Raw genomic sequence first — 71306 nt, 5'->3', positions numbered from 1 at the left:
TATTTATTGAAATATTTTTAAATGTTTTTCTTCAATGTTAATACATCATTACAAAGGTTATTGTATAAGCTTTTAAATGGTGTGCAAAAACTAATGGTTACACTGTGAAAAAAATTGAAAAAATGCGGAAGCAATATTTTTTCCAAAACGACGCTATTTTCAACTTTGATAGTGAAGAACTTTTTTTCCTCAGGAATCCCCAGGTTCTTTTATGATACACATCAAGGACAAAGCTTCGACTAAAATGTCCCGAAAGAATTTCTTGCCAGTATTTGCAATTAACAGAGTTAAGTCACTCTGATTTTTTTTCATTTGTTTTTTACCGTGTTTTGCCTCTCTCGTACTCCAAGGTTAATGCTCATTCCAAAAACGAATGTTTGATAGAAGGCCCGGAGACCCCTAGTGGTATATATCAACTAACTCAGCGCGAAGAATTGAGGTGATGTCTGTATGTGTGTGCATGCGCGTCTGTATGTATGTGCGCAAAAGAACGCAATGGCCATTTAGACACTTATTTGTGTCCGATTTTCTCGCAACAAGTTTCATTCGACGGGAAATCTAGTCCCATCGTTTCCTATTGAAAATGGGTCAGACTGAACTATGCGCTCAAAGGGTATGGTCAAAATACATTTATTGGTAATAACTTCGACTTTATTTATAACCATTTGAGCTCATTTAATTAACTTTTCAAAGGAGTAAATGAATAATGCAATGCAGCACAACGGTAACGGAAGGATTTAACAGTTCGCTCATATATTTCCTGTCAAATTTTACCGTTTCCGTCGCCATTCCGCTGAAATGCGTTTGGGGCTTGAGTGGTTTGAGTCATTCTCTAAACCTAATTTTCTGAGCTATTCATTAGCTACTGATGGAGAACTAAATATGAGATTTCATAATATGTAAATATTTATAAATCTCCTGGAATCAATAATTCCCGACATGTTTATTGCAAAAGTAAAGACGAACAATATCTTAGTTAGAACGGAGCGTATGAAATTCCTGCTAGTGTTCATGAATGTCTGGCTAATGGTAGGGAAATATTTATTCACTCATCTACACTTTGAGGTTCACTGGCTGAACAACCAGCGGAAAGTCAATATAAACAGTTGAAGAAATTTAGAACTCATAATGCAAGAAAATGATCAAGAGAGGCAAATGTTGACATTTTCCTTCGTGCCTTACATGAATCAGATCCATTTTAAGCTCGATTTGGATAACGAGGAGACGTTGGAAAAAATTTTTCACTTAGTTATTCTTATGCCATGCGTAATTTTGTAATATTTGAAGATTTTCAAAAGTTCTTTATCTTCTAATACTTTAGATGAATTTATCTCATCTTCCATCGTTGATGGAATTGAAGAAAATATCATTGAAGACTTAAACCTTGACACAGAAAAAGAATGATGCTGTATATAACTTGTAGAAATCATGAAAACAAATCAAAAGTAATTCAAATAGTGTTGTTATTTAAATTAAAAGAATTTTGCTTTTCGGAAGAATGGAGCATTCTTACATTCCACAATGAATGTCCACATTTTTGAGAATATATTAATCTCATTTTTGAATAACTTGTACACGTAAAAATGTCATGGGATTGCGATTTCTAATTTGCTAATACCCTTTTTCAAAAGTTATTTTCAATTCTGATTATTTGATTAACATTTAATGCTTTATGATCCTTCAGATCCTAGTACTTTGTCAAACAAATTGTTCTAAATACAAATTGTGAGGCATGAGAGTGAGAACAAAAAATATCACGGAATGTCATGAAATTAATGTCATTTAACATGATCGCCGCCATAATGTCCATAAATTGCTGAACTTAGTTTTGTACAGCCCCTTCCTTCTCCTTAAGAAAACGCACGAAATTTCAACTTCCCAAATAGGTTTGCTTTGTCACGTTAATCGAACCTATGAAAAATAATTACGTAATTCATAGACGATCCCCAAAGGGGGGTTGAAATTGTATATTCATGCTATTTCGACCATACACAGCTAAAACTAAGTGGAAAATCACTTTAAAAGTCCAATTTGATTTTTGACCGCTCGCTTGTATGGGGATCCCCAATAGTGGCAGTGCGCGAAAGGCCGGGGGTGACATCAGCTGGACCCAAAAACCCTTCTGGGGAGGTCATAGCCGGTTGGTAAAAAGTGAATCCACCACAGCACCAAATCTAGAAAACACTGGGACTTGATCCGGCCATTATCACACATCTGACCGCAATTTTGTTCCGAATGGGGCACAACGTTCATCTTGGGCACGCTGACCTGGTATGCACTCTGCGAGCTGGCACACACGAGCACGGACGGCCGGGACGACCATTCACCGTGGCGGTTGGTGTGGTGTGTGGCGTGTGTTGTGCGGGTCGAGAGAGAGAGAGAGAGAGAGAGAGAGAGAGAGAGAGAGAGAGAGAGAGAGAGAGAGAGAGAGAGAGAGAGAGAGAGAGAGAGAGAGAGAGAGAGAGAGAGAGAGAGAGAGAGAGAGAGAGAGAGAGAGAGAGAGAGAGAGAGAGAGAGAGAGAGAGAGAGAGAGAGAGAGAGAGAGAGAGAGAGAGAGAGAGAGAGAGAGAGAGAGAGAGAGAGAGCGTACATGAATGTCATACGGCTACCACGGCTATGCGGGAAGGCTAGCGACCGTAGCAGGTATTATGACCCCGAACGAAACCGGCGTGCCTGAGGCACGCCAGCACGAGCGAACGAAATGGGAATCTTTTGGCATTCTATTGCTGCTGCTGCTGCTGCTGCTGCTGCTGCTGCTGCTCAGCTCGAGCGAGCATGAACGAACACGAAACGAGAGATACGGCGGCGGTCCCAAAACGCCCAAAAAACACAAACGGCAAAACGGTTGCGGTGAGGTTGTGAGGCGAACTAGCTGCTCCCTAGCGCAGATAACAGATAAAATGACAACGCGAGAGCGCGCGCGAGAGAGAGTCTCCGTCGCTTGTTGTGTGTTACATTTAGTTAGTTGCGTCTGCGGCGAGAATTCTGGTTGATCCTACCAGTAATATACGCTTGTCTCAAAGGTTAAGCCATGCATGTCTAAGTACAAACAGATTTAATGTGAAACCGCATAAGGCTCAGTATAACAGCTATAATTTACAAGATCATTTACCTAGTTACTTGGATAACTGTGGAAAATCTAGAGCTAATACATGCCAAATGCAGGGACACCTCGCGGAACCTGTGCAATTATTAGTCAAACCAATCGTCCTCCGTGACGCTGGAGTTGAAATCTGGATAATTTTGTTGATCGTATGGTCTCGCACCGACGACGGATCTTTCAAATATCTGCCCTATCAACTATTGATGGTAGTATAGAGGACTACCATGGTTGCAACGGGTAACGGGGAATCAGGGTTCGATTCCGGAGAGGGAGCCTGAGAAATGGCTACCACATCCAAGGAAGGCAGCAGGCGCGTAAATTACCCAATCCCGGCACGGGGAGGTAGTGACGAGAAATAACAATATAAGACTCTTTTATGACGTCTTATAATTGGAATGAGTTGAGCATAAATCCTTCAACAAGGATCAAGTGGAGGGCAAGTCTGGTGCCAGCAGCCGCGGTAATTCCAGCTCCACTAGCGTATATTAAAATTGTTGCGGTTAAAACGTTCGAAGTTTATTCTTGTCCAACACGGGTGCTACTCCTAATGATGGCAGTAGGTCACTGGATTGTCGCGACTATAAGACTGGGTGCGTCGCCGGTTTTGCCTTGCGGCGGCCGTGCGGCGTAGTGTGTAACAACTCAATCGATGAAAATGTTAAAAATGATGAAACATACCTGGTGTGAACCCAGTTTTATGCGTTTGTATTCATGCGTAAGCATGAAGCCGTCGGTATCATACTTTTTCTGCCATGCTGTAAATTGAACTTTAAGTTTATTCCGATACAAGAACCGAAGGCACGCCACCTAGTTGTGAAGTAGTAAATTACCTAGCAAGATTTCAAAATTTGAATCTATTGCGTATTAAATATTAAATTGCGTCGTAGAGAATTTTCCAAGGACTTCTTTTGAAAAAGTTTAGTTATTATTAAAGTTAAGTTATCTCTCTTTATTCAACCAATGGGTAGAAATTGCGCAGCAGAGATTAGGTAAAAACCAATCGGGATCGCGTCGGGCTATTCACAATTGTGGAGTGCTTTGAATCAAATAGTTGATTATTTGTCGGAGTGAAATTTCAAAAGTTTTAAATCTAAATTAAATTATTCTAAATCTGAAGTAAGTTTCGGTCGCTTAAATATCAATTATGATTAAAATGTCTAACTACTATTATCTAATTCTTATTAGCGGTTGAATTTGTCGAAAACTGAAAGTTTTGAGATACGAGTTCGAATAATTGAGCATTAAATAATTTGTAATTCAGGTAAGCCTAAATAATCCACCATTGTGAGCAAAGATCAATAAGATTATCTGCGTTGTATAGGACAGTGAAGCCCAAACAACGTGGGCGGTTAGTCTGGGATCAAGGATCCGTCCGGAGCTCAAGCGAAACTTGGCCATAGTTGTTTGAAGGTCGAGTAACACCCGTCGTAGAGTACGACTGTGATCTCGCTAGCCAATAAGCCGACCGGCGGCGCTCCACTTCGCTAGGGGACATCTATACCACGGGATTCGAACCTGCGCGCGAGTCACGTGGGTTGTTCCGCAACGAACCTTGGTGACGACCAGAGGTACCGTTGGGCCAATTTTGCCACGAGAAACGAACCGAGTTCCTGTTTTTTCGACTCCGTGGGACGTCCGCAGCGAGAATCCGTCGAAAGCCCCGCCGATCAGGTCAGAACTGTCCAAGTAGCTCACGATATATAAAATAAAGGATAAATTTAGAAATTGCGTGACGTCACAGGGTTAGCTTAGGTTTTCTTGAATCAAATAAACTAGCTGCAATAATAAATAGGATTCGATGAATTCGATCGATTGAAATTCGCGATCGTGGAATTGTAAATTGCTTTAATTACTTCCAATTTAGAATTACACTACACAATCAAACGTCACGTAATAAATTGAATTATTTACTGACTGGTTTATTCCTACTTTAAGCTAAGCTTTTCCCTGATTGGTAGAACATCGAGGGTTGTATATATTTTTCTTAGATTAAGTCCGACATTGAAGTCGAAGAATTTGAACTTGGTTAATTGCCTACGATCTATTTTGTGTGTCGGAGTGTGAACTTCGGTTCTGGTTGAAATAAGACCTGCCCTGAATAGGCAGTCTCATCCGGGCGAAATTAAACGAGCTAGCGGTCCTTCGGAAACAGAAGGTGGCGCTTAAGCCGCTTGCTTATAGAAACCGAACGGAGCGTTACATTTTGGCGCCCAACGTGGGGCCGTTTAACGGTTCTTAGGCCTTTTTTGTGGAATTCAACTTACTACTGTTGAAAAAGTTTTTTTTGTACAATTCTTCAACTAATTGGTAAGCCTTACTGGAATTGAACGTAAGATTAAGTAATTGGTATAATTGAATTTAGTCGGTAGTAATTTAGGTTAACTGTATAAAAGTGTGAATAATTCGGTAAAACAATACGGTAATTTGAATTTGGTTTTGATTATTTGTAACTAAAATAGGATACTCTTTCATTTTCTTATTATACTGCTTTACCAGTGGTGTCATATTATATCTCTTAATTTTATTTGAAGTGAACTGATTGTGAATTGGGTGAAATGTCTGATAGAGACTACAGAGTGAATAATTTCATGAATATGAATCGTACCTCGGACTCTCAGAGGACTCTGGTTACACCTCCTGGGCCTGGAGAAGATTACAGTCTTCAACGCGAAATGGAAGACGTCAACCCTGCTCGGGCGCAGCGTCTCGTCTGGGCGGATCAGCTGACGACGAATCCCTCCACCAGTTGGCCGAATTCGGACACTAGGTTTTCGTTGGACAGTCGCTTCCCAGCACGAAACAATCTTCAAGCGGAGCTGAATCAGGCAGCGAGAATTCAACTTTCGGCCGAAGGATTTCAGCTACCTTTCCGTACAATTCAATCCAGCACACGGTTGGAACGAGTTACTGAGAATCAACCTGCGATCTCCCAGCTGACAACGGGACCAGGAGAAGCGTTAATACCCTTGGAACCAAGGGAGACCGTCACCTCGCTCGGCGTGACGAATCCATTCTGGGACGACTACCACGATGGACAAGATGGATACAGTCGGGATGATAGTCTGAACCTGCCTCGGAATGCCGCTTTAAACGGATTCTCCATGTTGCCAAGGGAGGATGGAGTACCCTTGCTGAATTCCACAGTTCAGCCAGATTTGGCGACGGAGGCAGCTATTCCTCGGACCATGGGGGCTTTAGCTACAACAGCAGAGCAGCCAGGGGTTTCCCAAATAAGTGTACCTGGCTATTCGTCTTCTTCAAATCAAGGTCGGTCTATGAATGGACCAATGCCAAATCCGCTCTTGGAGGAAGGCAGGCACATTTCGTATGGACTGTCCGCCATGAGATCCGAAAACAGGCCACCGACATCGATGCAGTCGGAAGGTGTGACTCGAAATGCAGTACCTGGAAATGAGACCGAAATGTCACTAAACTATATACACGTTTCCGATATTAAAAACTATGTGAAAACTTACGTTCGTGAGCTTTTAAGCAATCAGCCACAACGGAATATCGTCCGTGATACCGTGGTGAACAATCTGGCTCAACAAATAGCTGATGTTGGTATTCACGATCCTGAAGTATCGGGAATCTCTGGGGCCACGGTTTCACAGGAACAGGTACAACTGAGATTGCATGCTCCACTACAACTGGAGGGTTCAGGAGGATCGAATAATCCATCTGGAATTAGAGAAGGACCAATTAACTCTGGAACGCCTCCGGCTTTTAGGAATGTTCTCCGGAATTCAGGGCCCAGTTTTCAGAATCCAGCGTCTCATCAGAGACCCGTATCCTCAAGAGGAACATGCGGCACACCATACTTTCCAAACTACAACTCTTTCTATGGAACCTCGAGTGCTCCATTAGTCATGAATCGTGAGCAAAACGAATCGAGACGCGGGAGACTACCACACCACACTTGTAATATTTTGGAGAAGTGGACCAAGTTTGCCGGAGATGCGAATCCAACACCTGTGGTTGACTTTCTGCGGCAAGTCGAACTGTTGAGTCGGTCGTATCAAATTACAAAAGAAGAGTTGCGGACCCATGCACACCTTCTTTTTCGCGATGACGCGTATGTTTGGTATTCGGCATACGAATCAAAATTTGATTCGTGGGACACGTTGGTGTATTATCTGCGTATGAGGTACGACAATCCCAATAGGGATCGTTTTATTAAGGAGGATCTGCGAAATCGAAAACAGCGTCCCAATGAACTGTTTAGTGCGTTTCTAACGGATATAGAAAATTTATCTCAGCGATTGGATAGAGCGATTTCAGAGGAAGAAAAGTTTGATATCGTCGTGGAGAACATGAAAATGTCTTACAAACGACGATTGGCATTGGAACAAATTACGTCCTTGGAACATTTGGCCCAGTTGTGTTATAGGTTCGATGCACTAGAAGGAAACTTATACCATCCTAGAGGACCAAATAAAACCCCACTCGTCCATGAGATCCAGGTCGAGGAAGAAGACTCAGCCTTTTCGAGGACACACCAGACGATCTGGAAGTAGCGGCTCTTCAAGCACGCAGAGGCCAAAATGGTTCAAAGGACTCATCGACACGAAAAGCCGTGGAGTCCAATGATCGAGCTAAGGCTCTCTGTTGGAATTGTAAAAAACGGGTCATCTATGGAGGGAATGTGATCTAAAGAATACCATCTTTTGTCATGTATGGGGACATCCAGAAACAACGGCGTTCCGTTGTCCTCAGCATCATGATCTTCGCTCAGCCTTCGAGCCTAAACCAAAAACGATTAGAGGAGGAGATTTCCGGGAACCGAGCTCCTACCAATATTGCAAAAAAGGTTTCCATTTCCCATTTCCCGATTTAATCAAACATTTGTGATCCAAACCTGCTTCCGGCGATGTCCTCATCTCATAGTTACCATTCTTGATATTCAGGTTGAGGGACTGGCGGACACCGGAGCCAGCGCATCCATAATCAGCTCTCATAATTTGCTGAATCGCCTCGGATTAAAGATCCAAAAATGCAATTTGAAGATATCTACAGCGGACAGGACATCGTATACCTGTGAAGGATACGTGAATGTGCCATATATGTTCAGGAACGTGACTAAAGTGATTCCCACTTTAGTTGTACCGGAAATATCGAAGGTCTTGATCCTCGGAATGGATTTCTTAACCGCCTTCAATTTCCAATTAGTGTCCGATCCTTCTGTTGGTGAGCCATGTCACTCGACTTCAGAAGCACACATCGGCCTGAACTACATTGAGAATTATTTCGGTGCCGATGATGGCCACATTTGTTTTCAAGTGATACCGGATGCAAGCTCCAATCAGTCTGCAGGTTCATTTCCAGAAGAAGATGAAAGCCTGGAAATGCCAACAGTTGAAATTCCAACAAAACTGATCGAAAATGTGTCCGAAATCGAAACAGAACATCCATTGACTCGAAACCAAAAAGAGGAATTATTTCAAGCCATTCAGCAACTTCCCATGACACAAGAAGGTCGACTGGGGAGAACTCCGATTCTAAAGCACTGCATAGAACTTCTACCTGGGGCAACACCGAGACGCGTTCCCACGTACCGCTGGTCTCCGGCTGTAGAAGCCGTCATCGATACAGAAATTGAAAGGTTGCTCAACCTCGACGTTATAGAAGAGTGTCAAGGAGCTGCTGACTTCGTTAATCCATTATTACCAATCAAAAGTCGACAGGTAAATGGCGTATTTGCCTAGATTCCCGACGGTTAAATTCGTTGACCAAAAGGGACGATTTCCCTATTCCAAATATGGCGGTCATCTTGCAGCGTATCAAACGTGCACGCTATTTTTCGGTCATAGATTTGACCGAGTCATATTATCAGGTTGAACTGGATGAGGATGCTAAGAGCAAAACGGCATTCAGAACTAATAAGGGCTTATACCGTTTTAAGGTCATGCCTTTTGGCCTCACAAATGCCCCAGCCACCATGGCTCGCTTAATGGTGAAGGTCTTAGGACATGACCTAGAGCCATTCGTCTACGTGTACCTGGATGATATTATAATTGTCTCGGAATCTTTTGAAGAGCACCTTAGACTGATCAAGTGTGTTGCTGACCGATTATCAAAAGCAGGATTGACCATAAACATCCTGAAATCAAAATTCTGTCAAATAAGTATCAAATATCTCGGATATGTGTTGACGGAAGAGGGATTGTCGATGGATGCGTCGAAAATCCAACCCGTTCTAGATTATCCGGTCCCTCGTACCGTGAAGGACGTCCGGAGATTACTCGGACTTGCAGGCTTTTACCAAAAGTTTATTGAAAACTATTCGCAAATTACCGTACCTATCACAGACCTGCTCAAAAAGGGACGACGTAAATTTGAATGGACCACCGAAGCCAACGATGCCCTTCAGCAGCTGAAAGAAGCTTTAGTAACCGCACCGATTTTGGCGAACCCTGATTTTTCTCAACCCTTTATCATTGAGACGGATAGTTCCGATTTGGCCATTGGTTCTGTCTTGGTCCAAATTCAGAACGGTGAACGAAAGTGCATAGCGTACTTTTCAAAAAAGTTGTCGAGTACCCAAAGGAAGTATAGCGCCACCGAGCGAGAATGTCTAGCGGTACTGCTAAGCATCGAAAATTTCCGACATTTTGTGGAAGGCAATCGCTTCGTCGTACAAACCGACGCAATGTCACTAACATTCCTTCAAACCATGAGTATTGAGTCTAAAAGTCCTCGTATTGCGAGATGGGCACTGAAGCTATCGAAGTACGATGTGGAGCTCCAATATAAAAAGGGATCGGAGAACATCCCGGCTGATGCGCTCAGCCGCAGCATATTCCTCGTGGAAAGTCAACTACCTGACCCATACATAGAAGGCCTAAAACAGCAAATCGAACAGCATCCAGACAAATATCTAGATTTTAAAATAGTCAATGGACGAATCTTTAAGTTTATCTCAAATTCTACAATACCAGAAGACCCAGCGTTTCGATGGAAAGAGGTTTTACCTTTGCCGGAGAGGAGACCAATGATTGCCGGAATACATGAGGTTGCTCACTTAGGCTTCCTCAAGACACTCGAGAAGATCCGTGAACGCTACTACTGGCCTCGAATGGCAAGTGAAATTAAAAGATTTTGTAGCAGTTGCCAGGTTTGTAAGGAATCGAAGGTCCCAAACACTAACGTCCGCCCGCCCTGTGGAAAGCCGAAGCTTTGTAGTCGGCCATGGGAATTAATATCTATAGATTTCCTGGGACCCTACCCGAAATCACGGAAAGGGAATGTCTGGATACTCGTAATATGTGATTTTTCTCAAAATTTGTGCTGGTTCAGTGCATGAAGGCGGCCACGGCGCCTGGAGTTTGTGCGGTTATGGAAAACCTTGTGTTCAACCTTTTGGAGCACCGTCGGTTTGTATAACCGACAATGCTAAGGTTTTCATTGTGACTTGTTTAAAAGCTGTTGAATACATATGGAGTAACACATTGGAATCTTGCGGTATATCATCCGAGTCCAAACCCAGCCGAACGAGTAAACCGTGTCATTGTAACGGCCATAAGATGTGCGTTAAACAAACAAGTGGATCATCGCAATTGGGATGACTCCGTTCAACAAATTGCAGCGGCCATCCGAACGAGTGTCCATGAGAGTGCGGGGTTTACACCATATTTCATCAACTTTGGTCGCAATATGATCAGTTCGGGGACCGAATATGATCATTTAAGGGAACTGAACCCTGAAACCGACCGAGTACCGAGTCATCAAAGCGAAGAGACTCGAAAGCTGTATGAACTGGTGCGCCACAACCTCCAGGATGCCTATAAACGCTATTCAAAATCGTACAATCTACGATCTAACGAAAAACACTGTTTTAAACCCGGCGATCTTGTCTACAAACGAAACATGCATTTGTCGGACAAAGCAAAACACTTCGTAGGAAAATTTGGAACAAAATACTCCCAAGCTCGTGTACAATCCGCACTTGGAAGCAACACCTATGTCCTTGAAAATGAAGACGGACAAAGAATTCCAGGTACCTATCACGGGTCGTTTTTAAAAAAGTCCTGATTAAAATGAAATCCATTCTTCGATTGAGCTCACAAAAAAAAACAATAAACAACAAGCTATGATTGCCCTATTACCGGATAGCGCATAAACCAGTAATCAAACAAAACACACTTTCGTGGTGCAACGGTTTAGTCCGATCTGAGATGTCCTTGTGTTTCCTCGATCGTTGACGACAGGCTGAATAATTGAACATGCCTGTACCCCAGCAATGACTGCACTACTGTCACGATAAAATACACATTCGTGAGGCGACGATGCAGTCCAAAAGTAGTGGGCTTGGTGTTACCCCAATCGCTTCCAAATAGGTAGCTTAATGCTGGTACGATAATACTAGCTTCGAATTAGGCATCTGCTGGATGCACAACAACAAAGCAGAAACACTGTCCATCTACCAAACACTCTGCAGAGGTACCGCTACAAATTGCCCAATGCTAGAGGAGCTAGTCGCCTCGCATTGATGACAATCACAATATACTTCGATGCTCTACGTCTGTCTAGTCTGCTCGATCAGACGATGACCTTGACCGAGACCGAAGCAACTTTCGATTTCTGCCACACGATATCCCTTTGTTCTCCCCCAGAATAATGGACATCATCCTGTGGTTAATAGCCCAACACAATCAATCACTAATTTTATCACTTAAATCTTATGCGTTCGAGTTTATCACTTTTTTTGTAATATTGCCGTAAAAATAACCATAGCCCAGTTTTTTCTTCACCAAGCACCATACGTCGTTGAACTTTCCTGTAAAATTGAAAATTATTAATTTGTTCTTACCGCCACATGCTTTCGGTTTAGATTATACATCTCATCTGCTGAATACTGTACACTAGTGACAGCATTCATTCCACAGTACATCGTAAACAGTTCACGAAACGTCGATATAGGATGACTGTGTTGACCGGTATGATTAGAATTAGGGCGCGAATGTTTCGTATGATTCCGGGAATAACATTTATTTCGTAAGATTTTTTTTTTTTCCAATTCGTCAATTGGAGTGATTCGGATAAGTATATATTTTTTCTGACATCTCAGAAGTAAATCGGTTTCGTCAAAGTTAATTTTCAGATTTTTCTGAAGTAATCGGTATCTAGGCTTATAAGATGTTTGGCGGATAGTATGATAGTTGGTAGCAGATCGTAGGAAAGTGTAGAGACAGATCAACATAGTTATTCCGTTAGGCGTATTCATATCCATATTTCAATCTTTCCGTTCAATTAAAAAAAAAAAAAGGCTTATTCAAAAAAAAAAAGTGACGTAAATTTTAAGAATATCGTTAAAAAAAAAATTGAAATTTTTAAATTTCAATTTTTTTTTAATATTAGCATAGGCGAAATGTAACAACTCAATCGATGAAAATGTTAAAAATGATGAAACATACCTGGTGTGAACCCAGTTTTATGCGTTTGTATTCATGCGTAAGCATGAAGCCGTCGGTATCATACTTTTTCTGCCATGCTGTAAATTGAACTTTAAGTTTATTCCGATACAAGAACCGAAGGCACGCCACCTAGTTGTGAAGTAGTAAATTACCTAGCAAGATTTCAAAATTTGAATCTATTGCGTATTAAATATTAAATTGCGTCGTAGAGAATTTTCCAAGGACTTCTTTTGAAAAAGTTTAGTTATTATTAAAGTTAAGTTATCTCTCTTTATTCAACCAATGGGTAGAAATTGCGCAGTAAAGATTAGGTAAAACCAATCGGGATCGCTTCGGGCTATTCACAATTGTGGAGTGCTTTGAATCAAATAGTTGACTATTTGTCGGAGTGAAATTTCAAATTTCAAAAAAATTCAAAAGTTTTAAAACTAAATTAAATTATTATAATTCTGAAGTAAGTTTCGGTCGCTTAAATATCAATTATGATTAAAATGTGTAACTACTATTATTTACTTCTTATTAGCGGTTGAATTTGTCGAAAACCAAAAATTTTAAGATACGTGTTTAAATAATTGAACATTAAATAATTTGTAATTCAGGTAAGCCTAGATAATCCACCATTGTGAGCAAAGATCAATAAGATTATCTGCGTTGTATAGGACAGTGAAGCCCAAACAACGTGGGCGGTTAGTCTGGGATCAAGGATCCGTCCGGAGCTCAAGCGAAACTTGGCCATAGTTGTTTGAAGGTCGAGTAACACCCGTCGTAGAGTACGACGATGTGCTCGCTAGCCAATAAGCTGCGGCGGCACTCCACTTCGCTAGGGGACATCTATACCCTGAAACTAGAACCTGCGCGCAAGCCGCGTGGGTTGTTTCGACCGGTTACTTGGAAGTAGCCCGCAACTCTGGTGACGACCAGGGGTACCGTTGAGCCAATTTTGCCACGAGAAACGTTTTTTTGACTCCGTGAGACGTCCGCAGCAGAAATCCGTCCAAAGACCCGCCGATCAGGTCAGAACTGTTCAAGTAGCTCACGATCTATCAAATAAGGGATAAATTTTGAGATTGCGTGACGTCACAGGGTTAGCTTAGGTTTTCTTGAATCAAATAAACTAGCTGCAATAATAAATAGGATTCGATGAATTCGATCGATTGAAATTCGCGATCGTGGAATTGTAAATTGCTTTAATTACTTCCAATTTAGAATTACACTACACAATCAAACGTCACGTAATAAATTGAATTATTTACTGACTGGTTTATTCCTACTTTAAGCTAAGCTTTTCCCTGATTGGTAGAACATCGAGGGTTGTATATATTTTTCTTAGATTAAGTCCGACATTGAAGTCGAAGAATTTGAACTTGGTTAATTGCCTACGATCTATTTTGTGTGTCGGAGTGTGAACTTCGGTTCTGGTTGAAATAAGACCTGCCCTGAATAGGCAGTCTCATCCGGGCGAAATTAAACGAGCTAGCGGTCCTTCGGAAACAGAAGGTGGCGCTTAAGCCGCTTGCTTATAGAAACCGATCGGAGCGTTACAAGTGTGGCGCTGATGCCTTTCATCGGGTGCAGTGTTTTCCGCAAGCCCAGCTGCTATTACCTTGAACAAATTAGAGTGCTCTAAGCAGGCTATCCTACGGCCGAGAATAATCTTGCATGGAATAATGGAATATGACCTCGGTCTTAATATTCATTGGTTTGTTATCCAGATCAAGAGGTAATGATTAACAGAAGTAGTTGGGGGCATTAGTATTACGGCGCGAGAGGTGAAATTCGTAGACCGTCGTAAGACTAACTAAAGCGAAAGCATTTGCCATGGATGCTTTCATTAATCAAGAACGAAAGTTAGAGGATCGAAGGCGATTAGATACCGCCCTAGTTCTAACCGTAAACTATGCCAATTAGCAATTGGGAGACGCTACATTAGTTTTGAGCGCAGGCATACTGCAACGAGGTAGTGGTAAGTGCGTACGTTCGTGATGTCAGAGAAGAATTTGACGTATTCGGAGGTGAACTAGCCTTGGGCTAAAAACCTCTTTAATAAAGATTATAATAATAATAATAATTTGACGTCGATTAGAACGTGGTCGATTTGGTTTTCCATTACTGGAGTAGCTGATTCCATGTGGCCTTGTGGATATTCTTGCGGGGGAAGAAAGTGCTTCGGACTACCATTCCGCGGGAGGCTGCAAAGTTTATGCATCGTTGGCCGTTGTCATTCGATACGGTATGCAGACTATCCGGTCCGATGACCGCTCTATACATTTCCTCCCTTCCTACCTGTGCGTTCATGTCACCGATGACGATTTTGACGTCCCGAAGTGGGCATCCATCGTATGCTTCAGCTGTGCGTAGAACGCTTCTTCCTCATCGTCGGGTCTCCCTTCGTGTGGGCAGTGCACGTTGATGATGCTATAGTTGATAAAACGGCCTTTAATCCCGAGCTTGCACATCCTTGCGTTGATTGGCTGCCACCCAATCACACGATGGTTCATCTTACCCAGCACTATGAAGCCGGTTCCCAGCTCGTTGGTGGTGCCACAGCTTTGGTAGGAGGTGACCGCTCGAGGCCCGCTTTTCCACACTTTCTATCCTGTCCAGCAAAATTCCTGCAGCGCTACGACGTCGAAGTTGCGGGGATGTAATTCATCGTAGATTATCCTGTCGCAACCTGCGAAACCTAGTGACTTTCATTCGTCGCCTAGGTCTTTGCCGATTATATCGAGTCGTATTATCTCTTATATTGTACGTAATTATTGACTTTCCATGCGGCTTATTGGGCCTGCGCAAACCTCCTGTCTCGTCGGAGGGCCGTCGTGTCAGGGCTGTTCAGCGTCCCACCTAACACCAGGACTTGGGTTTGTGCTCTTTGAGCGGCACACGGTCGCTTTGGCGGAGCCTACTTGCGGATACATGCAGCTTTTTATAAAGGGTAAACAGGGCCCACTGTCAAACCCCACCACATCCTAGGCAGGCGCCAATAGTAGAGGTAGTGGGGTTTTAATGAAATTTATCATAATTATACACTTTACGATTATTTCAGTTGATGCGTCGTGCTTTAAATATCCTGTTAAATGTAACTTATCCTAAGATTTCACTTGAAAAACTATTTAAAACAATGATTTTTCCTAATAAAATTGACTCCCTTGCACCTATAGTGGTGCAACTGTACCAATAGTGGCTAGTCTCGTAAGAAATCAATGGATAGCACCACTATGGGAACCAAAATTAATTTTTATCGCCACAAAAGGAACAGTGTACCCAATACTTGATAGTTGTTGATGTTTAATAACATCAATCTCATTTTTGTAAGTAAATTTATTAGTTTATCTGTTGACTAAGATATTACAGCTGTAAATTTTCCACAATTAGGGTAGGGGAGGTATTTTGGACCACCAGTTCGACGGCTAATATTTTGGACCACTGAGTGCAAATTCCTCTTGGTGGTCCAAAATAAGAGCCCCCGTAAGGGTGGTCCATAATACATCCTTTACCCTAGGCCGATACAAATATTAAATTTATTTTATGTCCGACAGCTCTTGAAATGTACGAGGGGGAATAAAAAAAACAAGGAAACAAAAAAAGTCCAAAAATGCAATAAATCCATGGAAAATTAAAAATTTTAATGGAAAATAATAGCAAAGAATGTTTAGAAAAAGCAATAAATATGAATATTTGTAACATATTTATCCAGTAGCGAATTTAGGACAAAATTTATATAATTAGAAAAGCACTGGAACTTATTTTTGTAGAAATTTGGTGCATTGTCTAGACCACCGCCCAACGTTGACTGGTTTTGGTTTTCGACCTTCTTCACTATTTGTCCGGCTACCGTGGAGTTGGAGTTGTTCACATCCAATGATTCGGTGTTGTTGATATTGATGAGGGGAGCGTTCAACCAGGTATATCTGTTTACTCCACTGTTGGGTTAGTTCTGCAGTATCGTCATCTAGGTCGCGGTAGTACGATTGCTTTATAATGGTGGGCTGCTAGAGCGGCCCATGATGTCGTCGATTACTATAAGCAACCGCAACAGAGATATAATACATCCAGTCTTGCCTGACTTTAGCGGTTATATTGTGCTGGACTCTGGATTTGGTCTAGACCTCCCTTGCTTCTAGAGATGCCTCTCAGTTTTTCGTGATTCAGACGATCGAAGGATTTTCCGTGGTCAATCAGAACCAAATGGAGGGACTCTTCAAATACATTGACCTGCTCCAGGATGATGCAAAGCATGACAGTACGGTTCTCACATAATCATCCGGCCAGAATCTTGCCTGCTGCCATCGGAGAATTGTCAACCTTTCCCCATATCTGAATTAGGATAAGTCGTCAAAACTCTAAGATAATGTTCTAAGTGGTTGAATGAACGTTTCACCTGATCAGTTGATGACTGACATATCGCGCCTTTCTCTGGCACTCACGGATTTGTCTTTGCTCCAATCAGGCGGCGTGAAATATTGTAGAGTAGGCGATTATCGCCGGTTGTTGACCGGGGAGTCTGCAGCCAACGGCGTTTGACTTACTTCTCTAGAACCGCTTTTAGTTGTGAGGACTAGTATTTGGCTGTTCTGGAAATGGATCACCTGAAAATGAAGACGGTGCCTTCTTGAGTCCGTAATGAACGCTAGTGATGACATCGCGTTGGACTATCATCTTTCAAATGGGCAAGATCCGACCACACAATTCTAGAATTCAGCGGCAGGAGAAATCACTCAGGTGTCGATTCACCATAGATCGACTAGAAGATCCAGCTGTGAAGAGATCGTTCGTTGAAGAATATGGAACTCAAGTAGTGGATGTTCTGGAAGTTGGCAGCGTAGAATAGAAGTGGGTGGGGAAGAATACTTTTTTCGAAACCGGCGACATCAACTTGAATGAGAACAATACTTCAAGTAGTGGCTGTTTTAGCATTGAGCTAAACGCATTGCGTGCCCAACGTGCAAATCGACAGCTCTCATATTCGCCATTCCGACTTCACCAATACTCTTTTTCCAGGGCGGCGAAAGTGACTGAAGACACTTCACTGCGAAAATGCTGCCCTATCTAGAAGACCACTCATACTGTGTGAAGCTTACAGACCTTTAGGCTTCTTAGAATTGCAGACCGGAGGGAATTGGCTAGTGCAAAAGGAGTTGGATTTGGTTAGTAGTGAATTCAGCCTTACACTATCTGGGTATCGTTTTACTTAGGTATCTGGTTGCAGAATTCCTCCCTTTTGAGACGTCGATATCTTGTGGCTTTCACATACCAGGGTTTTAATTATCTATTTGATGCATTATTACTATTAATGCTTAATGTATTTTTAGGTTGTTAGGATTGGGTATGTGGCATGCTGCTTTGTAACGGACGTTAATCAGACGAAGAAAAATCAACTACATGTCTTAATTTCGATCATAACTAAACAGTTTGTGGATGCTGGCCAAAATTGCTTTAACTCTAACATTTTCGAAAGTTGGATTAGGTGAAAATTTATGCCTGAGTAGTCTATTTATAGAATAAGAAAGAATCCTAAACTTAAAGTCATCGTTAATATAATGCACAGGGACATTACAACATCTAGTATTGATAATCATCGTAGATTGGCAAATTGAGTTCATAAGAAGTTTGATAAAAATTAAACTAAGCTGAAATCTATGAAGTAATTGATACACACATTAACGTGTTTCGTCAGACTGGAAGATATAGCAATTATTTATGCATTAAATAGACAACACAAATCTCGCTGTGAACTCAAAGATTCACGGTAAAGCTGTTCAAAATTAAATACAGAGAAAAATCTGTATTTGAAGCCATGCAAAAGTGCACTGGACTATAAGTGAAATAATACATCTTCATTCATCTTCAGATTTCCTTATTTGCATAGTTAACACCCAGGATCTTTAATTGATTAATTTTGATTATGGATCTTTAATTAACCCATCCGTAACTGACATACCTAGAATATAATAAAAATAATTAGTTTTTTAATAAATAAAACCTAAGATAATAAAACCGAAACCGCTACAGAAGAAGGTTGACATTTATTTATTGACTTTTTCCATTCAAACAATGCATACTTGATGAGTTCCAATGTTTTCTACTTCTTGAATGTCAAATTAACTCACGATGCCATTACCAAGCGCAAAATACTGGATATGTTCGTATTTTTATTTAAAACACTCTTGGGGACACATTAATGATCTATAAATGATATATTTCGTATCAAGATAAAAACAGTAATGCATAAAGTTCAAAATTGAAAAAAAAAATAAAAAACCAAAACAAAAATTTTTTTTGCCCCCTCAATTTTTTGGGAAAGTTGAAGGGGGGGGTGACATAAAATAAATTTATTATTTGTATCGGCCTTATCGATTTTTAGAAAATATTTTCTTTTGTAAATCTACTAATACCTCCACTATTGGTACCAGAGTGTAAAATAGTCGATTTTTTTTGGTGAAGTCTACTTTTCTTCACTGGTCAGCTCACTTCCAGACACATTCATAGTCGGCTGGACTGTCAATATTCGGTTGAATATTAGTCATTGAATATTTATGCACATTTTACAAATTGTTAAATTATATGGAATCTGAACACGTTTCAATCGAGTAAAGTAATTCATCACATAGAACTGAATCTGATTTTCATGCGTGAGGCACTTTCAACGGTAAACATCAAAATAAACAATGCTAATTATGTTTTTATCTGCACATAGTAAGCGCACTCAGTGACAGTCGAATTAATGAGTTGGTGGAGTAGTCGTCTGACTCTGTCACTCTAATGTTTTGAATATTCATGCGATGTTCGTCGAAATTCGGACCGAAATTGCTTCATGAAGATAAATATTTTAGGCTCTGATTGGTATCGTTACCCTATACACATTTAAACATAAAATCAAAACTTTGTCTTAAGGCTCTATAAACCGTAATCAATCCGATAATGACAATGATTTTATTCAAATCCGCACTAATACTAATAAAGTTTTGAACTAAATTCAATATTTTGGGGCTATTTACGGACTTACCCTCTATCATAATATATTCATGGCATTTCCATATTAATTTTTCACTTATCAAAACTAGCAATTACTGAGGAATTGCTGGAAAAACGCTGAAAACTGCCTTTTTCCTAAATCGATATTCGTTTGTTCATCGAACGCATACTAACGTTCGAACGTTCGGATCGAACACATACACACTCACTTGATTTTTCACTGGATCTTTTCCCATTGTTTCTTTGATTTTATCACTCCTAAAACATATTCACTAACTGAGTTTCACATTTTTCGTCAACCTTGACTACCAATTAATTCACTTCACGCCCAAAAACTGTTGAAAACTGCTTTGCAAAAATCGAAGTGAGAGACAAATTTGACAACCGTATTGTGAATGCAATAAAATGCGGAAGACTCAAATTCACTAGCGCAATAAGTGAAATGGTGAGTACAAAATCTACGCGATGCAACTTCATTCAATCCGAACAATACAACGTATACGCCAGCCAACACGCAAACAAAGATATGCATACACAAGAAAATAATCATCTCTTCGCCGTTGCCAGATTTATTTATTGGAAAAAATCATTGCTGTTTGTCGGATTGAACAATAAAACCAAAAATAAATATTTAAACATGTTACGTAAGCTTCTATTACATTCCAAGTGGTGTATAAAAAAAATAAACCGATAAATACCCATATATTTGATACACCATGAACATGTCTTATGATATAAAATAAACAATTCGTCAAGTCTGGCAACATTATGCATCAGCTGACATATTTTTACCACCCCATTTCCACCCACCCCAGTTGTAAACAACATTTTATTTATCGCTGCTGCATTTTTCCGTACCAATTGCATCACTATTACAAACAAGTGATACAGTCATCAATTTTCAAAACATTGTGATGGAGTCTTGAGCCTTAAAAACAATTGTTTGATTTACAAACAAATTTTTAGACCAGCTTTGTTGTATGCTACACTTGAGATTTTCGGACACAATGTACAATATAAGCTAAGCTTTCGATCGATGTATTAATATTCAAAATTGGTGGTTGCCAACCAGCCGGAATAATAGTTTTCAAAAAAAAAATCCAAAATGGCAGCCAAATTCAACATGTCTGCCTCTAAATTGAGGATACACTCGATATATTGATCTCTATGATCGGTTGAGAAATGTTGGAGTTATGACAGTTTTGGTGAGTCAAGAATTGACAAAAATCGAGGGGTCCATTGAGAAGATCTCGTGTATAACTAACAAGGGGCTCATCTTTCTAAAATTAGGATTTTTTTAAGAACCTCGTGCAAATAGTGGCCCGGTCTCAGCGAGAATTACTCTGTGCCAATATGGACTAGTTGCTGCAATACCAGAAAGAAGGCATTTCAGAGGATTCAAAATAAAATTTTGAAAATGATTCTGAAGTTGCCTGTGGTATAGTACCAATAAACTTCATAGAATTTCTAATATTTAGACATTGCATCAAATGTCCAACAAAATAATTTACAATTTTAGACAAAAATCTAGTAGCTCCTTGTACCCTTAGTACAAATTAGGTTAAGTTTAGTTTAAGTTGAAAACATTGTAATTCCTACATGGTTCAATTCAACCAGAGGAAAAATCCTAACGGCCAGAGGCAATTAAAATGTATTAATAATAACTAATTATGTAACATAGCAAATAAGGATGATAGTGTTAAGAAAACACGGAACACCTAGTCTAAGAGATGAATGCATGTATTAGATAATTAGCAAATAAAATTAGTTTAAAAAAGTGTATCCTGATTTTTTTTTATATATTCGTTTACTTACAAACCGTCCAAAACAGAACAAAGTAACCCGGATCTTGCAAATGTTTCGCACACGTTGAATCGCACATCAATCAATCAAATCGACCCGTGCGAACTATCTGCCTACTGAGTAGAAACACGACAAAACAAGCTCTCATTGATTTTCGTTTCGGCCGCACAGAACAAAAAAATTGTCCCCGGCGAACTATCTGCTTACTGAGCAGAACCATGACCACTTCTTCAAGAGAGTTAAAATGTGACAAAAATTCTTACAGGTTGTGACATGGGGAGAAAAGAAGATATTTTGTTCGTCAATTCATTTTGACATAACTCATAAATGGCTGGGTATGTGAAGTTATCACAAATTTCGTAATGCGGAATCCTTATAACATTCCACTATAATGAATCAAGTATTTTACGGTCAAAGTACTACCCTTTATTTCAAGCCTAGGTAATAAATAAATATTTAATTGTTTAATTTCATGATACTGATTGAGTCGTGTACCACAAGCACACTTACATTTACTGATACGTTGAATATTCTAGACTTGTTCCCAGCTCAAACACGTGCTGCCGAATCCAAGTCACATATTTGGCTACATTGGTGTAAGCACCCGGAACTCCCTTTTGTCCGCAGCCGATGCCCCAGGCGACAATGCCCACCTGATAGTACCGATTACTGTCAGCCGGGCAAACCAGAGGCGCTCCACCGTCACCAGTGCAGGCGTCAACATTTTCCTCTCCACCGGCGCACATGTAGCTACTGTGGAGAATAAATGACAGCCCAAGGCGTGTCTGTCTGAACGCCTCTTGACATTGAGCGTGGGGTATGACGGGAACCTCTATGCTGCGAAGAATGTTTTGCTGCACTCCCTGTTCGAATTTGTCCTTGCCCCAAGCACCGGTGAAGCATTCGGCACCATCGAATTTTTGTTCCGGAGGTGGTAGACAAATGATCTGCACGTTGTGGTCAGCGGTAAAAGGCGAGTCCAATTTTAGCAGCGCTATATTGTTGTGATGGTATATGTCGTACTTCTCGTGGATCACGACTTGGATGACGGTTCGAGTCTGAGAAATGAGATTTATTTAAATTTATTTTAGCAATGTTTTGCAAACTTTTTTTTTTAATGTCACCTGTGTTGGATATAACTCCTGGAAACTGCTAGTATCCCATTCGCCTGCTCTAACAGAATATTGCTCTGTCTTATTCACACAATGGGCTGTAGTTAATGCTAAATCCGGTGCAATAAGCGAAGCGGCGCACAAATAAACCTCTTTGCTGAGACCAAGTAAATCCGTACTTTTCAACAGCATTAGGGTCCAAGGAAATTCACCTGGAAATGAAATATGTAGTTAAAATATAAATTTTTATTAGTCCCATCACGATTAAGGAACAATCAGTGTATATTTCAACAACTGCAGTTTCAATGCACCCATCCTTCGGATGTTAGATTTTCATACAATTCGGCCAATTTCGCACATGCCCATTTATTAAACAGCCTTGGAAGGTTCTAATACATAATTGTAATAAAATCTAACAATAGTTGGTTGGGTGTGGAAACCCAATTAAGTGTACCGTAAAATAAGTTGCACAAGAAGACCGTGAAGACCGTGCACCAAAAACTGTTTGTTGTACCTTGCAACATCATGTTGAAAACATAACACCCTATTTCGGAAATACAAGTGGTAGGAAGTGTTTGTAGCTGCAGAAAAATGGTGTAGGAAATGCATTTTTATACACAGTGCTCCCCTGACCGTTATTAACAAAAAAAATTCTCCATCAAAACTTATACCTGGAGCTGAATTCTGGGACTATACTGCATCTCTGGACGAAGTTTTAAAAAAATCGTAGGGCCCGTTTTGGAGTTACGCTCTTTTAAGACGTAACTGACATACATCGAAGAATTGCACATGATTCTGTTTCAGTTTTGCCCCCATCTAAAATGTTTATGGTATATGAATAAACATCTGATTTTTCTCTGGATTATTTTGGGGTTTTACACAGAGAAAAAAATAATTGTGATTTCAATATTTTCTAATTTTATTTTAAAAGTCAGTAAAATATTGTATTTTTGAGTGCTAAAATATTCAAGTCAATTACTAAATGGTTAATCTGAAAGTTATTTGCTCAGTTTAAAACTTTGATTTTCACAGTGTAAATTCTTTTTTTTTATGAAGATTTACTGGCGGGACTCTGAATAGAGTAGAAACCTCTGCACCAGGCCTTTGATGATACCGTAGCATAATTCCTTTCGAAGCAGTTTGCCAGCCGTGCACGGAACATGTCGACCAAGAAGACGCGGTTGCAACTGAATCAGAGGGAATTACGTTCATAAATAGTCAGACAGGTCCCATGCTAACTAACATCGTTATAGTTTAAAGTCATTTGTGTCATTTTCTTGTCAGAGTCAAGCTATTTTGTCAGTTTTTATGCTATTTAGACGTCTATTGTCATTGTACGCGCTCGAAATCGACCGAAGCAGTTTTTTCAACTCACATGGAACATGTTGCCCAATGATTCATTGAAGAAACTGAGTCGGAAGTTTTTTATCAAGTATAAGAAAGTGTTCAATCCCCGATTTATAAAAAATGACAAGTTAATAACTTTTGAAGCAATTTTCCAGCCGTACAAGGATCATGTCGTCCATTAAGACACTGTTGAACTGGCTCAAAAGACATTACATTTACAACTCTAATAGATACTCTCTCCCATTATCTCATTCCTAATCATATAGTTTTTTTAATCTTTCGTTTATTTTGGAGGCTCAATTGCCGAATCATATAGATTGATCTGTACGATGTCATTCTTGTCTTTATGGTCAGAAGGTATGAAGTATGCGTTCCATGAATTACTTTGTTTGCCTAAGTTATTGGTTCATCCTATGTCAATACTATCAAACACAATGTAAGTTATGTTTTGTAAAAAGTGGAAACTGCTCGTGCATTTAGTCTATTTTATTGTTATTCCTTTGTCAAGGTATTACTATTATTATGTTCTAATAAGTAGCTTGATCGTTTCCGAACTAACTGTCATTATCTATCATGTACTAATGATCTGTTATGAGTCAGCTATAGGATTTACTTTTCGGTGGCAAAGTAAAGCTTCATCACTCCTATTCCCTTCTATTAGTAAAAATTATCGTGAATGAAGCCGTCATAAGATTGTTCATATACCATCATTATAATGTGTGGTATTTTTTTATTATTGCTCTTCGAAGTGAGGCATAACAAAATAAAACTGGCACCACGCTCCTAGTTTTGAAAAAACTTCTACTCAGTGAATCCAGCAGTCGATTCCCTACGAATGTCTTGAATACTTTGTTTTTTAATAAATGCCTAGCTAGCTAAATGTAAGCGTGGCTACGACTCATCGTCACAGGGAACGCATCAGAAAAGTATTGCCAAAAAGAAGAGAACTCACATCATTATCACTGATGAAAAAGGCCTCTGCCTGACTGCACTACCATTCAAGGCTCCAAGACACGAGATCCGGTGGATCACATGCAAATGCCGTAAATTAGTGCGTCAATGCCAGATATGTATCGCGGCACCAAATAAAAATAGTCAACATGTGATACCACCACGACAGGATATGTCTTTGTTTGCCATATCAGTACTAATGGCGTAAGTCGACCCACCGCGGCAAGGTAACATATCCGAGGGGAAGGTGAATTCTTAAATCAAAAGTTGTAAAATAATCAAAACTATTTTCATACTTCATATTTTTGGCAACACTGAGAACAAATAATAATGTATCTGGCAGCCCGCGACGATCTGTCATCATAACTGGGCAGAAAAAAATACCAGGACGGAACAGATCATCGCGTTGCGGTTGAAACTTTGAACCGAAGGACCGGCTTCAAATATTTACGATTATTTCGATGCCCTTGTACCACCGACGAACCGACGTGTCACCTCGCGTGTCACTTAATGGAAAATAATTCAAATTAGCTGCCCACGACACCATGATGAAAAATCATCGAACACTACCGCCACCCCCATAATGGCTCGCGAAGTTTTCATAGCTCAGCCTCCATCCAACGTGTATTAACATTGCAGCGGAGTTGTATCTTAGCTCATTTGACAGAAGCGATCGCCCGCAAAAGCAAATGACCGTTAAAAAGCGTGAGACAGTCAGAGAGCGCCAGTGACACGTCGGTTCGTCGGTGCTTGAACTTCGCCAACACCGAGCGCATTTGGGAAGCAAAAAATCCGAGGTTCCGGTTAAAAAGAAACCATACGCTCTATACAACTTCACAAACAACAATGTTTGCTCCCGAAAAAAAAGCCGCAATGCGTTCTTCGGGATTTTTGTCATCTGCAATTACCCGGCGCCACTACAAAATGGATCCGAGGTAAAACAAGCGGTAAAGCTCCAAACGCAATACAACGGAACGGCGACGGAAACGGAAAATTTGACAGTTAGCCCATATATTTTCTGTCAAATTTGCCGTTTCCGTCGCCGTTCCGTTGTATTGCGTTTGGGGCTTTAGGCACAATCGTTTGCATTTTATGTTCTTTTTGTTTACATTTCTAATTTTATTTCACAGGATTTCGTTTACTGGTCAAGACCCAAACTGCATTGGATAATAAATTTAATTACTGCGAGTGAGTGTTTCGTGAACACAATTGACGGATTCAATGGGTCAAAATATTTAGAGCAATGGGTGCCAGTTATGCTCCCAGCGCATCCAGACCGACATTCTTTTGGAAGTGGCAGCCGGTTAACTAGTCGCCTGCGGTTTACATGTTGTGACGATCAAGTTTTCTGGTGTTGATTCCAGAAGGAGACGGAACTCGGCGGAATTAAGTAAACAGTATCAAACATTGTTGAGATACAGATTGTTCAACGCCGGGAATTATTGTCGCATCCAATAAATAAGCAAAGTAAAGTAATGAATAAAACGAAATGAAAAAAAAAAAACAATTTTGTATGTATTTAGAATATTGACGAAAACTAAAATTGAGAATATACTCATAAAATTGAGAATGAAAACAACTTATTGTTTTGACAGTACACTAGCGTTTTTGAATGTTATTAACTTTGAGAGAAAAATGTCATTTGTAAAGCTTAATACACATTTATTGTTGAGAGGATTATTGTTATTATGAGAATTCGGCTCTTGTCAAAGTTCCTGCAGAAGTGACATTTTTACAATTGTAGATTCAACAGTCTTATACTTTCTACTGAAAATCACTAACTCATTTTATCAATTTTACCAACGTTTCTTTTAATTTTACCAACGATTTTTTTTTTGTGTGTAGGAACATGTTGCATGGATTTTGGTTGTAAATTCAAGCAACCCGATTAAAAATACAACCGAAACAAAATTGTGTAAAAACAGAATTCTGTGTATAACATCTCGTCAAATACATATTTCTCGACTTCCAAGGCGTTGTCAGCGATAAAAATAGTTTTTATTGTTACAACCAATAGAATTCTATACAAAAACGTTGACTACGACGATAAGTAAAATGAGATATATCAGAGAACATTTAAAAATTAAGATCAGTTTCATCTTATTCTACATTCAATCTATAGCCAACTAAGTATGATTATCCCTATTTATTTATGTTTAATTAATATTAAATGCACACATGTCCTTTTTTGCAATAAATTTCAGCTATTTGATGTTCTATGTAATAGTTCTACATGTGACGTTAAAGTTGCTGTGGACGGAAACCGATATATGCTCATTGTGCCATCACTGCGCATGGCAGAATGTATTAAAAAATCCTTATATGAAACTTTTGCGAATTCGTTTTTAAAAAGTTCCAACCTAAGTGCTGTCAAAGTGTTTTTTTATTCGCTCAGGTTGGAACTAGGTTCGCACTAGTTCCAACCCCAAAGCTGTCGGGTTCGCACTGTGTTGTTTCACGGTTTCGCACCGGGTTCACCAATTTAACTGTACTTCAACTGTCAAAACCACGTGGGTGGGTGGGACTGGGTGGAATAAACAAGCAGAAGGGAGAAACGAAACTGTCTGTTTATTAAAATGAAATGCGCGTTGAAAATCTTATTTTTTGGGAATTTTGTGATATTTGTTATTGTAGTTTTAAATGATGTCTAGAATCATTTTTTAAAAATAATTGTTAGGGAAGTTATGTATTCATAAGTTCATTCAGGTTTACTCACGGATTGTGTCCTAAATTAGGTCGGTGGATGGAATTATGTAGTTTGGAAATTCCTCTTGAAATCCGTTCACAAAATCCGCTAAAAATTGTCAGAAAAATATATTTGAGGAACACCGAATAGAATTATTTCTTATGCAGAAATTACTTCAGAAATTCTTTCTTTTGAAATTGTTCCAAAAACTCTTTCGTGCGTTTCAGAATTTTCTTCGGGAATTCTGCCAGAAATTACTTCAGAAATTCTTTCAGTAATTATTTCTTGAATTGTTGGCGATACCTTTCAGGCATTTCTCCATATTTTTTCCAAGCGATCCTTTCGAGAAGTTGCTGGAAGTTGGAAGTTGCTCCAGGAATTAATTTGAAAATTCCTACAATATAATTTCTTCAGGAAATCCTTCTGGAATACAGGAACTAACTCGAAGTTTCCTTCAGGAATTGCTCAGCAAGGTTCGTACATAAATTCCCCCGGAAGTACCTTGAGCAATTCCTCCGGGAGATTCTTGAAAATTGAAAATGCACGGGGCCCAAAATCTGGTGGAAATTTTTCCTGAGGTTTGAGGCTATCTTTATCAGGAGAGGTAGCGAGGAAAAAAAAATAGCGAATCCTGGAGAATCCTGGACATGCTTCTGAGTGTTCTCCGAAAACTTTAGATTTTTTGTAGAATGGAAAATCTCTTTGACATGAATTCTATACGGAATTCTTGCTATAAAAATGTGCACGGTATTATAGAATATAATTGAATAGGGGAACTGTTCCGATCTCCATCTCACTGAACATATATCAACATGCGTGCTCACTGCTGAAAAAATCATTAAAAATAATAAACAATCCAAATTCCTTTCCATTGCTTTGTTTTGATGGGATGAATATCAGACCATGAGATGAATTCCAGGAGCAGTTCCCCTATTTATATCTACCCAAAAGTAAATTTCACTATCCGCAAAAATCAGTTCACGCACTTAAACATATTTATTTATCATGATCTGATCTGATTATTTATCATGATCTGAACGCACTGCCAGTGCACTGGATGTCCTGGATCATATGTTTCGAATCAAAACAAACACGATGCTACGCACACCAACATATCCAATGACAGATGGAACTGAAAATGTTTTTTTATTCAGGGTTCGGGTTGGCACTGACTCAGGTTTAAAAACGAATTTGTGATATGATATTTGGAGGTCTTAGAAAGATCCAAACTTTTAAAAGAGACAACATGCTTATCAGTTGCGACATAATATCCAGGTGAAAGTTCATATGAAAAACAAGAATCGGAAAACATTTTGAAAAGGCTTCTAAACCGGTAAACAAAAATGACAGATGTTATTCACATAGGGTATTTGTTCCATTATCAATAACATCCTCCAATAACATGTTTCAATATTAGAAAAAAGTTTTAAGGTCCTTTAAGGGCTACACACACTCAGTTTTTAATTCTGCAACACGGCAAAAATCCGCACAGCCGTCTGCCCAGCAAAATAAAAACTGATATCCCGGCAAAAATGACGTATGCTGATTTTCGGCAAATTATTTGCTGATTTTCAGCAACTTTGACAGAAATCTCAGCAAAAACATGTTTACTGGGGCACGGCTGTGCGAAACTCGGTAAAAGTTTAACATTTTGCTGAGATCCCGGCAAAAAAAAATTAAGTGTGCATGTTTAAATGAAAATACAATTGTACATACCATGTGAAAAAAGTTATTAACATGAACATGATATTACGACATCGACATTATGACATGACACATTTCCCGTCACTGCTCATATACCAATAACTTTCGCAAAATGGATGATTTTGACTTGATCTGTGTCATGCTTACTGCTGCCTACAAAAATGAGAAACAACGCAATTTGCACTTCAATTCTTTGTTTTCAATTGATAATGATATGAATTCAAGGAGCAATTTGTTCTTTACTAAAGCAACAAAATTTATCAAATCCGCCTTTTTTAAAAAATGTACGCAGCATCAAGAAGATCGTGGTATGCCCAGTGAAGCTGTTTGTACGCTTAAGGCACCTTTAAGGTGACAGATATAACCCTACTCCATAAATCCATAAAGCTGCCCAGTTCGTTTTTACACTGTGAAGTGAAAGAGGAGGACTGTTCATCAATATTGAATCACTGTCCTTGCCGGGAATGGGATGTATTTTATGCAGCATGCCCGACTTTTCCAATTTTTTTTGTCCTGGGATCGCCGCCTTCGAGTTTTTTTTGCCTCACTAAGTAGGCAGGAATTTATTAAGGAATAGGCTATTATTCATATTATCAGGTTTATAATCTTAAGGACATCTGTAATAATGTACTCCAAAATCGTTCAATTTTAGCTATTCCATATCAATAAGGTTCGAATTTTTCAGGCAACTGTGGATTCAAAGACAGCACTTGTAGCCGATTGTCACCAATAGCCCTAAATGTACGAGTTTCAGATTTTGAAATTTTGGTTAGGATCTGGATTTTTTGAAATCAGGGAGAGTGTTATTTTGATAATCACCCTCCGTTAACGATACCAATTTTAATAAGCATATTTTCGACGAGGATATGTCTACTGCTTTTAATACATTGAATAAAAGCTAGTACATCATTGTAGTATACAGCATACTACTTTTATTGCTGACGACTCATTGGAAGTTGAAAAATATGTATTTGATGAGATATTATATTTATTTTCTACAAAATCATACAGTTACGTCTTGAAGAGGGCGTAACTCCAAAACGGGCCCTACGATTTTTTTTTTAAATTTCGTCCAGAGACGCAGTATAGCCCCAGAATTCAGCTCCAGGTATAAGTTTTGATGGAGATTTTATTTGTTAATAACGGTCAGAGGAACACCGTGTTATATGTAATAGTCATTTCCGAGCTCACCAAAAAAAAATGTTCTCCCATAAATTCAACGAAACTAATATGTTTCCAATTACATTGATTGCGAGTTTCACAAATAAGTATTTTGTATATAGGTAGGGGAAAAGACGGCTTTGGCAGGTTTTGTTCTATTATTGGCAGGGGGGTTTTTGTCGACCAAATTTTGTGAAATTTAGCCACAATATTCTTTGATATGCAAAGAATGTTTAGGCCAAATTTGAGCCTAGTCAATCATAAAAAACCCCCTGCCAATAATAGAACAAAACCTGCCAAAGCCGTCATTCCCCCTACTTAACTTATTTTCGCCGTCGATGACTTTACGAAAAGCAGTCAAGATTTTGACCACTTAAGGACAAGCCTCCCGGAATCCAAATTCAAATCTCGCGTTTTCTAGAGAACACTCGAGACGGAAGCAATGCACAACTGCAATTTTTATTATATTTGTTTTGCTGCGTCGCATAAAAATAACAGTTGTGCGTTGCTTTCGTATTGAGTGGTGTGCTCTAGAAAACACGAGTAGATATAAATTTGGATTCCGGGAGGCTTGTCCTTGAACAATTCTAACAAATGTGCAGATTTGGATGGTGCATGGAGTGGCTTTATTACCGAGGATCTTGTAATAAATTCACTGCTCAGGTTTAAATCGCTGACTCTTATGAAATATAAATGACAAACGTCTCAATTGTCATTAGTTAAATAATTGATACTTAAAATACAAAGTTCACGGCTACTCCATCGTTATGAATCTTTATGAATATGGATCATGCTTATACACTGTCTTACTACGTACCATATTGTGCTGCTCCACTCTTAAATCCAGTCAGCCTGTATCCAATTCCATTATGATTACGTACGCCACATCTATCAAATGTGATCTCACTTTTTGGAGATACAGCGATGATATCTTTTGCTTCACAACATGTTTCCAATAAATCACATCCTTGATTATCCGATAATCTGCAGGTAACCGTAAGTTAACTGTATAGTAATCGTAAGTAGATCGTTTAGTAAAAAAAAGTGAATTCCTCAACTCACCTCAAATCAAAAGACATCGGATCCAATCCGACAGGTTGCGTGAAATTCTGTGGGTACACGGTAACATCCAAACTGTGCTCGGCCTTGCATAGATTTTTCTTTACGCACTCGCATGACTATGTAGATTGAGCAAAATATTTCATTGCATTTCATAGAATTAATATGGAATCCAATATAAACGGAACCATTTCCGAGATGACTCAATACGTACCTGACTGCTGGACCGGTCAGCGATAAGAAGCACGACAGTAAACAACAGTACTGGTCTCTTCATTTCCCTCACGTTAAGCGTGTGTTAATCTCTGAGAGGTAAAGCACCGACTGGTTTGATCTCATCGGCTGTCTGTCTGTACGAAGTTGTCGATAAACAGGTTCTCTTGGGAAACGTGCGACGTCTGCGTCAACGATTGTCCCATGTGTTGGGCAGGGATGATACAAGTGGGAAAACAAACTATCAACGATTTGAACCTTCAAAAACTACATTTAAATTTATGTATGGCATGATTAATCCGCCTTAAATACAACTACGTGATTATTACAAATTATTTTATATTTATTTTATATTTTTATTATTTTATTATGTTATTATATTATAAACAGGGTTTCGACTTTTCCTTTCAATGAGACCAAAGCAAGCGTTTTTCGGGCCAAGGGAAAATCTTATTTCGTTGTTTATGTTGAGGATCATCTTTCACCCATCAATCTTTTCTTTAGAATTAGCGTTAGAAGATGAACGAAAATCTTGCCTATTAGATGAAAATCCTTTTTCGTTTCATTGCTTTTACCTCTCACTCACTTTTCGCGAGAATTATCGCAGAACAATTACAAAATTGTATGGTCGCGCCGGGATTCGAACCCAGAATAGTAACAATAATAGCTGTGGGGATGCGCTTACTTTAGCCACACCACCACGCTATCTGTATGAAAGCGTTAAGTTATTTGTTCCACATAAGCTACTGCCATTTGCATTGATGATGCCACGAAAAGACTCGAATATGAAAGAAAAAGAGCAAACCAACGTTTAGCGGCAATCGAAGTGAGCGAAAAATTGTTATCACTCTCCAGGCTGTTTTTCTTTCCCGAATAGCGATTTCTCCCCGAAAACTTTCGTGAGGGAAAATCATGTGCTCCTGAGATTGAGTGAGCATTACGTACCCTGATTATAAAATATGATTTTAAGAGAAGTGATGAGTCTACGGAGTCAACTATTACGGTTGCTGTGAGGGAACAGAATACTGAGGCGTTACGATTTGGATGCCAATCTCTAATAACAAATATTTGATGTCGGTATGTATTTGAAACTTGTTTATACGTATATTGAAATGTCCCAGATTTAGGGATTAAGAGTTTAGTTATCTTGAAATAACAAAACGATGTACACTAACCAAAGACCAAACTTAGAATGCTTGTCGCTTCATTTAATTCATGTAGATGACCATGATTTGTTGATGCAGCGAAACTTGAAGAGTCAATGCACCTTGTGTTCGCGCTGGGTCCTGGATGCGGACAGAGTCTCTGGAATGCTTATTATTGGTGGTGTAACCGTTGAAGTTGGTGATTGGATCTGCTCGTTAACTGCTCCCTTATTAACAACTCCCCGGTTCGTTATTGCGTTTTAGCAGGAATCTGAAATTTTCTCTATAGATTCTTTTCTTAAATTATATTTTGAATATAATGAAGTCTTATATTATTAAAAATTCATTTTTTACTGATGAGCAAACCGATTTTTACATGGATATTCAACAACTCGTCAGTTATTAAGAGTTACAAGTTTAATTCTACTAAAATTAAAGATTTTTTAATTTTCCTCTGTACATAATAAAACTGATCTAAAATTATTTATCAGACCTCTCATTGCTGGTAAACTGTAAGAATTAGAAATATGATATGTTATCTTGTATGGTAAGGAAATTCTTGTTTATTCGTGGTTTCAGTCCCACGATGATACGGTTCAAACTCTTCCCCGATTAATTTTGAAAAAATATGAATGTTAAGATTAAAAACCTCTAGAGTTTTTTGCGCCTCATCACGTATAGCGCAATCACAATAAATCAAAAGTGGCTTTTTGGAGGGATTCGGTGGAAACTTTTATCTTCATATACGCGCTATGCATATGCAGAACCAAGAATAATTGTAAAATAGAACAACGAAAACATACAACGTCGTACTATCTCTGTCTCCATGATTTACATTAAAACCGGATTAGCATCGGTCGGGGATTCCCTTACATCGTTCGAAATAAGTCCATACCGGTGAAACACAAACGAACTTTTGATTAAAGACCCGACGAATTGAGGTGATGTCTGTGTATATTTTGGTACTTGGCTTATTTGAGCATTCCTTATTTCCCGCGTTACGAAAGGTTTTCTCGAAATTTGAAAAGGAAGATAGACATAAAAAAGCATTCAATCAATAACTGTACTGGGTGTCAAATCAGAAACTAAAATTGGGGACCGTCACGAAATCATGTAAGATTTTGAACGTTAATAGAGCCTTTATCTTTCGATGGATTTTCGAGATTTATATATCAATCTACTCCGAAACTCTCCAGAAATTTGTAAGTTTCGTTGAAACTTTTGACTATTTACGATAAACTATTGAAACTTTTAATTCTAGTCATACACAATAAAAATATCAGAACCAACCAATCCCGTTCATGCATTCCCAACACGGACATCAGATTGATGTATGTTACAGTCCTTGTGACCCACCGTTCTATTTTCTCCGGGTTTGAAAAGGCCCATGATTCGCGATCGCGCGTCATTTCTGTACGATGATCCACGGTGAGTGGTTACGAAGAGTGGGAACGGAGAGCGGACAGTACGATGGCGTTGGTAGCGGTCGTAGCATCGATGGCGGTGGTTTCGGTATCTATTTATTCGCATGGATGGCATCAGTGGCAGCCAAGTGAAAGTTTCTCAAGATTCTGATTTGGTTTTGTTACTGTTTGTGACTGAGAAGGCGAATTATTGAAAATCAAACGGTTCTTTTAAGAATCAAAATCAGTACTACAAAAGGTCGTGATCGTCACAAGACAGAGAGCAAAGCATCTTTTTCTATCTAGGCCGACCAAATGAAAGTATCATGGGTTCTTTGTTCAATTTCGTATGAAAAGCAGTCATGGAAGGATGTCGTGCTTTGTTTAAATTTAAATTTATTTTTAAAATTAATTTTTAAATTAAATTTATATTTCTACATAATTTTAATAGATATATTAATGCAAAGAATAATGACAAGTCGATAAATTAACCATATTGCTTTAATCTTATGAATCGAAGGTGGTGATAAAAACAAAAATAAAGCAGATGTTGCACACTTTTAAACCCTATCACGGAATAATTAATTTTTGAGTTTTTTGTAGCATGTCTTTAATCCTTCGCGTTTCTATATAGATTGAAAGGGGCAGATATGTAAATGGCGTGACATCTCTCATTGAAAATGAGAAATGAGAAATTGATCACAATATTATGCAAGTGAAGGTGATGCCTACGACAACGATCGTACGACCCACACCATCGGCGTGGATAAAATTTCCGGCAGGAGCTTCGCCGATACCGAAGGTGGTACCGCGGTCTGCTCTTCACGACATCTCGAACGAAATGACTCGCGCACGCGGAAAAGCTGCTTTCTTGTAATCACGCCCCTTTGGTGAGTATCACGGTTACACAATATTTGCACTCATTTTTATTATCAGGCTAAGGCCGGAGTGGCCTGTGCTGCACATAAAAGTCTTCTCCATTCAGCTTGGCCCATGGCTGCACTTCGCCAACCACGCAGTCTGCGGAGGGTCCGCAAATCGTCCTCCACCTGATCGATCCACCTTGCCCGCTGTGCACCTCGCCTTCTTGTTCCCGTCGGATCGTTGTCGAGAACCATTTTCACCGGATTACTGTTCGACATTCTGGCTACGTGCCCGGCCCACCGCAGTCTTCCGATTTTCGCGGTGTGAACGATGGATGGTTCTCCCAACAACTGATGCAACTCGTGGTTCATTCGCCTCCTCCAAGTACCGTCCGCCATCTGCACCCCACCATAGATGGTACGCAACACTTTTCTTTCAAAAACTCCAAGTGCGCGTTGGTCCTCCACGAGCATCGTCCAGGTCTCGTGTCCGTAGAGAACTACCGGTCTTATAAGCGTTTTGTAGATAGTCAGTTTGGTACGGCGGCGAACTCTATTCGATATGAGCTTCTTACGGAGTCCAAAGTACGTACGATTTCCAGCCACTATGCGCCTCCGAATTTCTCTGCTGGTATCGTTATCGGCGGTCACCAATGAGCCCAAGTACACGAGTTCTTCAACTACCTCGATTTCGTCACCACCGATAGAAACTCGAGGTGGGTGGCTTGAGCCTCTTCCTATCATGTACTTCGTCTTCGACGTGTTGATGACTAGTCCAATCCGAAGGACTGTCCGAAGCGCGCCGAGTTCATGGAGATCCGGAAGAGGGCTTCCACCAAAAATCAGTCTATGCGTCGAGCAGTTCCACCCCCGGCGCTGAATGAGAGGAATTTTCCGGCCATTACGTCTCCCCATCGACCGATCTCGGTCCTTCCGCCGCTGCAGCCACACAAACGGCTTGCTGCTGCCGCTACATCGGTTCCAACCGCGGCACACGATACCCAAGTACCATCGGCTCCCAGCCAGTGGCCCCTGCTTCCTCCCCCTGGATTCCGTCGTCAGGACAACGAGCCCCTTCTGGCTGAATGTGACCAACCGCTCTACACATCAGAGCAGCTAGTTCCAATTTTCACACAACTGGCATCGCGACTACGCGGGTGCAAAACACGCTTCGACCAGATCTTCACCCTGGGCATGTTCATCATCGGAAATGGTTGCTAGGGTGGGTCTGGTCAATTCGAACGCTTGCTCACTTAAAAGCAAAACTATTGCGCCGGTTGGTTTCCTCGATGAGAGGGATGTGTATATTTTACTGTGGTGAATTTCATATTCGTGGCGCACTGGGTGATGTGAGTTCTGTTGTTTACTCCTCTCCCTCTAAAATAATAAAACATCACCTTCACCAGTGCTGCCGAATATTTACAATCCTGCCCAGGGCGAGTATCCTCCGAAATGCCAGAACCTCCAGAAGGCGGTATTCTGTCTCTGTTCGCAGATGACACCTCCATCGTCAACAACGGTAGAGTGATCAGAGCGCTTGTGGCAAAATTCCAACGAGGTCTGGATGCCCTGACATCATGACTGTATCAACGCGGCTAAGACCCAGGTCATTATTTTCCCCCATTCTAAATCCCCTAAACTTGTTCCGCCTGGAGACTGTAAAATCATCCTCAATGGCACAACTGTGGAATGGGCAAATGAGGCCGACTACCTTGGTTTGATCCTCGACAGCAAGCTTATTTTCCGTCAACAGGTTGACAAGACGGTGACGAAGTGTATCGTTAAAACTACTGTACCTTTTGATCAACCGTCGGTCGTTATTGTCCCTGAAAAAGAAGCTTGCTGACTACAAGCAAATCATCCTCCCCGTGATCGAATATGGCATGCCGGTCTGGGAGAGCTGTGCAAAAACTCATGTTCTGAAACTTCAACGAGTTCAAAACAAGTTCCAGAAGATGATCATGAACACCCCTCCCAGGACACGAACTTCTGAGGTCCACCGTCTGGCAGGTATTAAAACTCTACACGAGTGCTTTGGTGAGTGTAAGGAAACGTTTAGGGTTCGATGCGCCCTCTCAGACCAAGAAGCGATTAGGGCGCTAGTTCCATTTTAGGTTATCAAATTATTATTGTAAATATTAGTGTACATAGTTGAACGTAGTACATAAAATTGAACGTTAATTCATCGATTATGGTTCACATTAGAAGTCATACTCACATCGATAATACATAGTTCGAAGTATCGATCGTCCATGCCTGCATTTAGAAATCAGAACTGCAAACACTTGAAATCCGCGATTTTACAAACAACGCGTTCGAAAATTTGGTGGTTTGGTTATAGTGCTCCGTCTTCCTGATGGTAAAACAAAACAAACTAAACTTTTAGTTTATCTAAAACCCACTTTTAGGTTACTTTCAAACCAAACAAAACCTCTGGTTGGGTCAACATGGTAAATTAGTTGAAACAACCTAATATTGAAGTTAAAAATATTGTACCTTGGGAACATCCACAAATTACGTAACGCTTAGAGGGGAGGGTCTGACCAAGGTGTGACAATCCATACAAAAAAAATCAATGATTCATACAAAAAGTGTGACATACAGGAGAGGGGGGAAAATAGCCAATTTTTGCGTTACGTAATTAATGGATCTTCCCTTGCAACAAAATGACAACTTTTGTGATCATTTTCCAAGGCTCTCATAGATGTGAAAAATTTCTCCGCAGTACAAATAGCACGTGCTATCCAAGCATTCACCACCGGAATGCACCACGTGGCGGAAATTTTTTGAAAAACATCGAAGTAGCTTTTTTCTGGAGGCATGTTTTTCTTAGGCGACTATCTGGCGCGCATTTTTCATTGCGACCAAAAATGAGTAGCAGAATAGATTTTTTTGATCGGCACAGTATCAAACATAACACAATAATGAACAATCTCAATTATGGTAGAAGCAAACTAAAATGTTAGTTTGCAACAAACATAAACAGAAACAGGTAGAAACAAACCAAAAAAGATGTTCGTGGCAACCTATTCTTTGAACTTTGAATCAAACAACTCTGACTTAACAACAACAAAAAATTAGTTAGAAATTCAAACAACGTTTTGGTTGTTTCAAACTAGATTGTTTTTGCTCCGTGATGCGTGTTGTGTTACAATAATATCCTTACATTGTCCAACGCCTACCTTGCTGTCGTGCACTATGGGGGATCCCCATACAAGCGAGCGGTCAAAAATAAAATTGGACTTTTAAAGTGATTTTCCACTTAGTTTTAGCTGTGTATGGTCGAAATAGCATGAATATACAATTTCCAACCCCCCCCCCCTTTGGGGATCGTCTATGAATTACGTAATTATTTTTTTCATAGGTTCGATTAACGTGACAAAGCAAACCTATTTGGGAAGTTGAAATTTCGTGCGTTTTATTAAGGAGAAGGAAGGGGGCTGTACAAAAACTAAGTTCAGCAATTTATGGACATTATGGCGGCGATCATGTTAAATGACATTAATTTCATGACATTCCGTGATATGTTTTTGTTCTCACGCTCATGCCTCACAATTTGTATTTAGAACAATTTGTTTGACAGAGGACTAGGATCTGAAGGGTCATAAAGCATTAAATGTTAATCAGATAATCAGAATTGAAAATAACTTTTGAAAAAGGGTATTAGCAAATTAGAAATCGCAATCCCATGACATTTTACGTGTACAAGTTATTCAAAAATGAGATTAATATATTCTCAAAAAATGTGGACATTCATTGTGGAATGTAAGAATGCTCCATTCTTCCGAAAAGCAAAATTCTTTTAATTTAAATAACAACACTATTGGAATTACTTTTGATTTGTTTTCATATGTAGTTCTCCATCAGTAGCTAATGAATAGCTCAGAAAATTAGGTTTTAGAGAATGACTCAAACCACTCAAGCCCCAAACGCATTTCAGCGGAATGGCGACGGAAACAGTAAAATTTGACAGGAAATATATGAGCGAACTGTTAAATCCTTTCGTTACCGTTGTTCTGCATTGCATTGGGGTTTTATTCATTACTCCTTTGAAAAGTTAATTAAATGAGCTCAAATGGTTATAAATAAAGTCGAAGTTATTACCAATAAATGTATTTTGACCATACCCTTTGAGCGCATAGTTCAGTCTGACCCATTTTCAATAGGAAACGATGGGACTAGATTTCCCGTCGAATGAAACTTGTTGCGAGAAAATCGGACACAAATAAGTGTCTAAATGGCGATTGCGTTCTTTTGCGCACATACATACAGACGCGCATGCACACACATACAGACATCACCTCAATTCTTCGCGCTGAGTTAGTTGATATATACCACTAGGGGTCTCCGGGCCTTCTATCAAACATTCGTTTTGGAATGAGCATTAACCTTGGAGTACGAGAAAGGCAAAACACGGTAAAAAACAAATAAACAAAAAAATCAGAGTGATTTAACTCTGTTAATTGCAAATTCGGGCAAAAACTTCCTTCAGGACGTTTTAGCCGAAGGTTTGTTCTTGATGTTTATCATAAAAGAACCCAGGGATTCCTGAGGAAAAAAGTTCTTCACTATCAAAGTTGAAAATAGCGTCGTTTTTGGAAAAAATATTGCTTCCGCATTTTTTCAATTTTTTTCACAGTGTAACCATTAGTTTTTGCACACCATTTAAAAGCTTATACAATAACCTTTGTAATGATGTATTAACATTGAAGAAAAAACATTTAAAAATATTTCAATAAATAGTTGAAAATAAAATATTTTTTCAGAAAATTTGCTAACTTTTACCCATTTCTGACTTTGCCACCTTATATCTTTGGAACTAGTGCACCTAGAGACTTCAAATTCAGAATTTCTCTTAATTAGAGTATTGACAATGGAGAGAAAATATTTTAAAATAATTCGGAAGACATGACATTTTCGATTAATGACCGCTTGAAATCCTATAGTGCGTGTCTTGTACAAAACCCTTTTGATTTTTTTTGCTTAATAACTGCATTCAGTATCCTTGGAACAAAAAAAAGTGCAACCAAAAGCAAAGAAATTTGGGTTATCACAAGAAACGAGAATCAGAAAAAAATCCTAAAGAGATTTTGTATGGAAGATTGTAGGAGGTACGTACGTACCTTAGAAGGGGGAGGGGGTTGCTCTAAGTGTGAAAATCCGTACAAAAAATTTAAATGATTCATACAAAAAGTGTGACACGGGGGGAGGGGGGTTGTAAAAATAGCAAATTATTGCGTTACGTTATTAATGGATCTTCTCTTAATTACAGTTTGTTCGGTAACAAATAGTAAAATCAGTAATTCCATGTATGTATGTAGGGGGAATGACGGCTTTGTCAGGTTTTGTTTTATTATTGGCAGGGGTTTTTTTTATGATTGACTATGCTCAAATTTGGCATAAACATTCTTTGCATATCAAAGAATATTGTGGCCAAATTTCATAAAATTCCCCCTATGTGAATAAAATTACAGGATGCAAAGTGGATTTACCCGTGACTCATTCGTGGATCAAATCTGAAAAAATAGAACCGAGTGGTATGACAATTTTAAACTTTTATATCTCATTTGTAAAAAATAGTTAGAACGGCGTGTTCCAGGTTTATGTTCAAAATGAATGTCTTCGAGCAATTCGAATCACTGTTGATTTAACCCTTAGACGAACATGAACACCGTACACATTCTATGTCCTATTAAATGATATGCCATTTTTAAATAAATGTCACTAGAAAGGCTTTTTATTTCGTTTGTGCGGCTACATCATCTCAACAATAAACATTTGTGTTTGACGAGTTTGTGTTGGCATCTTCCACAACTGTGTAGGTATAGTTCGGCAGTAGCAAATGGTGATCGCAGCAAGCAGTAAATATGATGCCTGAATCTTCCTTCCAAAAACTGAACGACGAAACATTTCCGGCCAGTTTGCTGATGGAATTCGATGAGCTGGATGATGATATTCCTATTAGCCCACCGCGAACCCATGAGCCGGTTAACGTTATGTCCGCTCCAGGTGAGTAGATGGGGCCCTTTCTGCCTTGATCAGTGAATGGTTTCAGAGCTTGGAAAGAAATTACCTAATAGCAGATTAATTGATAGCAGTCTTTCATGAAACTATGAGTTATGGCCTACTGACATTGGCTGCTAAGAAAGCTGTTTTCGGTCACCTTACATAACAAGAACAAGTGCAACATCCTACAAAAATATTTTGGAAATTGATTAGGTAGCGCCCATATTTCCACTTTTTAACAATAACTAGTCACCCATTTTGCAAGTTTGTGAAGTGGAAATTACTCGTATAAGTAAGTGACCCATAGTTGTTGATATTTGTAGGTTGCTAACGATATCAGATACTGAACCTTGACCAAATAGCCCTGCTGCTGAATATATTCAAAGTTTTAAGTTCGAGGCCTTGATAGACATCTCCTTTTGTGATGAAAGTGCAGCTTATAATAATTCAGGATGGGAAGATTATGAATCAGTTACAACTTTTCCATCCAAGCGTTAGCTGATTCGCTCAAAACAATTATGTCAATTATATTGATTTTACCAACCCCAATGGAAGAGGATAACTGTAGTACTCATGCGGAAGCAAATAAAAAATAAAATAAATGAATGTCACAGTTTGTGGGCTGCCAAAAGAAAAATAATTCAAAATATCTCCTCACCGCATAGGTTCTCGATCACCGGTAGCAGCTTCTCAAACATCAAACTCATCCAGCGGAAACTACAGTCTTTCAACGGAGAACGACAATGGCAGTGGTTCAAGCAACTCAAGACATACGTTCGTAAAGTTCCGCCCTTTATCGAGTAAACATCAAAGTTCGGTCAATAATTCAAGTAACCCTGTCAAACAATCTAGAATTAGTCCGGCAACCTCCAAGCCACAGAAACGAGCAAAATCGGAAGAAAATCTCCTGGGCAGCAATGTTTGGTATGCGAAAAATGGTGGCGTTCCCAGATCTCAGAAATATGGGCACGTCAAAAGTAAGGTAAAGCAGTACATAGAAGAAACGCTTAGCCAGCATACTCGACATTCTCTGGTTCGTCATAAATCCATGCCAGAATCCAGCATTGAAAGTGTATTAGAACAGGTTTATTTCAATTCGCTATGACCCATGAGTGCGATCTTGTTGAACTAATTCGTTTATTTCAGAAAGAGGAACATTCGCCAGATCATGATGCCAGCACTATTCGAGGCTTGTTGGAAGAGAAATCTACAGAAGTGAGCTACTTGCAGCGACATTTAGAGTTCAGCGAGATGCTACGGAGAGATGGAATCGCGAAAATAGAGGTCTTAAAGCAAAAGATTGAGGCCATGCGCATGGAACACTCTATGCGTGAAAAGGAGCGCCAGCGTGAACGAGATATCGAAAAAGATCTGGATAGAAAACTTATTCTGGCTAATTATATGCGATACAGTAGCCAAAATTCTTTGCACAAGGCATTTACATCCGTCAGCACACAAACCAGCCCAGAAGCTCTGGCTGTACTCAACAATTCTTTCATCTTCAGCGACGAAAGCATTGACCGTATGCACGTTTCGAAGCTTGCTTCTATTACTGGCGCATCTCCTCCTCCCAGAGCCAAACGGGCCTTGACGTACGTTGCAGACTCACAGCCAGAGCGGTTTGAATTCCTGAATGACGAGAATTTCATTCCGGATTCAGCAACGCATCCGTGCAGTTCGCCAGACTATCCCGAGCTATGCCCGACTGCTGTCATATACCATCATACGCTGGAGGACAACGCGGGAGATACGACGGAGCTTTTGATACCAGACAATTCCGGAACATGCAACGAGTGCGGCAGGAAGAACAAAAATCGCAAAAGCAAAAAAGCTCGGCTGGCCAGTTTTTTCTGCATTAAGAAGGTTGACTAATTTGTAAAAGTGATTTTAATATTTTATTATTTGTGGTGGATATTGTCCGGACAAATGTTTCATTTTTTGATTTTAATAAATATAAGTTGTAACAAACAATAATAAATCTTCCTGTTATTTGATTCCTCTGAACGACAAATGCTCATTTCGGATAGCGCCTCAGAACAAATATACGCCCCCACGTTCTTTCTTATTTGCCTTTGGAAACACAGGTGTACAAAACAAGTACAAATACAATATCAAAACCGATGTCCTGCAACAAAACCATATTTATAGTGCTATCATTCCGAAACATAGATATAGGGTAAGTGCCTCTGCTTTGGTTTGCGGCGATAGACCAAATTCTTGTTTACAGACCATTATAGAACTTTCGAATAAATCTTTTCGGTTCGGATCGACTCTCTATTGGATTAAGATAGTGTAAATGAGATCAAACACTAGAAAACGAGACAGACCCTTATTTTTTCGGCATTGAGCCAGTATAGGTAATTCGGACAGAGTACGTGTTGTAATTAATTGTAATTAAATTTATTTCATCAAATATCTCAACCAGTCAATTTTTTGAGCTGCTATATTATAAAGCTAAATAAGGTGTCACCTTTTTCCAAACAATATTTATTCCTATCTCCTCCGCTTAATACATATGGCATACATTTTTGCTTCGTGCGATTCTTTAAGCAATTGGAAGTAAGTTTAAAATATAAACACTTATGATAATAGAATATTATCTTTACGCCAGCACAAACTATGTTTATTACCCGTAACATTAACAACAAACCGTGTTTGTGCTACATATGCTACGGAGCTTATATCACAGAAGTAATACTATTTTTCCGGAAGTTTTGCGCAGTTCGCACCATAATCATTATTATTTGTTCTAGAATCTTTCAGCTGGCAATTTAAAACCATCCAAAATCTGAGCCTGGGCAATATCGTGTAAATAAGCATTACAGTAGGAGTAGACTCGATCGTGATGATCTTCATTTCTTTTCTTCGTGGCAGTTCATTACCTTTATGGCTTAAATAGTTTCAACATGAGTATGCGGTAATCAACATTAAATGTTGATGAAGAAAATTTCTTTTAAATCACAGGAGGAAGATACCGCCGTTCGGGATCCGCAGTCATCGGGATTTGTGTGAAGCTTGGCGCTATTTGTTCTCGTATCCAAGACTCGTAAGTAGCAACTGAGACGAATGAATGAGGAACATTCTCGACGTTGCATGCCTCACTCGCAGCCGATGTCAATCCAACCTGAACCCAGCTAGGGCCGTTACCGATGAGACAGATAACAGGTGATCCTTGAAAAGCATCAGCACATTGCCTCTGCGATGATTGCTTTCGGTCGTCCGAACAGATGTACCCTTCGTTACACTTAGCACCCATTGTCAGTCCTGTCACGAGATGTTTATCTGGCGTTGCATTCGGCGTACTATCATCCATGATGTTTAGTTTGTTCCATCCGATCAAGAAGCACTGATCGGTGGGGTTTAATTTTGTAAGGCTTGGTAGACACGTGCTTGAACTACGGGTTGCATTTTTTGCTAATTTTAGCACCGCCAGGTTGGCGGTCTGTTCTGTACTACTGTAATCAGGATGAATGATGACTTCGCTGACTTTGAATTCCTGTTGATGAAAAACATTAAATATGAGTGTACTGCGAAAGTGCATCTTCCAAAGGTGGTGGTTATAGAGGCATACCCTTTCCAATTTGATATAATTGACATTGTCATGTTCGCTCTTAGGGTCTGTTCACAAATTACGTAACGCAAAAATCCGAGTTTTGACCCCCTCCTCCCCTAGTAACAAAAAGTAACATTTTCCGCACCTCCCTCCCCATATAACGCGTAACTAAGAAAATTTTAAATCTATTTTTTTCTCTGAAGCTTGTGGTTTTTATTGAAAGAATAGAAACGACACATGATTAAAACCAAGGATATTAAGAATGCAGCTAGTAAATACTTAAATAGAATTGCGACCATGACCATTCAAATTTTAGTTTAGCATTGAAAAAACTGTTCTGTCGAGAAATACAATATTCGCTTTGTTCTTTTACGCATAACGGTCCCGCTATGTGCTTGATTTCGGTAATGATTAAAACGATAACGATAGACAAATCATTTTTAAATGGGACTGTTTATGTGGTTGAGCTAAGAAGCAACAATTATTCGAACAAAACTTGCTGTATTTTAGGATTTCAAAAAAAAAAACTTCAAAATAGCCTGCACTGATAAAAAGTAAAAAACTACAAAGACTAGCATGGGAGAATTATGCGTAGTATGGTAGTAAAGAGGAAAGGTTAGAACGTATTCATCGTCGTGATTAAGACATATTAGCAATTACTTCAATCAGTGATTAAAAAAGCCCTCTAAGATAAACTTTTATTCGCGTTATGCGTAACATTTGCCAGTACCCACCCCCTCCCCCACCTTTTAGTGTAACAAAATATAACGCAAGTTGGACCTCCCCCCTCCCCCCAAACGCGTTACGTAATTTGTGAACAGACCCTTATGCTAAAGATCTTTTCTCGACGACGACGACGAGCAGGTATTTTTTATTCACCTTATTTAACTAAATTCTTCAGAATTTCCTCGGGAAAATCTTCTTTATTGCCACGGGAAATTTTATTGAATTTCTGCATTTCATATTATTCTGCAATTAATATTATTTCAGTTTTATACATTTCATATTATTCTGAATTTCCAGGAGATTTTTTTTCTGAAAAATATTTATTAGTAGTACATCATCTTCCACAACGTTGCACATATTGATTCCTTAATAATTGAATTTATTATTCTAGCTCTCAATTCCCAACACTAAACCTATTTTTGAACAGATTAAAATAGAGTTTGTGACAAACATCGTTAAAAGAATGCAAACACGAATCAAAACTATTATTGTACCCAAGTTTGTTTTGTGAAATGGAATTTCAAATAGCAGAGAGTTTCGAAATCTACGTGAAAAAACGTTCCAACGTACGAGCTCATATAGCTCGGGACAATCCAGAGATTGAGATATTAGGCGGCTGGCGGGATGGGTTTCCAGTTCAATCAGCTTGCAATGACTTGAAGAGCTCGGGAGGTTTACTGGTAGTTGTCTTAAGGTGAATTGCGTTGGATCCTATTTCAAAATTACATAGCGCTTTCAGGAGCACATAGCTTCAAAAGCAAACGACAGGCAACAGCGAAAAGCAGTTTTTCACCATTGCTCACTTGCAGCATACACAAGTTTTCAAATATGCTCGTCGCGAATAACCATTTAAGTCGTCAAAATTCATCAAATTAAAAAAAAAGCCTCACAATTTGCATATAAGGAGGGCACCAGTCAGTAACAGTGCTTAACAAGTTAGTTACAAAATAAGGAGGCTACGTCGAGCAAAACAATCCTGGACATCGTTCCTTGGAAAGCAGCATTCGATAACACAGCCCACATTCCAATGGAAAATAACATGACAAATCATTTTTCCGACGCGTGTCCTGGACTTGATTGGGTGGAAAAAAGTAGAATATCGGCAATCCTTGGAAGCTCATCAATTAGTGCAGGGGCGAACGAAAAGTGTCCCCAAGCAATGGTGACATTATCTTGTTTTCTATCGTTAATCGTTGTTGATCTTCTACGTACAACTGGAGCCTCGAGGCTGCCGAATAATTGGCTTCGTGAATAATACTCTTATTTTGGTATGAACTAAGTTTAATTGTGTTATGTCTAGTCGAATGTAAATTGTTGTCAATTAGGGTAACCGTACCCTTAGTGGAGGTAGCACCAATAGTGGATATAGCGAGGTTTTAATGGGATGTATCATAATTATACACTTTACGATGATTCCAGTTGAAGGAATTCGAATATCCTTTACTGTTTGCATTGAAGAAATTCGAAGATCCAAAAGGATAATCTTGAGGCACACAGGTGAAAGAAAAACTCCGTTAGCTGCTAGATTTTAAAAAGCTCTTGGCAAACAATCATATCATTAAGGCCGACGCCCGACCGATGAAACATTTAAAGTAAATCAAATTGTGCTTATTACGTAAGGGATTTCCCTGAGTTTTCGATCTTTCCTCTTCCAATAGTGCGATTTTTTAACTATGTCTAGCCCATGTTTCGGCACTTACCCTTCACCGATTTGCTTGTTGTTGCTCGCTGCGAACTTCGCCTTCTTGTGCCCGTCGGATCGTTGTCGAGAACCATTTTCACCGGGTCGCCGTCACCATCAAATACAACTTGTTGCAAGCAAATCAGTTTTGGAGTATAACGACCTAAAGAGCAATCTGCTATCTAGAAGCTGAATGTCATTTTGGTTGTTATCAGAAGAAATTTCTGGGTTAAGCGTACCATTGGTACTTCGCGTACCTGAAGGAATTAGTTAGCTAAATCACAAGATGCGTCCCGAAGACCGCCGGAAAATGGTTTGTAGCTTGCCAAATCACAAGACGCGTCTCGAAAACCGTCGGAAAATGGTTTGTGTTTTGCTGAATCACAAGACGCGTTTGGAAGATCGGTGGAAATGATTTGTGGTTTAGAAAACTACAAGGGGTGTCTGAAAGGTGGCCGAAAAATGTATTGTAGTTTGTGAAAATAAAAGCTGCTTATGGAAGACCAACGAAACATGGTTTACGATCTAGAAAATTTCAAAGTCCTGCGAGAATTGATTTTGTTTAAAACAAATTTAGATTTCATGCAGCCGCTTGGCGACGTACATGAGACTATCAGTTGAGCAATGATTTAACGAAATCTTAAAGAAATGGAGAAATATTCAATGCTGTACTGTTCGAAACTTTTCGGAAAACCAAATATATTATCTAGAAATTTATCTCGGAATGTACTGACTTAGTAGCCATAGCGGGATTACCTGTAGAAGCAGATATCATGGAATTTGAAAAATTAATAAGGTTGCCGGATTTTACAAAGCTATTCGGAAGATCGAATTTATTTTGTGAAAAATTAGTTTGTAGTTATCAGCTAGCAGTACTAGTCCTTAGCCGTGCGGTAAGACGCCCGACTACAAAGCAAGACCATACTGAGGATGGCTGGGCTCAATTCCCGGTGCCGGTCAAGATAATTTTCGGATTGGAAATTGTCTCGACTTCCCTGGGCATAAAAGTATGATATACGATATGCAAATGATATTCATGATATACGAATGCAAAAATGGTTACCTGGCTTAGAAACCTCGCAGTTAATAACTGTGGAAGTGCTTAATGAAGCTAAGTGCTAAGCTCCGAGGCGGCTCTGTCCCAGTGTGGGGATGTAATGCCAATAAGAAGAAGACTAGTTAATGGCAAATGGTTGATGGTGTACTATACGCGAAACTAAAAGTTGGATTTAATGAACGGATTTGGATTGATTTTGGATTGGATTTGGATTGGATTTGGATTGGATTTGAATTGGATTTGGATTGGATTTGGATGGGATTTGGATTGGATTTGGATTGGTTTGGTTTGGATTGGTTTGGATTGGTTTGGATTGGTTTGGATTGGTTTGGTTGGTTTGGATTGGTTTGGATTGGTTTGGATTGGTTTGGATTGGTTTGGATTGGTTTGGATTGGTTTGGATTGGTTTGGTTGGTTTGGATTGGTTTGGATTGGTTTGGATTGGTTTGGATTGGTTTGGATTGGTTTGGATTGGTTTGGATTGGTTTGGATTGGTTTGGATTGGTTTGGTTGGTTTGGATTGGTTTGGATTGGTTTGGATTGGTTTGGATTGGTTTGGATTGGTTTGGATTGGTTTGGATTGGTTTGGATTGGTTTGGATTGGTTTGGATTGGTTCAGTTGGTTTGGATTGGTTTGGATTGGTTTGGATTGGTTTGGATTGGTTTGGATTGGTTTGGTTGGTTTGGATTGGTTTGGATTGGTTTGGATTGGTTTGGATTGGTTTGGATTGGTTTGGATTGGTTTGGATTGGTTTGGATTGGTTTGGATTGGTTTGGATTGGTTTGGTTGGTTTGGATTGGTTTGGATTGGTTTGGATTGGTTTGGATTGGTTTGGATTGGTTTGGATTGGTTTGGATTGGTTTGGTTGGTTTGGATTGGTTTGGATTGGTTTGGATTGGTTTGGATTGGTTTGGATTGGTTTGGATTGGTTTGGATTGGTTTGGATTGGTTTGGATTGGTTTGGATTGGTTTGGATTGGTTTGGATTGGTTGGTTGGTTTGGATTGGTTTGGTTGGTTTGGATTGGTTTGGATTGGTTTGGATTGGTTTGGTTGGTTTGGATTGGTTTGGATTGGTTTGGATTGGTTTGGATTGGTTTGGATTGGTTTGGATTGGTTTGGATTGGTTTGGATTGGTTTGGATTGGTTTGGATTGGTTTGGATTGGTTTGGATTGGTTTGGATTGGTTTGGATTGGTTTGGATTGGTTTGGTTGGTTTGGATTGGTTTGGATTGGTTTGGATTGGTTTGGATTGGTTTGGATTGGTTTGGTTGGTTTGGATTGGTTTGGATTGGTTTGGATTGGTTTGGATTGGTTTGGTTGGTTTGGATTGGTTTGGATTGGTTTGGATTGGTTTGGATTGGTTTGGATTGGTTTGGATTGGTTTGGATTGGTTTGGTTGGTTTGGTTGGTTTGGATTGGTTTGGTTGGTTTGGTTGGTTTGGTTTGGTTTGGATTGGTTTGGATTGGTTTGGATTGGTTTGGATTGGTTTGGTTGGTTTGGATTGGTTTGGATTGGTTTGGATTGGTTTGGATTGGTTTGGATTGGTTTGGATTGGTTTGGATTGGATTTGGATTGGTTTGGATTGGTTTGGATTGGTTTGGATTGGTTTGGATTGGTTTGGATTGGTTTGGATTGGTTTGGATTGGTTTGGTTGGTTTGGATTGGTTTGGATTGGTTTGGTTGGTTTGGATTGGTTTGGATTGGTTTGGATTGGTTTGGATTGGTTTGGTTGGTTTGGATTGGTTTGGATTGGTTTGGATTGGTTTGGATTGGTTTGGATTGGTTTGGATTGGTTTGGATTGGTTTGGATTGGTTTGGTTGGTTTGGATTGGTTTGGATTGGTTTGGATTGGTTTGGTTGGTTTGGATTGGTTTGGATTGGTTTGGTTGGTTTGGATTGGTTTGGATTGGTTTGGATTGGTTTGGATTGGTTTGGATTGGTTTGGATTGGTTTGGTTGGTTTGGTTGGTTTGGATTGGTTTGGTTGGTTTGGATTGGTTTGGATTGGTTTGGATTGGTTTGGTTGGTTTGGTTGGTTTGGATTGGTTTGGATTGGTTTGGATTGGTTTGGTTGGTTTGGATTGGTTTGGTTGGTTTGGATTGGTTTGGATTGGTTTGGATTGGTTTGGATTGGTTTGGATTGGTTTGGATTGGTTTGGATTGGTTTGGTTGGTTTGGTTTGGTTTGGTTGGTTTGGATTGGTTTGGATTGGTTTGGATTGGTTTGGATTGGTTTGGATTGGTTTGGATTGGTTTGGTTGGTTTGGATTGGTTTGGATTGGTTTGGATTGGTTTGGTTGGTTTGGATTGGTTGGATTGGTTTGGTTGGTTTGGTTGGTTTGGATTGGTTTGGATTGGTTTGGATTGGTTTGGATTGGTTTGGTTGGTTTGGATTGGTTTGGTTTGGTTTGGTTGGATTGGTTTGGATTGGTTTGGATTGGTTTGGATTGGTTTGGATTGGTTTGGTTGGTTTGGATTGGTTTGGATTGGTTTGGATTGGTTTGGTTTGGTTGGTTTGGATTGGTTTGGTTGGTTTGGATTGGTTTGGATTGGTTTGGATTGGTTTGGATTGGTTTGGATTGGTTTGGTTGGTTTGGTTGGTTTGGATTGGTTTGGATTGGTTTGGATTGGTTTGGATTGGTTTGGATTGGTTTGGATTGGTTTGGATTGGTTTGGTTGGTTTGGTTGGTTTGGATTGGTTTGGATTGGATTTGGATTGGTTTGGATTGGTTTGGATTGGTTTGGATTGGTTTGGATTGGTTTGGTTGGTTTGGTTGGTTTGGATTGGTTTGGATTGGTTTGGATTGGTTTGGATTGGTTTGGTTGGTTTGGATTGGTTTGGATTGGTTTGGATTGGTTTGGATTGGTTTGGATTGGTTTGGATTGGTTTGGTTGGTTTGGATTGGTTTGGATTGGTTTGGATTGGTTTGGTTGGTTTGGATTGGTTTGGATTGGTTTGGATTGGTTTGGATTGGTTTGGATTGGTTTGGTTGGTTTGGATTGGTTTGGATTGGTTTGGATTGGTTTGGATTGGTTTGGTTGGTTTGGTTGGTTTGGATTGGTTTGGATTGGTTTGGATTGGTTTGGATTGGTTTGGTTGGTTTGGATTGGTTTGGTTGGTTTGGATTGGTTTGGATTGGTTTGGATTGGTTTGGATTGGTTTGGTTGGTTTGGATTGGTTTGGATTGGTTTGGATTGGTTTGGTTGGTTTTGGTTGGTTTGGATTGGATTTGGATTGGTTTGGATTGGTTTGGATTGGTTTGGATTGGTTTGGTTGGTTTGGATTGGTTTGGATTGGTTTGGTTGGTTTGGATTGGTTTGGATTGGTTTGGATTGGTTTGGATTGGTTTGGATTGGTTTGGATTGGTTTGGATTGGTTTGGATTGGTTTGGATTGGTTTGGATTGGTTGGTTGGATTGGTTTGGTTGGTTTGGATTGGTTGGTTGGTTGGATTGGTTGGATTGGTTGGTTTGGATTGGTTTGGATTGGTTTGGTTGGTTTGGTTGGTTTGGATTGGTTGGATTGGTTTGGTTGGTTTGGATTGGTTTGGATTGGTTTGGATTGGTTTGGATTGGTTTGGATTGGTTTGGATTGGTTTGGATTGGTTTGGTTGGTTTGGATTGGTTTGGATTGGTTTGGATTGGTTTGGATTGGTTTGGATTGGTTTGGTTGGTTTGGATTGGTTTGGATTGGTTTGGATTGGTTTGGATTGGTTTGGATTGGTTTGGTTGGTTTGGATTGGTTTGGTTGGTTTGGATTGGTTTGGATTGGTTTGGTTGGTTTGGTTGGTTTGGATTGGTTTGGATTGGTTTGGTTGGTTTGGATTGGTTTGGTTGGTTTGGATTGGTTTGGATTGGTTTGGATTGGTTTGGTTGGTTTGGATTGGTTTGGATTGGTTTGGATTGGTTTGGTTGGTTTGGTTGGTTTGGATTGGTTTGGTTGGTTTGGTTGGTTTGGTTGGTTTGGATTGGTTTGGTTGGTTTGGATTGGTTTGGTTGGTTTGGATTGGTTTGGATTGGTTTGGATTGGTTTGGATTGGTTTGGATTGGTTTGGATTGGTTTGGATTGGTTTGGATTGGTTTGGATTGGTTTGGATTGGTTTGGTTGGTTTGGTTTGGTTGGATTGGTTTGGATTGGTTTGGATTGGTTTGGTTGGTTTGGATTGGTTTGGATTGGTTTGGTTGGTTTGGATTGGTTTGGATTGGTTTGGATTGGTTTGGATTGGTTTGGTTGGTTTGGATTGGTTTGGATTGGTTTGGATTGGTTTGGATTGGTTTGGATTGGTTTGGATTGGTTTGGATTGGTTTGGATTGGTTTGGATTGGTTTGGATTGGTTTGGTTGGTTTGGATTGGTTTGGATTGGTTTGGATTGGTTTGGATTGGTTTGGTTGGTTTGGTTGGTTTGGATTGGTTGGATTGGTTGGTTTGGTTGGTTGGTTGGATTGGTTTGGATTGGTTTGGTTGGTTTGGATTGGTTTGGATTGGTTTGGATTGGTTTGGATTGGTTTGGATTGGTTGGATTGGTTTGGATTGGTTTGGATTGGTTTGGATTGGTTTGGTTGGATTGGTTTGGTTGGTTTGGATTGGTTTGGTTGGTTTGGATTGGTTTGGATTGGTTTGGATTGGTTTGGATTGGTTTGGATTGGTTTGGATTGGTTTGGATTGGTTTGGTTGGTTTGGATTGGTTTGGATTGGTTTGGATTGGTTTGGTTGGTTTGGATTGGTTTGGTTGGTTTGGATTGGTTTGGATTGGTTTGGTTGGTTTGGATTGGTTTGGATTGGTTTGGATTGGTTTGGATTGGTTTGGATTGGTTTGGATTGGTTTGGATTGGTTTGGATTGGTTTGGATTGGTTTGGATTGGTTTGGATTGGTTTGGATTGGTTTGGATTGGTTTGGTTGGTTTGGATTGGTTTGGTTGGATTTGGTTTGGATTGGTTTGGTTGGTTTGGATTGGTTTGGATTGGTTTGGATTGGTTTGGATTGGTTTGGATTGGTTTGGTTGGTTTGGTTGGATTTGGTTTGGATTGGTTTGGATTGGTTTGGATTGGTTTGGATTGGTTTGGTTGGTTTGGATTGGTTTGGATTGGTTTGGATTGGTTTGGTTGGTTTGGATTGGTTTGGATTGGTTTGGTTGGTTTGGATTGGTTTGGATTGGTTTGGTTGGTTTGGATTGGTTTGGATTGGTTTGGTTGGTTTGGATTGGTTTGGATTGGTTTGGATTGGTTTGGATTGGTTTGGATTGGTTTGGATTGGTTTGGATTGGTTTGGATTGGTTTGGATTGGTTTGGTTGGTTTTGGTTGGTTTGGATTGGTTTGGGTTGGTTTGGATTGGTTTGGTTGGTTTGGATTGGTTTGGATTGGTTTGGATTGGTTTGGTTGGTTTGGATTGGTTTGGATTGGTTTGGATTGGTTTGGTTGGTTTGGTTGGTTTGGATTGGTTTGGTTGGTTGGATTGGTTTGGATTGGTTTGGATTGGTTTGGATTGGTTTGGATTGGTTTGGATTGGTTTGGATTGGTTTGGATTGGTTTGGATTGGTTTGGATTGGTTTGGATTGGTTTGGTTGGTTTGGTTGGTTGGTTTGGATTGGTTGGTTGGTTGGTTGGTTTGGATTGGTTTGGTTGGTTTGGTTGGTTTGGATTGGTTTGGATTGGTTTGGATTGGTTTGGATTGGTTTGGATTGGTTTGGATTGGTTTGGATTGGTTTGGATTGGTTTGGATTGGTTTGGATTGGTTTGGTTGGTTTGGATTGGTTTGGTTGGTTTGGATTGGTTTGGATTGGTTTGGATTGGTTTGGATTGGTTTGGTTGGTTTGGATTGGTTTGGATTGGTTTGGATTGGTTTGGTTGGTTTGGATTGGTTTGGATTGGTTTGGTTGGTTTGGTTGGTTTGGTTGGTTTGGATTGGTTTGGATTGGTTTGGATTGGTTTGGATTGGTTGGTTTGGTTGGTTTGGATTGGTTTGGATTGGTTTGGATTGGTTTGGTTGGTTTGGATTGGTTTGGATTGGTTTGGATTGGTTTGGATTGGTTTGGATTGGTTTGGATTGGTTTGGATTGGTTTGGATTGGTTTGGATTGGTTTGGATTGGTTTGGATTGGTTTGGATTGGTTTGGTTGGTTTGGATTGGTTTGGATTGGTTTGGATTGGTTTGGATTGGTTTGGATTGGTTTGGATTGGTTTGGTTGGTTTGGATTGGTTTGGTTGGTTTGGTTGGTTTGGATTGGTTTGGTTGGTTTGGATTGGTTTGGATTGGTTTGGATTGGTTTGGTTGGTTTGGATTGGTTTGGATTGGTTTGGTTGGTTTGGATTGGTTTGGTTGGTTTGGATTGGTTTGGATTGGTTTGGATTGGTTTGGTTGGTTTGGATTGGTTTGGATTGGTTTGGTTGGTTTGGATTGGTTTGGATTGGTTTGGATTGGTTTGGTTGGTTTGGATTGGTTTGGATTGGTTTGGATTGGTTTGGTTGGTTTGGGATTGGTTTGGATTGGTTTGGATTGGTTTGGATTGGTTTGGATTGGTTTGGATTGGTTTGGATTGGTTTGGATTGGTTTGGTTGGTTTGGATTGGTTTGGATTGGTTTGGATTGGTTTGGTTGGTTGGATTGGTTTGGATTGGTTTGGATTGGTTTGGATTGGTTTGGATTGGTTTGGTTGGTTTGGATTGGTTTGGATTGGTTTGGTTGGTTTGGATTGGTTTGGATTGGTTTGGATTGGTTTGGTTGGTTTGGTTGGTTTGGATTGGTTTGGTTGGTTTGGATTGGTTTGGATTGGTTTGGATTGGTTTGGATTGGTTTGGATTGGTTTGGATTGGTTTGGATTGGTTTGGATTGGTTTGGATTGGTTTGGATTGGTTTGGATTGGTTTGGGTTGGTTTGGATTGGTTTGGTTGGTTTGGATTGGTTTGGTTGGTTTGGGATTGGTTTGGATTGGTTTGGTTGGTTTGGTTGGTTTGGATTGGTTTGGATTGGTTTGGATTGGTTTGGATTGGTTTGGATTGGTTTGGATTGGTTTGGTTGGTTTGGATTGGTTTGGATTGGTTTGGATTGGTTTGGATTGGTTTGGATTGGTTTGGATTGGTTTGGATTGGTTTGGATTGGTTTGGTTGGATTGGTTTGGTTGGTTTGGATTGGTTTGGATTGGTTTGGATTGGTTTGGTTGGTTTGGATTGGTTTGGTTGGATTGGTTTGGATTGGTTTGGATTGGTTTGGATTGGATTGGTTTTGGATTGGTTTGGATTGGTTTGGATTGGTTTGGTTGGTTTGGATTGGTTTGGATTGGTTTGGTTGGTTTGGATTGGTTTGGATTGGTTTGGATTGGTTTGGTTGGTTTGGATTGGTTTGGATTGGTTTGGTTGGTTTGGATTGGTTTGGATTGGTTTGGATTGGTTTGGATTGGTTTGGATTGGTTTGGATTGGTTTGGATTGGTTTGGATTGGTTTGGATTGGTTTGGATTGGTTTGGTTGGTTTGGTTGGTTTGGATTGGTTTGGATTGGTTTGGTTGGTTTGGTTGGTTTGGATTGGTTTGGATTGGTTTGGATTGGTTTGGATTGGTTTGGATTGGTTTGGATTGGTTTGGTTGGTTTGGTTGGTTTGGATTGGTTTGGATTGGTTTGGATTGGTTTGGATTGGTTTGGATTGGTTTGGATTGGTTTGGTTGGTTTGGATTGGTTTGGATTGGTTTGGTTGGTTTGGATTGGTTTGGATTGGTTTGGATTGGTTTGGATTGGTTTGGATTGGTTTGGATTGGTTTGGATTGGTTTGGATTGGTTTGGATTGGTTTGGATTGGTTTGGATTGGTTTGGTTGGTTTGGATTGGTTTGGATTGGTTTGGATTGGTTTGGATTGGTTTGGTTGGTTTGGATTGGTTTGGATTGGTTTGGATTGGTTTGGATTGGTTTGGATTGGTTTGGTTGGTTTGGATTGGTTTGGATTGGTTTGGATTGGTTTGGTTGGTTTGGTTGGTTGGATTGGTTTGGTTGGTTTGGATTGGTTTGGATTGGTTTGGATTGGTTTGGTTGGTTTGGATTGGTTTGGATTGGTTTGGATTGGTTTGGATTGGTTTGGATTGGTTTGGTTGGTTTGGATTGGTTTGGATTGGTTTGGTTGGTTTGGATTGGTTTGGTTGGTTTGGATTGGTTTGGATTGGTTTGGTTGGTTTGGATTGGTTTGGATTGGTTGGATTGGTTTGGATTGGTTTGGATTGGTTTGGATTGGTTTGGTTGGTTTGGATTGGTTTGGATTGGTTTGGTTGGTTTGGATTGGTTTGGATTGGTTTGGATTGGTTTGGATTGGTTTGGATTGGTTTGGTTGGTTTGGATTGGTTTGGATTGGTTTGGATTGGTTTGGATTGGTTTGGATTGGTTTGGTTGGTTTGGATTGGTTTGGATTGGTTTGGATTGGTTTGGATTGGTTTGGATTGGTTTGGATTGGTTTGGATTGGTTTGGATTGGTTTGGTTGGTTTGGATTGGTTTGGTTGGTTTGGATTGGTTTGGTTGGTTTGGATTGGTTTGGTTGGTTTGGATTGGTTTGGATTGGTTTGGATTGGTTTGGTTGGTTTGGTTGGTTTGGATTGGTTTGGATTGGTTTGGATTGGTTTGGATTGGTTTGGATTGGTTTGGTTGGTTTGGATTGGTTTGGATTGGTTTGGTTGGTTTGGATTGGTTTGGATTGGTTTGGTTGGTTTGGTTGGGTTTGGTTGGTTTGGATTGGTTTGGTTGGATTGGATTGGTTTGGTTGGATGTGGTTTGATTGGAATTGGATTGGTTTGGATTTGGCTTTGAATTTGATTGGATTGGATTGGTTTGGATTGGTTTGGGTTTGGTTGGATTTGGATTTGGATTGGTTTGGATTGGATTGGTTGGACTGGAATGGTTTGCATTGGTTTGGATTGGTTTGGATTGGATTGGACTGGATTGGTTGGTTTGGATTGGTTTGGATTAGGTTTGGATTGGTTTGGATTTGATTTGGATTGGTTTGGTTGGTTTGGATTGGTTGGATTGGTTTGGATTGGTTTGGATTGGTTTGGATTGGTTTGGATTGGTTTGGATTGGTTTGGATTGGTTTGGTTGGTTTGGATTGGTTTGGATTGGTTTGGTTGGTTTGGATTGGTTTGGTTGGTTTGGATTGGTTTGGATTGGTTTGGATTGGTTTGGATTGGTTTGGTTGGTTTGGTTGGTTTGGTTGGTTTGGATTGGTTTGGATTGGTTTGGATTGGTTTGGATTGGTTTGGATTGGTTTGGATTGGTTTGGATTGGTTTGGTTGGTTTGGATTGGTTTGGATTGGTTTGGATTGGTTTGGATTGGTTTGGATTGGTTTGGATTGGTTTGGATTGGATTTGGATTGGATTTGAATTGAGTTTGAATTTGATTTGGATGGGATTGGACTGGATTGGATTGAATTGGCTTCGTATTGGATGTGGATTTGATTGGAATTGGATTGGATTTAGATTTGGCTTTGAATTTGATTGGATTGGATTGGATTTGGATTGGATTTGGGTTGGATTTGAATTTGATTTGGATTGGATTTAGATTGGATTGGACTGGAATGGATTTGCATTGGATTTGGATTGGATTTGAATTGGATTGGACTGGATTGGATTTAGATTGGATTTGAATTAGATTTGGGTTTAATTTGATTTGGATTGAATTTTGATTAGCATGGATTTTCTTATCTTTTTTAGGTTGTTTTTAAATCTTATTAGTAATGAAGTTCAACACCGCTTAGTTTTGGATTGCATTTGGGTAAGATTTGGAATGTTTTTTGGAAGAAATTGTCATTGTGTTTGACAAACAAAAGAAGGCCATTTGTTGTTCTCTAATAATCCAACGTGCGATAAGACGCGCGGCTTCAAAGCAAGACCATGCTGAGGGTGGCTGGATTCGATTCCCGGTGCCGGTCTAGACAATTTTTGGATTGGAAATTGTCTCGACTTCCCTGGGCATAAAAGTATCATCGTGTTAGCCTCATGATATACGAATGCAAAAATGGTAACTTAGCTTAGAAACCTCGCAGTTAATAACTGTGGAAATGCTTGATGAACACTAAGCTGCGAGGCGGCTCTGTCCCAGTGTGGGGATGCAATGCCAATAAGAAGAAGAAGAATAATCCAACGAAAGTATGAATCACGTTTTATCTATCACGACCCATAGTTTGGGAACCCACACTCTGAATCATTGTTCTGGCATTAAAACCATGATGTTGAGTCAAGTTTATCTGCACCCGCTGGATCCTTCGGCAGTTGCTGACAAGCATCACTTCTGTTTTACGGTGGGCAAGCTGCAGCTTGATTCCATTCATCCAGTTTTTAACTGCGTCGGTCGTCTCTGCTACCAGCATTTCTACTTCTTCCAAATTTCTACTTCTCCGGTTATCGTAAGGACGACATCGTCCGCAAATCCAAAGATCTTCACGCCTTTGGGCAACTTCAGTTTTAGAACTCCGTTGTACAACTCCGTTGTATCGACTTCTGCTTCGAATTAGTTTCGTAAATATGTGTCTGTATGTGTGTATGTATATTAGAATGGGGCGCAGTTGTATGGAAAAACGCAAACTTCATCCAATCAAGTGAGATCAAGGTTTTTCTGATTCCGGACAACTGTTGTCGAAGGGTGGTTTCTATTCGAGCTTCTTTATTTTTAGCTGAGTTTTCAAGGGTGCCCACAACCGAACCACAGAATTGAAATGTTCAAGAATGTCAAATTTGCAAAATTGTCAATTTTTTTTTCAAACCGATGAAATCAAACTATTTTTTTGCTAGTAGTAAGGTTATTAGTCTACCTTTCCATTGGTATACAAATGTCGGCATAAGATCAACTACCCAATAAACATTGGAAGCTGTTAGAGTGCTTTTTTTAACCAAAAACAGCCTTCTTCAGCTAAAAAACTAGCTTGTTCAGCATAAGTTGTTTGTTGAGTAGGGCCAAAGTTATGGATCAAAGACGAAAAGGTGCCCACAGCCGAACTTCTTCCCCTATTATTCATTTATCTAAGTTTAAAGACTTACCTGGATACCTACCTTCTATAGAAACCCCTACCGACTTGGATGATGCAGTTGATACTACAACGTTGCACATCGTGGAAGCTTTCGAAGAAGCTTGCCCTTTACGTTCTGTAAAAACCTCAAGAGGAACCCCTTGGTGGAATTCCGATTTGGCTAAGCTAAGGAAGCAGTGCAGAAGGAGTTGGAACAGACGCCATTCAGCAGTGACGGATTCTTTCAAGTTGGCTCGCAAAGCTTACAAGAAGGCTCTACGATCTGCTGAACGATCCGGCTGGAAAAACCTTTGTGCAAATGTTTCCAATTTGAGTGAAGCCAGTCGATTGAATAAAATTCTTGCGAGATCCAAGGATTTCCAAGTTGTCGAAATTCGCAAGCCTAATGGCGACTACACTTTTTCTGATGAAGAATCGTTAGAGCTTTATTTGATACGCACTTCCCTGGATGTGTCGATATAACAGCTTCGGATGATCCTGATGTCTTTTCATGTAGCTATGGGTCTTGGGCTCAAGCACGTAGAATCATAACTACTGAATCGATTCAATGGGCATTTAACAGTTTTGCTCCCTACAAATATCCAGGGAGGATGGGATTTATCCGTTCTACTTCAGAGAGGTTTTGAACATATCAAACATGTCTTGAAAAAGCTTTTAGTATGCAGTTTTAGCTACTCTGTATATTCCCATATCCTAGGATGTCACTGTAGAGTTTATCCCAAAAGGAGGACGTGCTTCGTATGAAGAAGCAAAGAGTTTTAGACCCATCAGTCTGACCTCATTTCTTCTGAAATGCTTAGAACGTATTATCGATCATCACATTCGTGATAACTGTTTGGCAAACATGCCTCTTCATGTTAATCAACATGCTTACCAACATGGAAAGTCCACCGTGACTCTTCTACACAAGGTTGTGTACGATATCGAGAAAGCATTCGTTCAAAAGCAATCGTGCTTGGGAGCTTTCTTAGATATTGAAGGTGCTTTCGACAACGTGTCTTTCGATGCAATATTGGAAGCCGCACGTTGTCATGGGCTACCTAATATTATTACCAAATATATTCACCAGATGCTTAAGGTCACTCCTGACGGAATCCAAGTTTAAAAGTGCTCGCGTTTTCGGGGGCACACCACTCGATACGGAAGCAACACACAACTGTCATTTTTATTATTTCACGCATGCTGCGACGCAGCAAAGCTAAATTAACAAAAATGACAGTTGTGCGCCGCCTCTGAATCGAGTGGTGTGCCCCAACTACTGGCTTTAACGGATTCCGTCAGGAAATATTCTCGCTTTCAACATCTCTACTCGACATTACGTCAAGCAGCGATTAGGAAATTAAGTGTCTGCGGATGCCCTCAAGGGGGAGTATTATCTCCACTTTTGTGGAATCTCGTTGCAGATACGCTATTGAGGTTACTCAATAATGGCGGTTTTCCTACCTATGGATTTGCCGACGACTATCTTACATTGATAGTGGGTTTGTGCATTAATACCTTATTTGACCTGATGCAAAATGCTCTTCAGGTAGTTGAAAGTTGGTGTCGTCAATATGGCCTTTCGGTCAATCCGAATAAAACATCTAATGTTCTTTTCACGGAAAAACGTTATAGTAATGGTATTCGTCCATTACATCTTTTTGGTTCTGAAATCAATGTAACTGATCAAGTAAAGTATGTGGGTCTAATTTTGGATTCAAAGCTTTCCTGGACTCCTAACATTGAGTTCAGAATCAAAAAACGTGTATAACTTTCGGCCAATGCCGACGAACCTTTAGTAAAACTTGGGGTCTTAAACCAAAATATATCAAATGGATTTACACAATAGTTTTACGACCAATTTTGGCTTATGGATGTCTTGTGTGGTGGCAAAAGGGGGAAGTGAGGACAATTCAGTATAAATTAGGCCATCTTCAAAGGATGTGCCTAATGGCAATGACTGGTGCGTTCTCTTCAACTCCACGGCTGCTCTCGAAGTTCTCTTCGACGTGGCCCCACTACATACATCTCAAACAAAAGCATTTTCTTGTACTTACCGACTATGGGTACTCGGTTTTATGGAAGAGAATCCTGTAAACCGCAGTTCTACACACGTTGTTACCGCTTATGGTTAATCGGGACAAAATTTTCCTTGCTCCAAGTGATCTCACACAAGTTAGTAGTTTTCCTTATAGGACATTTTCGACACAATTCCCCTCGCGGGAAGAGTGGACATCTGGCTATTTGGAGAGAAGCATGTCGGACAGCATTGTTTGTTACACTGACGGCTCCCTCCTCGAAGGTAGAGCAGGTGCAGGCGTCTATTCGCGTGAGCTGAGATTGGAACAGTCACACTCACTGGGTACACACTGCACTGTCTTTCAAGCGGAAATATTTGCCATCATGTGTGGAGTGCAATTTGCACTGCAGCAACGCATTATGGGCAAAGTAATATACTTCTGTTCAGATAGCCAAGCAGCTATTAAAGCTCTCGCCTCGGCCAACTCAAGGTCGAAGTTAGTAATCGCATGTCGAACTCAAATTGATGAACTGAATTCAGTAAATACTTTACACCTTATATGGGTACCTGGCCATTCTTCCATAGCTGGAAACGAATTGGCTGATGAGTTAGCTCGTAATGGAGCATCGCATGACTTTATTGGTCCTGAGCCAGCTATTCCAATATCCAAGTGTTGGGTGAAGCTTTTCAACTTTTGGGCTGTCACTCAGCACAAATGACATTGGAGTAGTCTGGATTCATGTCATCAAACAAAATTGTACATCCGGGAGCCATCTCCGGTAGTAGCAAGTTATTTAGCTAATCTGTCTAAACAGAATTGCAGCGTCTTAGTCAAGGCCTTGACAGGTCACTGCCGACTGAACTATCACATGGCAAATATTCAACGCGTTGAATCATCTGTTTGTGATAGTTGTGAATCCGATTATGGAACTTCTTATCATCTAATATGTAACTGCCCAGTCTATGCACAATTGCGCTTCCAAATATGTGGTAAACACTTACTTAGTGAAATTGACTTCAGAAACCTGAACCTTCAGAGTATTTTGTTGTTCATAACCCGTTGTGGTAAGGAGCTATAAGCTCTTGTACGCTTATGCGTTGTACGCCCTCTTCAAGGGCCCTTTTCCAAACATTCCCTTTGTTCTCCCATCCACATTCCTTTCCTTTTTGTTCACTTCCTTTTCCGTCAGGTGTGTGATGAAAAAGGCTGTGAAGGCGATGGCACAAATCTCCCAAATTGAGGTGAACGTGCCCCTGGAGCCGACGTTCTGATACCTGATATTAGATTAAACTGGACTTCTTTGTAGTTTTTTTCCCGAGCCATTCTTCTCATTCCCGCTATTTAGTGGCCAACTCCCGTTAGCAGCTAATGGAGTACTTTTGTTTTACAAGTGTTCGTCAAAATTATCTTTTTGGATCTTTGAATTCCTTCAATGTAAATAGTAAAGGATTTTCATTATGCTTCTACTGATGTATTGGCTTGGGTAAGTTTATTCCATGTTTTCTACATGAAACATTTCTATATTCTCATTCTCTCCTGTATGCGATAGAATAAACGGCAATTTACATTCGACTAGACAGACATAACACAATTAACTTGATTCATACCAAAATAGGAGTATTATTCACGAAGCCAATTATTTGGCAGCCTCGAGCCTCCAGTTCAACGAAAAAGATCAACAACGATAAACGATTGAAAACAAAGTAATTTCATCATTGCTTGAGGACACTTTTTATTCGCCCCTGCACTAATTGATGAGCTTCCAAGGATTGCTGATATTTCACTTTTTTTCCACCCAATCAAGTCGAAAAAATGTGTTTTATCGTGTTGTTTTCCATTGGAATGTGGGATGTGCTATCGAATGCTGTTTTCCTAGGAACGATGTCTGGGATTGTTTTGCTCGACGTAGCCTCCTTTTTTTGTAACTAACTTGTTAAGCACTGTTACTGACTGATCCTTCTTTATATGCAAATGCTTTTTTTTTAAAATATGATGAATTTTGTTGACTTCAATAGTTATTTCTTAATTTCAAGTATAATGGGAAATAAGTTAATTGATTTGAAACAGATTAGTCCTTATTTTTCGCATTCGGTATGAATAAATAACGCACATTTTCTGTGTTAAATAAATAAATTCCGAGTTGAGTCAAGTACGAGACACTGAAGACGACCACACAGTTTTGGTCGAAATACGTATCTGCAAAGATATCGAAATAATTGGTGGAGTTAAATGGAGTTACTAAACTCGTCTTAGACGGTTGAGAAAATTTTGCCTGATTCGATTTTCTCACAATGAAGTTTATAGGATTTGCTATTGTGATCAATATTTTAATACTCAGCTTGTTCTGAAATGGAGTTTTTCGTAGAAAACGAATCCTTTTTTTGGTACCTACCTGGAAATTGAGCATCCCATGACAGCCGGTGGTTGTTTTTTTTATATTGCAAACGCCGCATAATAATTGTAATTTGCATTGTAATTTTAGCGTTCGATATTGCCGCTCCAATTGGGACTAAGGAGTCAAGGAAATTTCCGATAATTGGATATTTGGATTGGATATTTGTTCGTTTGAAAAATCCGTTCTTGCCTATTCGTGAGGTTTCGCCAGCTTACAGCCAGTATAAGGTCAGCAGTCTTGATTATGTACCGAAGGCATTGGTTGATGAACACATGCAGCAGGTGAGTAATCCACCATTTTCACGTTAGATTTAACGATTCTGATTTTGGTGCGTTAACTTGTCTGCCAGTTTTTGTTTCAATCCATTAAGTCGCAAAGGGCAGTCATTGCAGTTCGTGCTCCGTGCACTTGGGCCAGGAGTACAACATCAACAGCCGACTCGAAGTCGTGTAGGTGCTCCATTGTAAAAGAGTGACTCATCAGTTCATAGTTAAGGGACAATAAAGATGATGGAATACGTCCTTGTCTCACACCGGCTACGATCCGAAAGTATGGATCAGAAAGATATGGGTAGGTTTTATGGCGTGATGGTGTACGGAGAAAAAAAATCCGCCCTGGCCATCCTATAACAGCATTCTAATAATGTCCTGTTCCATGTACATGCATAATGAAATCTCGTTTTTTTTTGTACAACTATGTTTTTACGCAAGCTTGATTTGGAGGTGGATTCCAACATGCTTCACCTCATAGCAATGAATATTAAGTTATTCAAAAAATGTACTATACCCCTAAAGAAATAATACACCACTTCACTTACCCTTCTTGGAGACAACGTATTTAGCGGCTTCAGGTTGAAATCGTCTATCCTAACGTACATCGCCTGTGGCATTTTGTCTTCGACACAATCAGCAGAAGTTAGCACTAGGTCTGGTTTTAGCAAGGTTCCAGTACATAAAAATTGCTGTCGCAACTCGCCTAGAATTTCCTGTCGACTCCAAACGCTGACCAACCATTTAACATCGGGCTTGCTGAGAAAACTATTGCTGGGATCTGAGCCAAATGAGCACCCTGGACCACTTGGTAGCGCAGGTATATTATGGTCAACACCAGATGTACCCATCATGGGAGGTTCGAATAATGGTGGAATCATGCAGCACACATCACCATTGGAACATCCGATGTCGGTTTTTCTCAAATCGATTGGAACTTTTCCTGGCGCATAGTTCGAGCATTGATTGGCTGGAATGCATCGACCAGGACATGATTGCATCTTTACATTTTGACAACAAATGAGGTTTTCTGCGCAGGGATTTTGCATATGGCGAAGGTTTATCCCAATATCATCACACTGCGTTGCAGGAACACATTTTCCGTTGCAAACAGGAACGGAAGACTTACAACAAACTCTATTTAATGGACATGTGCCGGTGCTGATTCGAAGGTCAACATCACTTGGAGCACATTGCCAATCAGGAACACATGATCCATCACAACGGTTTGTGTGTAGGATATCAGAACTGTTGGATTTGGTTGGAATATTGCAACACACTTGATTCGCAGGACATTGCCCTGAGGCAAACCGCAAATCTATGGTGCAGCTTTCAGCGGGGACACAAGTACCGTCACATCCATTAGAGCTTTGTGAATGTTTGATATTTTTACAGCAAACTTGATTTGCTCCACATAATTGAGACATTGTGACTCGCAAATTGATCCCATCATAAATATCCGACGGAGTGTCTTCACATTGATTCTCGCTGACGCACTTTCCTTCACAAGTTGATATCTCTTGACAGCATTCCATCCCACTCGGACATGAATCACTTGTTGTTCTCAGATCTACGAAACTGAACTTGGACACTCCCGTTGCACACTTGCCATGAGGGACGCACTGACCTTTGCAAGTATTGTTTTGGCCCTTCAGATTCTTACAACAGACTTCATTATTTTGGCAACTGCTGGTTTCAGTAAATCTTAAGTTGATTAATGGTGAATCTGAACACCGTTCGGGTGTAACACATTGTCCATCACATTCAGAGAGGTATTTTGATACCTTACAGCAAACTTGATTGGGCAAGCACTTCATGCTGGAACTTCGTAGATCGATCGAAATTGCATCAGAACATTGATTGCGTGGTAGACAGGTTCCTTCGCAGACATTTGCAGGTGATAGAGATGGATCAGAGTTCAACGGAGTATATAACTGAGTCGCACAGCAAATTTTGTCATCTGGGCAATGTCCATTTGCCAATCTCAAATTGATAGAATTGCTGTCCGTAGCACTAGGACAGTTCGACGAGTGAACACATATTCCATCACAGTTCTGCGTCGTAGAATTGATTTTTACTTGCTTCAACTTTTTACAACACACCTTATTTAATGGACAGCTTTGTGAGGATCTCAAATCAAAATTTTTAGTATCGTTGCAATCTTCTTCGGAAACGCAGGATCCATCGCATTTTTTTAGAACTGGATTTTTACAGCAAACAGTGTTGAATGGGCATTTATTTCCGGACAAGCGTAAATCGATGTCATTTCGCCATGAGTTCAGCTCAGGGCACTGCTGTTGAGAAACACAGGTTCCATCGCAATTCTCAGATGAATTCACATCAGTCTGTTTCAGATTGTAGCAACATACTTGGTTGAGTAAACAGTTGTTACTCGTCGAGCGTAAATCAATTATAGTTTTATTTCTAGGGTCATCAGCGCATTGATCCATCGTGGCACATGTTCCTTGGCAGCTCGGCATTTGTGTCATGGAACAGCATACTTCACCGAATGCACAACCATTAGCAAATCTTAGATTGATAAATCCTGAACCACTCATCGGACATTGGGATACAGGAAGGCATTTACCGTTGCATTTGGTTTGTGTTGCTTGTGCCAACGGCATTGGTGTTTCATAGCACATATGGTGTTTTGGACATCCCGCATCGTTATGTCTCGAGAAGATTCCAAGTCTCGCACATCTTGACATAGGTATACAAACCCCTTGACAAACTCTGGCAATCTTCACATTGTTACAACACATTAGGCCTACCGGACACTCATCGCGTTTGAACATTCGATTTATTAAATCTTTCACGGGGTTGTAATCAGAACATTGGCTCTGCAATACACACCTTCCCCGGCAAGTTTCTCGTTGATTAGGGGTTAACATTAATATCATGTTGGCTTCATGTACCACATCAGGTGCCCATGGTTCAAAATAAGTAATTGTTTGTGGCCGTTGAATCTTACAGCATACTTTACCATGCGCACAAACTTGTTTTCCTATTCGTAAATCAACCGTGTCAAATCTCGTTCCACATTCTGATTCCTCTACACATTCTCCGTCACAGCTGTAATCAACACCGGAGGATCCTGTTCCTACCCCACAGCAAGTCATACCATTTGGGCATTCATCATTTCCCAGCGACCGCAAATCCAGTAGTCCATTCCCGTCGGTTATGACTTTGTTATCTTTATTTGCGCATAAATACTGCGGAACACAAACACCTCTGGCGCATTTAGGATAATCGTGCGCTTCACATATTCGCATAATCACACAAAGCACTACATGTATCGACTGCAACGACAAAAATCGACGCTTGTCGAATATTGCTCCTACTCGAGGCATCGCGTCCCCTCAACTGACGACAGGCTTACTCTAGTGGACAGTCTTGTGTGTATGATCGACTCGGTTCTAAATACCTGTTTCTCAATCACAAACAGTGCGCTACGCGCAACCGTCCTTCATACAATAGTTCGCTTGCGTATCTTGAAAATTGAGTTTTCAGAAAAAAGAAATGAAAATTTCATTCATACTTCGTACGACTTGTTGGACAATTTTATTGCTATGCAAACCCAATATATGACGTGCAGTATGCAGTCTAACAAGACAAGTTGCATCTCTGTGCACATGGATGATATTATCTTCGAAACCGGTTGAAGCTAAGTAGAAGTAATGAATCATTGGGAATACATTTACTCATTGCATGTTAATTCCGATAATAATTGCAACGGGGGTATACCATCTTTCACAATGATCTAACACGCACGTAGAAATGATAAACGTGCTCGATTTATCAATGAGTTAACATCTTTTGCTATATAGCACTTTCACGTTGTGAGTAATGGTTTGAAAAGCGCTACAGTAACTACTTTGCATAATATTACAATGGATTCGATAGCTTGCTAGGTATTCAAAAAAGGATAATGATCATATGATCTTAAGCTCACCAAGTTTGTAGGCAGAAATTAATGTCGGCCCCATTTTTTTTTCAGGAAATAATTTAAATAAGTCAATTTAAATAATTAGAGCTTAGGGCTGCTTATTTCTATAACAAAAATATAAAAATAACACAGGGGTTGGACAGAATGATCGGGACAGGCAACATTTTATCGAGATTCAAATGACCATAACTCTGTGAAAAATCAACCGATTTCTTTGGTTCTTACAGTGTTCGACTGGAAAATTAATCAAGTTTTGGGAAACTGGTTCAAATCCATGTTCATACCGCTGGACACCGGAGATAATCCGGATTATTTGAGGGCATGTCAAAAATACTATTTTTTGAGCGCTTGTATTTTTTGTTTGGGTGAAATGTTGACTCTTTTTATATTTTTTACATAAGCTTCCAGAAAAATTGCTGGAGGAGCTTCCAGAGGAAGAATTTTTCGGAGAAATTCTTGGAGAAACTTCCGAAGGCGTTATGGTAGTAACTTCCTGAGGAACTTCTAGATAAATTCCTGGAAGAACTTCGGGAGGATTTTTTGTAAAAACTTCTGGAAGAACTTCCGGAGAAATTCCTGGGGAAACTTCCAGAGGCTTTCCTAGACATACTTCTGGAGTAACATCTGGCAGAACTTCCGGAGAGTTTTCTGGAGGAACTTTCGGAGGAATTCCTGGAAAAACTTTCAGAGGAATTCGTAGAGAAACTCCTGAAGGAATTCCTCGAGGAACTTCCGGAGGAATTGCTGGAGGAACTTCCCGAGGAATTCCTGAAGGAGTTTCCAGAGGAATTCCCGAAGGAAGTTTCAAAAGAATTCCCGGAGGAACTTTCGGAGGAATTCCCGGAGAAAATTTCAGAGGAATTCCCTGAGGAACTCCCGGGGGAATTTCTGGAGGAACTTCCGGAGAACTTTCCAGAGGGATTCTCGGAGGAACTTGAATACTGACTAGATTTGCTGCTGAATGATGTAACTTTCGGATGAATTGGCATTTATTTTTCGCAAAATTTTTTCACCATTTTTGTAGGTGAGTGCCTTAGCAAAAGAGAGGAGGGATAGCGTCAAAGAAAGTTACGGCAGTCAGCGTTATGGCTTCAAACAAAAGAATTGTTTTCTTTTATGTAAATATTACAAGTGTCAGAGTTTTAATTCGAAGCAACGTGAGTTGGTGCAAAATGCACCCCGCAATAAGGACGGTGGAGATATAAGAGGTGCACCGATCGACCCGCCTCATTGGTCGGCCCATCGCATAGCCGCCCGATCTACAGTTCTCCAGCAGTTCGTAGACTGCCTCCGTGCTCGGTCTCCCGCTGGTGGCTCTATAGTCCGCCACTTGCCGACTGTATCATCATCCGGAAAATCATCGGCTTTTCGCCGCAGACTATAACGACCGACTGCTTGCTACCATTATCGCCGTCTGAGTTTCCGTCATTCACCTCATCATCCAAGGCCGACCGAATTATCGTCTGGTGGCCTGTCGGCGGCATTTTAGTCTGGCTGTTCATCAGCCGCGTAACTGTCAGACCTCCATAGGCTTTATCATCGCCGGACCGCGTGTCAGCTGCTTTTCCGTCCGGCCGACGGCCTTTGTATAACCAGAGCGTCCAGCCACCATTCATTGACACCGAAAACCGCTCCCCAACGCATCCTGCAGACTCCATCACCATCCGACCTACCGTCGACTGCAACGTTGGCCAGATTCCACCTGGCACCATTTTCGTTCGGCAGCCCCCCGGTTTCCTCACCGCATGCTCTCTGGTGAGCAGCGCAATCGCCCGACAACCCGCCCGTCGCCAAGTGTTTTTTTTTGTAATAAAAGCCTTTAAACCTATATTTCAGTTTTCTGGTCAGGTCCTTTACGCCCTTGAACATCAAAGACCCTGAAACCCGGAGCAAAAATAGGCCTTCTGTGCTATCCCTAGACAATTGCTGTGGCTAGACAGTAGCTAGGGGTTCAGGTCAGTTCCCTTGGTTTTTCAACTGATTTTCAATTTATTCCTACCAATCGATTAGCAATTTCCGTAATTTTTTTTCATTTTATCGTTGACTTGGAAGTCTCATTTGCCATGAAGCGTTACGGAGTCGAAGACATGTTTTTATATAATTTTTCATGATTATTTTAGAATAAGAACCGAAAGACTCGTGATTTTCTCTTCTTCTTCTATGGCTCTACAATTCCAGCTGGAACTAAGGCCTGGTTTAGTAGTAGTACTCTCGGAGAGAGGATTCCGAAAACTCAACACTAATGAAGGAGCAAGAGGACTCCAAAGATTCAACCTGTAGAAGGAGCTAGAAAATTCCAAGAAATAGAAATTTATGCTGAAGCGAAAGTGCTCCAAAGAATTGGAATTTATGAAGGAGCAAGAAGACTCCAAAGTTAGGAAATTATTGAAGGAGCGAAAAAGCTGCAATAAATTGGAATTTATGAAGAAGCAAAAGGACTCCAAAGTTTGGAAATTACTGAGTGAGCAAGAGAGAGAAGCTTCAAGACTATTGAAGGAGCAATAGGACTCCAAAATTTCAACTTGTGAAGGAGCAAGAGGACTCCAAGAATTGGAATTTATGAAGGAGCGAGAGTTTTGAAATTATTGAATGAGCATGAAGACTCCAAGAAATATAAATTGATGCCGAGTAGATAAAGCTTCTAAGAATTGAAACTAGTAAAGGAGCAAGACGACTTCCAAATTTTAAAATTAAAATTTTTTTGAAGAACTTTCCGAAAAAACTTTGGGAATTGAAGGAATTCCCAAAGAAAAATTATTAGTAACATTTTAGGAAAATTTCGAAGAAATCTCCTCAGACGTTTTCAAAGGAATTCCTAGCAGAATTTCTGAATGCATCCCAAAAGCAATTTTAGAAGGAATTTTCAAATAAATTTCCGAAGAAATTTCTAAAGGAGTTTTGAATGAATTTCTGAAGAGATCCCGAAAAAAATCAAAAGAAATGGAGAATGTTGTGAAGGTAATCCTGAGAGAAATGTTCAAGAATTTCTTCCTAAAGCTACCTATACCTATGATGGTCGTACACTCCGTGTCGTCCGGAGCGAAACCGAATGTAGTTTCCTATTCCAGGTCACTTGTTCTTGAGCATCTTCCTCGATTGAGCACAGCCAGCGAGCCGACGCCTTCTTGTAGGCAGGGTCTTTTGCTGGTCTCTCTTCCGGCATACGTACTGCACTACATGTCAAGCCCACTGTAATATGTATTTTATCAGTATTTATCAGCCTGCCAAGGCTGCATTTTTGTACACTTGGTACAACTTGTGATTCATTCATTCGTCTGCGCAATCTACAATTTTCTACCACGCCGCCAAGTATTGAACGCAGTCTTTTACGGTCAAACACTCCGAGAATTCGATAGTCGGCAACTTCTAACGTCCATAGGGCTACTGGACGAATCAACGATGTGTACAGAACTAGTTTTGTCAGTGTCTGTATGTAGCTTCCTAAAGTTACCAAAGAATTTACTGGAGGAATTTTCAAAAAAGAAATTGCTTAATTTAGTTTTGAAAGAATTCTTATGGGAATTTCTAAAAAAAAAAAAGAATTCCTTAAAGGATCTTCCGAAGAAATTCTTAAATTAATTTTCGAGGAAATTTCCAAACAAATTTCCAAGGCTTAAAAAATTCCGAAATAATCAGGAAATTAATTTTTTAAGGAGGTTTTAGAGAATATTTGGAGCAATTCTGAAACAATTTTCGAAGGAACTCCTAAAACATTTTCCATATATATTTCAAAAGAAATCTA

The 71306-nt window shown here is 39.9% G+C and overlaps 4 protein-coding genes and 1 long non-coding RNA gene across 7 annotated transcripts; 2 read left to right on the top strand and 3 right to left on the bottom strand.

The window, feature by feature from the left end:
- Positions 1-2287: 2287 nt before the first annotated feature.
- LOC134226321 (uncharacterized) lies at positions 2288-2725 on the top strand. Its single transcript, XR_009983451.1, has 2 exons — positions 2288-2365; positions 2518-2725. It is a non-coding gene; the product is annotated as an uncharacterized LOC134226321 (long non-coding RNA).
- Positions 2726-4866: 2141 nt separating this feature from the next.
- LOC134226320 (uncharacterized) lies at positions 4867-11947 on the bottom strand. Its single transcript, XM_062707027.1, has 3 exons — positions 11913-11947; positions 6580-6784; positions 4867-6508 (listed from the first exon to the last, which is right to left on the bottom strand). The coding sequence occupies exons 1-3, from the start codon at positions 11940-11942 to the stop codon at positions 6366-6368; spliced, it is 378 nt and encodes a 125-aa protein (XP_062563011.1). The 5' UTR covers positions 11943-11947; the 3' UTR covers positions 4867-6365.
- A 9750-nt stretch (positions 11948-21697) lies between these two features.
- Positions 21698-31903, bottom strand: LOC134226318 (phenoloxidase-activating factor 2-like). The gene is made up of 5 exons (XM_062707026.1): positions 31529-31903; positions 31318-31433; positions 31073-31239; positions 22419-22618; positions 21698-22352 (listed from the first exon to the last, which is right to left on the bottom strand). Exons 1-5 carry the CDS (start codon positions 31589-31591, stop codon positions 21807-21809), a joined length of 1092 nt encoding a protein of 363 aa, XP_062563010.1. The 5' UTR covers positions 31592-31903; the 3' UTR covers positions 21698-21806.
- An 8808-nt stretch (positions 31904-40711) lies between these two features.
- LOC134226387 (uncharacterized) lies at positions 40712-42922 on the top strand. 3 transcript variants are annotated; one of them, XM_062707144.1, is made up of 4 exons: positions 40712-40947; positions 41610-41718; positions 41797-42028; positions 42091-42922. In XM_062707144.1, exons 1-4 carry the CDS (start codon positions 40806-40808, stop codon positions 42814-42816), a joined length of 1209 nt encoding a protein of 402 aa, XP_062563128.1. In that variant the 5' UTR covers positions 40712-40805; the 3' UTR covers positions 42817-42922. The 3 variants fall into 3 exon arrangements, with proteins under 3 accessions (XP_062563128.1, XP_062563127.1, XP_062563126.1); XM_062707143.1 differs by having other exon boundaries at positions 41610-41727; XM_062707142.1 differs by having other exon boundaries at positions 40713-40947; positions 41610-42028.
- Positions 42923-43799: 877 nt separating this feature from the next.
- Positions 43800-67036, bottom strand: LOC134220529 (uncharacterized). The gene is made up of 2 exons (XM_062699609.1): positions 64167-67036; positions 43800-44440 (listed from the first exon to the last, which is right to left on the bottom strand). Exons 1-2 carry the CDS (start codon positions 66966-66968, stop codon positions 43898-43900), a joined length of 3345 nt encoding a protein of 1114 aa, XP_062555593.1. The 5' UTR covers positions 66969-67036; the 3' UTR covers positions 43800-43897.
- Positions 67037-71306: the final 4270 nt, after the last annotated feature.

Source organism: Armigeres subalbatus, chromosome 3 (assembly GCF_024139115.2).
Source record: "Armigeres subalbatus isolate Guangzhou_Male chromosome 3, GZ_Asu_2, whole genome shotgun sequence".
NCBI classification, from domain to species: domain Eukaryota; kingdom Metazoa; phylum Arthropoda; class Insecta; order Diptera; family Culicidae; genus Armigeres; species Armigeres subalbatus.
This window is presented reverse-complemented; position numbering and strand designations above follow the sequence as displayed.

What these genes read in the sequence shown, in the direction of transcription:
- LOC134220529 (XM_062699609.1), bottom strand. Translation starts at nt 66,968, where the DNA reads ATGCCTCGAGTAGGAGCAATATTCGACAAGCGTCGATTTTTGTCGTTG. An exon ending in ATACGTTGTCTCCAAGAAGG is followed by an intron (nt 44,441 to 64,166) that starts GTAAGTGAAGTG and finishes TTTCATCAACAG; the next exon opens with GAATTCAAAGTCAGCGAAGT.
- LOC134226318 (XM_062707026.1), bottom strand. Translation starts at nt 31,591, where the DNA reads ATGAAGAGACCAGTACTGTTGTTTACTGTCGTGCTTCTTATCGCTGAC. An exon ending in GAGTGGAGCAGCACAATATG is followed by an intron (nt 22,619 to 31,072) that starts GTACGTAGTAAG and finishes TTTCATTTCCAG; the next exon opens with GTGAATTTCCTTGGACCCTA. An exon ending in AGGAGTTATATCCAACACAG is followed by an intron (nt 22,353 to 22,418) that starts GTGACATTAAAA and finishes CTCATTTCTCAG; the next exon opens with ACTCGAACCGTCATCCAAGT.
- LOC134226320 (XM_062707027.1), bottom strand. Translation starts at nt 11,942, where the DNA reads ATGTATAATCTAAACCGAAAGCATGTGGCG. An exon ending in TAAACCGAAAGCATGTGGCG is followed by an intron (nt 6,785 to 11,912) that starts GTAAGAACAAAT and finishes CTCTAATTCCAG; the next exon opens with ATGGATTATTCGATCCTCCT. An exon ending in TTGCTTAAAAGCTCACGAAC is followed by an intron (nt 6,509 to 6,579) that starts GTAAGTTTTCAC and finishes TCTCATTTCCAG; the next exon opens with GTACTGCATTTCGAGTCACA.
- LOC134226387 (XM_062707142.1), top strand. Translation starts at nt 40,806, where the DNA reads ATGATGCCTGAATCTTCCTTCCAAAAACTGAACGACGAAACATTTCCG. An exon ending in TAACGTTATGTCCGCTCCAG is followed by an intron (nt 40,948 to 41,609) that starts GTGAGTAGATGG and finishes CTCACCGCATAG; the next exon opens with GTTCTCGATCACCGGTAGCA. An exon ending in TTGAAAGTGTATTAGAACAG is followed by an intron (nt 42,029 to 42,090) that starts GTTTATTTCAAT and finishes CGTTTATTTCAG; the next exon opens with AAAGAGGAACATTCGCCAGA.